The sequence below is a fragment of the Procambarus clarkii genome, chromosome 59, assembly GCF_040958095.1.
Source record: "Procambarus clarkii isolate CNS0578487 chromosome 59, FALCON_Pclarkii_2.0, whole genome shotgun sequence".
Lineage (NCBI taxonomy): Eukaryota > Metazoa > Arthropoda > Malacostraca > Decapoda > Cambaridae > Procambarus > Procambarus clarkii.
In genome coordinates this window covers 34,453,283-34,525,371 of record NC_091208.1, presented here as the reverse complement: position 1 = coordinate 34,525,371, position 72,089 = coordinate 34,453,283, and the positions used below count along the sequence as shown (strand labels likewise).

The following is a 72,089-nucleotide window of genomic DNA, read 5'->3' as shown; positions in this document are numbered from 1 at the left end:
ATTACATGCTATGGTGTGCAGTGGCACTCAGTTCTTAATCAAAGATATACACAGCATAGAAAAAGGAATATCTGGTAAACATATCATGATCTGCGAGGGATCTTTCACATACCAGGGATCTTTCCTGGTGAATTAATATTCACCAGGAAAGAAGAAGAGATATTTGACATCCAGTACCTTCCTCCCTTAGGAAAGAATGATCATGTCCTGTTAGACATTACATGCTTAGATATAATCTAGAAGAAAATGGGGACATTGAAACAGTTGTTAAACTCTATTTCAAGAGAGGACACTATAGGAACCTCAGAAATTTTATTAATGAATATAATTAGACAACCTTGTTGCTAAGCAAGAAAGTAAATGAGATGTATGCCAAATTTTGCAAAATATATGATGAAGGCACGCAAGCATTCATATCAAAACAGAGACGCAGACCTAGGAAACAGGATTGGTTCAACAGAAATTATGAGAGGGCCAGAGACCAAATGATACAAGCATGGAATCAATATTAGAAAAGGCCAAACCCCAAACATACCAGCAATGCAAAGATGCGAGAAACAGCAACATGGCAGTGAGGAGATCCAATAAATGGTGGCTTTGTTTCTTGTTCATCTTCATCTTCCTCACTATCAAAGAGTGCCTGGGGTGGACAAGTGTGGGGCTTCAGGAGCTCTCTCTCCGTGAATCACGACCCTCGAGACGACTCATCGTGGCTGTCAAACGAAACATCGCCAGAACTTACAGATTCATCCACTACTTCCTCCTTAATGTGTGCTGTCTCCATGATGTAGAGAGGCAGAAAGAAATTTTGAAAAAGGGATCACAGACATGTGTAACACAAAACCAGGCCAATTCTATAAATTCATAAACAACAAATTGCAGGTAAAGGTAAATATTCAGAGGTTGAAAATGGGAAAACGATTTACGGAAAATGAAAGGAAATGTGTGAAACATTAAACAAAAGTTCCAAAGTGTGTTTCTACAAAATGAAATCTTCAGAGAACCAGACACAATAAGAAGTCCAGAGAACAACTTCGAGCATTTAGAGGTGTCTAAATATGAAGTGAAAAAATGCTCAAGGAGCTTTGTAAGAACAAAGAAGTGGGTGCAGATGGAGTTTCACCATGTGTTCTGAGAGAATGTGCACCTGTGCTCAGCATTCCACTTAAACTGATTTTACAGACATCCCTGTGTACAGGAATCATAGCAGATATGTGGAAAAAGGCTAACATAGTTCCAATCTACAAAAGTGGCAGCAGAAAAGACCCCTTAAAATAAAGGCCTGTATCATTGACAAGTGTAATAGTCAAAATATATATGTATATTGTATCTGTATATATCTCAAAAAAAAAATATATATGTGAAAAAATAATTAAAACTAAGTGGGTAGAACACCTGGAGAAAAACATTATATACCGTAATATCAGGCAGTGTGTGATTTTCGATCTGGAAGATCCTGTATAACAAATTTACTCAGTGTCTATAATCGAGCCACAGAGATTTTGCAGGAAAGAGATAGTTGGGTTGACTGCATCTATCTGGACCTAAGGCTTTTGACAGAATTCCACATACGAGGTTGTTCTGTATACTGCAACATATTGGAGGGGTGACAGGTAAGCTTCTAACATGGATGAAAAATTCTCTGATAGAAAAATGAGGGCCGTAATCAGAGGCAATGTATCGGACTAGAGAAATGTCACCAGTGGAGTACCTCAGGATTCAGTTCTTGCACCGGTAATGTTCATTGTCTACATAAACGAGCTACCAGATGAAATACAGAATTATACGAACATGTTTGCTGATGATGCTAAGATAATAGGAAAGATAAGAAATGTAGACGATTGTCATGCCCTTCAAGAAGACATGGACGAAATAAGTATATGGAGCACCACTTGACGGGTTAGAAAACCCGCCAAGGTATATTATTGGCCAAAACCCTGGCCAAAAATGATATGTAACCATTAAAACAAATATTAAAAGAAGGATATAAATTACCTGAATAATGCTTAAATACCATGTAGTAGTGTCTATTCATACGCAGCAAATATATACCAGTACCAATATACCAATACCATCAATATACCAGTACCTTTCAGAGCCGAATATTTCCTTCCAGTGGTGGTTAAGGAACTTATAAATGTGGATCTTCAAGTGAAAGAAGCCATTACGAGTAGTGTGCGCCTCTACCATGTGTAGGTTATACAGCACCAACAGCAAAATCTGAGACCTGCACATGAGAAAACAAGTTGTAAATAATACCCCAATAACTGCACCTTGTTACAACTATTTGGATATGACTGTAGAAAGATCATCATAAAATTAGGATAAATTTGTAAAGTATTTATGGTTAAATTACCAAATACTGTACTGTTCTGTAATACATCTGAAAAGTGAGGAGAATTGGATGCCAGTGCATTGTGGTAGACTCCATAATGAACTTGTAGATCAACTGCCCAAAGCAATACACAACACACCTCACATTACCCGTCATCCAATTCCTCATATTGCACGTAAAGGAGCCTTCAAAGATATCATCACCCAAGATTTTGTAATGAAATGGAAAATGTCATGCTCACCTTTGTACTATGGGTCCATTAATAAACAAATGAGAAACTTGGAAACATATCAGATATAAAAGCAGAGAAATTGATGTAATGACCAGATTAAGGCTGGGACACACCAAACTGGCAGCACACAGCTCTAAGTACAGAACAGACATTAATGAACTCTGCATCCACTGTCAGGCGCCTGAAACAATCGAACACTATCTCCTTCACTGTTTCCGACATCATAGTGCCAGAATAAATTTCAAACAAGTATTTATCGCACCTAAAATACCCTTTACCATCGAGCATATATTAGGAGGTGACCTTTCATTACAGGAAAAATATCAAATAGTCAAAGCACTGTCTAAATATCTCCAGTTGACCAACAAATTGGGCCACATTTGACCCGCACCACATTTACCTCTGGTGCCACCAACATCCAAACACACAAAAACTTCCATTTTAATCGCCGCTCCTCAATCTACAGCACAACGCAACAAACACTTTTGAAACTTTTCATTATCAACATAAACGCGTCTCCCAACATTTGTACTGGTGCAGTCATCGAGAGAATAAACCCTTCATGCAAACTGCACCAACTATCAAGAAGAAGAAAAACATGCAAGGCGTACCTAGAACAAACTGTTCTACCAATGCTTTGTTAAGCAATTTTAGTGAAATGTATTCAAATGAATTATATAACTAGATGATAAAATAAGAGAAGTGGATGCTTGGTTAATATCAAGTGATGAATCAAAGCAATAAACACATTATCACGCATGACAGAACTGTATGCGTGTTTAACATAAATAAATATAATATATACACAAACACAATTCACCATGGAAAGTTGCACAAGACTAACCACAATAGTATGACCTCCAGCCTTGAACAGACAAACACACACACTCTTACAGATATAGATTATACATGTACATCTATGATGGTTTACCAGTTTTAAGTCAAGAATTTTAAGATTTAAGGCCCATTAAATGCTAGAATCATTACCACAAATCTATCTTCAAATATACTTCACTCCACAACACTGCTCAAGATAAATGTACACACACACACACAGTATACACAGTGAAGAACACACCTATCAGTACACTTAAGAACAAAGGAAACTGCACAAGGACTATTAGTCCATGTGAGGCAGTTCTTATTTATACCTCAACCAAACTCACTCATATATACCTAACCTCTGCTTAAAACCCTCCAGCAACCCCACATCTGTTATGTGACCTGGTGATCTGCTCCATAAACTACCAACCCTTTCTCTAACCTGATATTTACCAAAGTCTTTTCTGAATTTAAACTTATCCAACTTGTATCCATTGTATAGTGTTATATTTTGTGTTGCCATATTAATACAGTACTTCCTTTGTTATACTGCAGTCTTTCATTCATGTCATTCTGAAGAATGTACACTAGGCTTTCTTATGTCCATGTTATAGTACAGTGACCAATATTGAACTGCATAATATAAATGGGGCCCATCAAAGACAAGATAAAACTGAAGAATAATGTAAGATGTGTTATTATGGACATTTCTAGATATGAATCCCAATAACCTATTTGCTTAATTTAAAATTGCATATGCTTTAATTGGTGCTCATCAAGATAACACAATTTAAGATGGGTGAGTCGCCATGCAATCAAAGAATAATGGGAGATCCCAATAAGGAACAAAGTTAATCAAAATATTTACATGTATATAGGGAAAACCAATAAGACTGCTTCAGTGGTTAAGCTGCCCTTCAGTGGTTAAGTGGTACTTTAATGGTTAAGTGACACTTCAATAACAAATGGTGTTTCAGTGTGGATAAAAGGCACGTCAGACTTTAAGTGAAGGAGTGGAACTACAGTCACTAAGTGATACAGTACTACACTGGACAAGGCATATTATAGTTATTAATATCCGAAGCACTAGACATTTTATAAAGTAACCTACGTATTTAATTTGACTCGAACGGTGATATCTTGTCCACTGTGATGACACATACAGCAAGTGAAGTTGAAGAAGTTGTCCCCTATGAGAACTCCCTTTGGCAAGTCTGACTTGAGACACGATGTGTGCGCACATCGTCTGCCCACGTCACACCGGAGAAGCTCCTCAGGCGCATCTGGTGACATGCTATTGCAGTACAGGCATGTGGTCCACAACTCGTGTTGGGCACAAACTGGCAACAAAAATAAATTACTGTACAGAACATTCTTCAACAAAATTATGAAACTCAGATAAAATGCCTATTTATGAAAAAATTATACTGTATATACAGTACTGTATTGTATTAAAACCAAAATTTTTGTTTAAATATTGTCACAACTAAGCATTACTAAGCAGTCTTCTCAAAGGTGGACTTTGTTATCATTGCCCTTGCAGCAAGGGCTGTGGTAAAGCCTCCTGGTCATGAATCTGTATCATAATTATATAAGTAATTCAAACAAAGTGCCCACTGTAATTTGTATTTTAGAAAAATAAATAGGCTCGCCCCCATCTTGGTTATCTTGAGATGATTTCGGGGCTTTTTAGTGTCCCCGCGGCCCGGTCCTCGACCAGGCCTCCACCTCCAGGAAGCAGCCTGTGACAGCTGACTAACACCCAGGTACCTATTTTACTGCTAGGTAACAGGGGCATAGGGTGAAAGAAACTCTGCCCATTGTTTCTCGCCGGCGCCTGGGATCAAATCCAGGATCACAAGTCCAGCGTGCTGTCCGCTCGGCCGACCGACTCCCATGCACTATGAGTCAAAGAAAATTACTATATTGATTTAGAATTCAAGTCTTGCAGAAATGCTTTATTTAGAACTCCATGCATGTCAATATAATTAACATTATTGTTGAAAACCTAATAAAGTATACTTCCATTTGTACATTAGTATAGTACAATATAATAATAAGAGTTCATTATAGTACAGTTGGCTTCATTCTCAACTCACAACTGGGGATCTTGGGTTCAATTCCTGGGCTGGACAGAAATGGTTGGGCACATCTCTTTTCACCTTATACCTCTGTTTACCTAGCAGTAAATAGGTACCCAGGAGATAGGCAACTGTTGTGGGGCTTATCCTGGGAAGCACCTCAGTACTAAACTTAATTCATTCCAGAAGATTGATTGAGTGCCGATTTGTTCGAGAACCGAATAATTTTTCCTGTAATGATGTACTGTAAACTGAATTAATCCATTCCAGACCTCAAAAATATGCTTATAAAAGCATTTTTGCTTGAATTTAACTCAAAGCTTACAAGTTTAGCATGCATAAATCATTAGAAAACCTAAATACAATAGATGAAATAAATGCAAATTTATTCTCACTTAACCTATACTGTTAAGTGCTACTGCTACCTATACTGCTATACTGCTGCTACTTATACTGTACTGCTAACCTATATTGGGGCACCTGATAGCTGAGTGGACAGCGCTCAGATTCATAGTCCTGAGGTTCCGGGTTCGATCCCCGGTGGAGGCAGAGACAAATGGGCAAACTAATTCTTTCAACCTGATGCCTCTTTTCACCTAGCAATAAATAGGTACCTAGGAGTTAGACAGCTGCTACGGGCTGCTTCCTGGGGTGTGTAACAAAAAGGAGGCATGGTCGAGGGCCTAACTGCGGGGATGCTAAGCCCTGATATCTCAAGATAGCCTCAAGATACTGTACTTAGGAGAGTTGATGGTGTATGTGGAAGGTGGTGAGGAAGAGGAGAGATGTTATTGTTTAGCAGGGTGTTCCCTTCCATAAAACATCAGGTAATTGTGCTTCAGAGGTTCTCTCTCTCTTTTCCTGTCTTTTTCTAATTCCGTCTTGAGTCTCACTGGATGCTTTTCTTACATGAAACTTGTCCAACGATATTTGTTTTTGCCAGTGTTTTTGCCTGAAGGGCTACCCCCAGAAATGCAGTTGAACGACAAGCTGCCATAGATAAACAAATTTAACAAATGTAGTGTCAGTACATCATCACTTATCATTTTCTCCCCAGCAAGATCATCTCAAGGTGACAAAATAATGGCTGCAGAACTGTGTAAAGTGTATCATGAAGCATCTTGAGGTTATCTTGAGATGATTTCGGGGCTTTAGTGTCCCCGCGGCTCGGTCCTCGACCAGGCCTCCACCCCCAGGAAGCAGCCCGTGACAGCTGACTAACACCCAGGTACCAATTTTACTGCTAGGTAACAGAGGCATAGGGTGAAAGAAATTCTGCCCATTGTTTCTCGCCGGCGCCTGGGATCGAACCCAGGACCACAGGATCACAAGTACAGTGTGCTGTCCACTCGGCCGACCGGCATCATCAGTCATATAGAAGTGTAGCTCATGGCATAAAAGTTGACAAAGAAATATATTTACAGACTCCGTGGTGTAGTGGTAAGACACTCGCCTGGCGTTCCGCGAGCGCTATGTCATGGGTTCGTATCCTGGCCGGGGAGGATTTACTGGGCGCAATTCCTTAACTGTAGCCTCTGTTTAACGCAACAGTAAAATGTGTACTTGGATGAAAAAACGATTCTTCGCGGCAGGGGATCGTATTCCAGGGACCTGCCCGAAACGCTACGCGTACTAGTGGCTGTACAAGAATGTAACAACTCTTGTATGTATCTCAAAACAAAACAAAAATATAGCAAGTCACTGACAGTGAAAGGTGTCATGTGGGAAAACTAAAGCAAACGCTGTGAAAATATTGTAGCACCATATTCTGTACAAACAAATGTGGAGTACATCTAAGATCATAGTTTGCCCTTTTCAATAGTAACTGATACTTCCAGCAAAGGTGCAACACAGTGTTTCCCAATATTTCTTAGATACTTTCATTATAAGAAAGAGTGCAGCATGTATTACTTGACTTTCACAGTGATAATGAATCATCAGACGACATAACAAATCGGTATTATCTAAACTAGAGATGTAAGTACACAGAAATCACAATAGCGTGATACATCAAATGAACAAATCCACCAAGCCCATGATGATGGTTCGAACCTACTTCCAGGATGATCCGGGATGAGCCCTCATCACAGCCCTTGTGGATTTATTCATTAGAGATGTCGGGTCTGGATCTGAATAAAGTGTCTGTTTACACTGCAAGTTTAAACTATGGAAAACACAAGTATTTACCAAAAACTTATAATTACTCAAAATAACATTATTGCTGCAAACTGCCTGGCTCATATTTTGCACAATGCAACAAAACTTGTTACAGGAAAACTGGAAATTGTTCTGTCGGGGAACTGCTGCACGGAATTTCAGAAAAACCGGTAAATGTTGAAAATACCATATTCAAAGTGTATAACAATTTCAGTATCTCGACTAAAAGAAATTCTGTGAATGTGTGTTAGTTGATAGCTGCAGTCTGTTGCGGCATGTAACTAAATGGCTTTCCCTTTTGTTAGCTATTGACAGAATACTTAAGTGCTGTGAAGTCCTAAAACGTTACTTCCAGAGTTTAGGTGAGGATGAGTGCCCCAAGGTACTATGGAAGTGCTTTAGAGATGAAGGGAGGTTATCTTGAGGTTATCTTGAGATGATTTCGGGGCTTTTAGTGTCCCCGCGGCCCGGTCCTCGACCAGGCCTCCACCCCCAGGAAGCAGCCCGTGACAGCAAACTAACTCCCAGGTACCTATTTACTGCTAGGTAACAGGGGCATTCAGGGTGAAAGAAACTTTGCCCATTTGTTTCTGCCTCGTGCGGGAATCGAACCCGCGCCACAGAATTACGAGTCCTGCGCGCTATCCACCAGGCTACGAGGCCCCTAGTGCCTGTGAATTGTCACAGATTTATTTCTTCTTTCTCAGTCACAGTCTTAAATTATTCTCAGAAACTATGAAGCACAAGAAGCAAAGACATTCAAAATAACTTCAGTATTTAAGCTACTGTCTGAACTGAAAAGCAAACTTGAGAGAAGAGTAAAATACTTTGGGGGGGGGGGGGACTTTGCAGTAAACAAGCTTTGGGATAAGTTGGCCAGCTTATTCAAGAGGTATCTAAGAAATGTGAAGACAACTTCATTGTTTTCTATGAAAAGAGCCATAAAGTACTTAAGTAACAGGTACAGTGGAACCCTCGATTTACGAATGCCCCTACTTACGATTTTTTCGAGTTACGACCCCAATTTTGTCAGAAAATTTGACTCGACTTACGACCTTTGCCTCTACTTGTGACTTTGTTGATACACGTATGGGTCGACGGAACGCGTGGTTCCTGGTGGCATGGGCGACCCTGCTTCAGGGGCGCCTGACAGCTGGGTGGACAGCGCTTCGGATTCATAGTCCTGAGGTTTCAGGTTCGATCCCCAGTGGAGGCAGAGACAAATGGGCAAAATGTTTTTTTCACCCTATGCCCCTGTTACCTAGCAGTAAAATAGGTACTGTACCTGGGTGTTAGTCAACTGTCACTGGCTGCTTCCTGGGGGTGGAGGCCTGGTCGAGGACTGGGCCGCAGGGACACTAAAAAAGCCCCGAAATCATCTCAAGATAACCTCAAGATAACCCTTCACCACCAGTCCCACACTTCACCTGCCTCACTCTTTACCAACTTCCCCACTATTCACCACCCTTCACCTTCAACACCCTTCACCTTCCCCAAATTTCAACATTTTCCCTTCCCTTCACCTTCCTCACTTTCCACCACATTTTACACCCATAACCACCTTCCCCACCCATCACCAGCTTTCACCACTTACTTATTCATAGCCTTATCCACACTTCACCGTCATCCACCACCTATTCCATCCTCCCCCACACATAACCTTCCCCACTCCTCGTCACCTTTCCCACATTTCATCACCTTCCGAAGCCTTCACCACCTACCCTACTCTTCACTTTCCCGAACATTTACCACCTTCTGCGCTTTTCCCCCACCTTCTCACCCCTCTTCACCACTTTCCCTCTCCTTCACCACCTTCCTCACTCCTCACCATTGACTATCAGTGACTATCTTCTTCGCGGTACCCCCCATCTTCACTACACACGATCTTCATCACTAACCTAACGCGGCTGTCTCCCCCTCAGTGGCTGCCGGGAGGGGGTGGGGGGCACCGCCCCACCCCGCGTCAACAATAACAAACCTTCCCCAGCTGAGTGAAGCCTCCTCACTGACACCAGTCATCCAACACTTATGTAACCCATACCCACCACCTTGTGGGCAGGAGTAGACCCCATAAACATCATGTGACTTGTTGTGGATCCATAAACATTGTGTGGCTTGTTGTGGACACACGCATATTATGTGAATAGATTCAATGAAGCAAAAGGCAACATGAAAAGCACTTGGAAAACCATCTCTAGTATCCTAGGAACTAAACAACACTCTCATAACTAATTAAAACTCTACAAGGATGGGGATATACCATCAACTGATTTAGAAATGGCAAATGAATTTAATAGTTTATTTTCATCGGTTGGTGCTAATCTTGCCAGTAAAATCCCACAGACTCAGACACATATTAACACATATCTCTCAGGCAGCTATCCAAACTCTTCTCCTTTCACCAATCAGCCCGGCAGATGTTGTGTCCATCATACACTCTCTAAAAACCAAGGCAGGGAACACCAGTGAAATTCCGTCCATTGTATACAAGAGCGCCTCCCATGCCCTTGCCTCACCCATAGCCCTACTGTTCAACAAATCTATAGTGTGTCACACCTTCCCTGATATCCTAAAAAAAGCAAGAGTAACGCCAGTCCATAAAGGAGGCAATCAGGCGGACATAAACAATTATAGACCAATATCAAATCTACCCATTCTATCAAAAATGTAACGGGGGGTGGGGGAAATGGCTCTATCTTGTCCATTATTCCACCCCCCAGTTAACTAACGAGACCGGGGGAAACAGCTCTCTCTAGTCCGTTATCCCGTCCCCAGTTAGCTAACTATTCTAGAGCACCTCCAGAGTTCCTAAGGCAACCTCTCTCGTTCAACACCTTGTAACCTAGGTATTTGACTACCTAGGTGCTAAGACTACAAGGCGCCGTAACTTGATCAGTTACCCGAAACTCTAGAGAGAACTCTAGAATACAGAATCATTGCCACAAACGTATACGAGAAAACGAAAGGAAAGAAATGAATAGTGAAGTAATTAGTGAGGATTTGGGGTGAGAGGTAGGGAGGTGGGAGGAGCGAGGAGGGTCATTAGTTGAAAGTGAGAGTTCAGAGAGGGGTGGAGGGAGAGGAGTAGATAGGTAGAAGTAGAAGAGTAGATAGTAGAAGTAGAAGAGTTGATAGTAGAAGACGAAATGCTGCCACCATCCATTCATGATCATTACATACAAGACAAGGAATGGAACTTGCCTGTATCACAAAATATTCTCAAAAGATGTTATTACCATGAGTTCATTATTAGTATGTTCCCTCTGTACCATGTATCATTCTAAACCATGTACTCATTAAATCATGAAACCAATAATCACAGAGGCTTTCTCAAATCCTCAACTCAAAGCTCTAGGGAACAAAGTTAAACACAATTTAAATAATAAATTCATAATTATATTTCCCATGAAGTATCATAATTTAGCAATTCAATTAAAATGTTCCAGTTTAATATGCAAAGTGAGTCATCATCCAAGAATTCGAGAACCCTACAACTTGACTGTCCCTGATCATCACACAACATATGTAAACACGACCAAGTCACCTTACTGTTCACTCACCAAGTGTCTCTGCCTATAGCTGGATAGAGGGGGGGGGGGGGGTCTGTAGTTGACAGAGACTCCCGCCCTGCCGGCCGACAGCCTTCCTGCTAGGCCGTCTCTTCTGCAATCCTGACTGCCGTTCTGTCTGTTAATGCCTATGCTGGATAGCTCTCCGAGTTTATATTGGGGAACCTAGTAGCTAACTCCGCCCACAAGTAGATAGCCTCCGGCACTACCAAGCCACTCCTTAAACGTCGGCATGTTTGAAGGCTACCCGGCTCCAATTATACGCTTAGCGGAAGCAAGGTGAAATTATCATGATCTGACCTCAGGTCACTTGGGGTCATTAACGGTTAGAGGTGTGAGATCTCAGGCAGACAACTGGCGCCTCTCAGATCCTTGTCTGTGACTCGTGTACTCTATATATATTTTAAATAAACTAACCCAAACACTTTTACAGTGTTACATCTCCCCTTCTCCCCGAAAATAAAGTTTTTGCAACACTGCTAAAGCAAGCTAGCTGTGTGCGACAACTTTATTAACGAAAAGAATACATCCTAGCTAAACAAATATACATCATCCTACTCTAAAAAATGAACTATATAGACAGACGTCCATTGTCTCTGGCTGGGCGACGTCACTGCTTGGTCTTGTAGATAATCCTGTACCACATTTCTTCAACACAACTGCCTCCGTCGCTTCTCCGTCGTTAACGCACAACAACACTTGGTCAACCCGAAAGCCGTTACTACTTAAACTGCGCACAGGACCGTGGAATTCGGTTGTCCCAGCTGATCTGTAATTGGCCCTACGTCAGTCACCATGAGAGACGTATATTGGGGTTCTTCACAGCTATAGGGACTACAAGTTTCGAGACCTTCATATAGTTGCCAACAGTAGAAATCCCATCCTACTCTTCTTCCTCCCTGTTGCTCCAGCACGCCTCCTTCAGAGAGCTACTTCTGACAGCCACATCAAGTCCGCATGACACAGGAAGAATCACTCAACAGAGCAACATGCTTGTAGGAGGGGCGGCCAGTTAAGGCAAACGATCCTGTCTTGCAATTACGCTCCCTGCAATGATGCTGACACCAGCAAGGGACACGAGGCATCGTGTCTCACTCAGCTTGTCTTATCTTCTTCTTCTTCTTTCTTCTTTCTTCTCTCTTCCTTCTTCTCTCTTCTTTCTTCTCTCTTCCTCCTCCCATGGGTCTTTGACAAGCGACCTGGGGTCCATTGGGGTCCGTCCGTCCTGGGGTCCATCCTGGGTAGACCGATGTTGGTGGGACAGACTGGAATCGTTGTTGCTCCTCTTCCATTTTTACTGGGTAGTCTGGGGTCGTCTGCAGAACGACCTGGGGTCCACTGGGGGTCCGCTGGGGTCCGTCCGTCTTGGGGTCCAATGGGTAGACCAATGTTGACTGACCGAGAGGGCTGCATCTTGGGGTCCCCTGGGGTGGTGATGGTGGTGGAGCCGTGACCTCCAGGTAGTGGGCTGGTCGTGGTGGTGGTGATTAACGCCCGTGAGTGTGGTACACAGCAGCCGTCTCCCTCTTTTGTATGTGCGTCTCTCCTCTCTTCTGGCTCCCACCTGTGGGTGAACAGAAAGGCGACAATATCGTGCTCCCAAGATATGTTATGTGACCCTGTAGTTTGTATAGGGTTACACAGTCCAGTCATACCGCTCTCCTCCTGGCAACAACTACACTTAAATTTTTAAAATAATCCAATTAACACTGAATGATATTGACTTGGTGGAACATAAGACAGTAACAGAGGAAAGATAGAGAAGAGAGAATAAGGTCATCACTACCTTTAACTTGTCACAAAAAAAATCAACACTAATAGACAAAACACTAGCCTAAACTTAACTGTACCGTTCCTAATCTTAAGTACATAATTAACCATTACTCCCACCCTTAACCTACAGCCACCTACGTGACCCAGAGTGTCTCCCTAGCTTCTCCGCCGGTCAACAACCCCAAACTGTTGCCACCCCTGTGACCAGACTATCTAACGTCGAGCGTCCCCAACGTGAAGTCTACTGACATACTAAGGCTCCCCCTAGCATGCTGTACAAGACCAGTACACCTCGGGTTATTGCGTTCAAATGGAGTAAAACAGTCGATCGCAATAATCTGAGCAGAACCACTAAAAACTACTTAAAATCTATTTAAGAACTACACCTGCCACTCCCCACTGACCTGGAGACCAGCGGTGGCTGGGTGTCCCCGTGGGACATGCGAGGTCACCTGTCACACTCAGCTGACCTGCACTACCAACACCGCTAAGTTCCCAAATCGCCAAATCTTATTACTAACATAAATCACTACACACGCAAGTTCTGGTGAACATTCCCTGAATACCACAAAACTCACAAAATCACTAAACACAACACCAGAGAATCACTATCTCCTAACCTGAAAAAAAAAGTTCGCTAACTCGCGAATATTAAACACCTGTCAATCTCCCTGATAGCGCCTGAGCGGCAAAAGACACGTGGGACTGAACAATGTTAAAAGAACACCAACTACCTACAACATTGTTCAACACCGCTGCCACCATTGTAACGGGGGGTGGGGGAAATTGCTCTATCTTGTCCATATTCCACCCCCCAGTTAACTAACGAGACCGGGGGAAACAGCTCTCTCTAGTCCGTTATCCCGTCCCCAGTTAGCTAACTATTCTAGAGCACCTCCAGAGTTCCTAAGGCAACCTCTCTCGTTCAACACCTTGTAACCTAGGTATTTGACTACCTAGGTGCTAAGACTACAAGGCGCCGTCACTTGATCAGTTACCCGAAACTCTAGAGAGAACTCTAGAATACAGAATCATTGCCACAAACGTATAAGAGAAAACGAAAGGAAAGAAATGAATAGTGAAGTAATTAGTGAGGATTTGGGGTGAGAGGTAGGGAGGTGGGAGGAGCGAGGAGGGTCATTAGTTGAAAGTGAGAGTTCAGAGAGGGGTGGAGGGAGAGGAGTAGATAGGTAGAAGTAGAAGAGTAGATAGTAGAAGTAGAAGAGTTGATAGTAGAAGACGAAATGCTGCCACCATCCATTCATGATCATTACATACAAGACAAGGAATGGAACTTGCCTGTATCACAAAATATTCTCAAAAGATGTTATTACCATGAGTTCATTATTAGTATGTTCCCTCTGTACCATGTATCATTCTAAACCATGTACTCATTAAATCATGAAACCAATAATCACAGAGGCTTTCTCAAATCCTCAACTCAAAGCTCTAGGGAACAAAGTTAAACACAATTTAAATAATAAATTCATAATTATATTTCCCATGAAGTATCATAATTTAGCAATTCAATTAAAATGTTCCAGTTTAATATGCAAAGTGAGTCATCATCCAAGAATTCGAGAACCCTACAACTTGACTGTCCCTGATCATCACACAACATATGTAAACACGACCAAGTCACCTTACTGTTCACTCACCAAGTGTCTCTGCCTATAGCTGGATAGAGGGGGGGGGGGGGTCTGTAGTTGACAGAGACTCCCGCCCTGCCGGCCGACAGCCTTCCTGCTAGGCCGTCTCTTCTGCAATCCTGACTGCCGTTCTGTCTGTTAATGCCTATGCTGGATAGCTCTCCGAGTTTATATTGGGGAACCTAGTAGCTAACTCCGCCCACAAGTAGATAGCCTCCGGCACTACCAAGCCACTCCTTAAACGTCGGCATGTTTGAAGGCTACCCGGCTCCAATTATACGCTTAGCGGAAGCAAGGTGAAATTATCATGATCTGACCTCAGGTCACTTGGGGTCATTAACGGTTAGAGGTGTGAGATCTCAGGCAGACAACTGGCGCCTCTCAGATCCTTGTCTGTGACTCGTGTACTCTATATATATTTTAAATAAACTAACCCAAACACTTTTACAGTGTTACAACTAACCTAACGCGGCTGTCTCCCCCTCAGTGGCTGCCGGGAGGGGGTGGGGGGCACCGCCCCACCCCGCGTCAACAATAACAAACCTTCCCCAGCTGAGTGAAGCCTCCTCACTGACACCAGTCATCCAACACTTATGTAACCCATACCCACCACCTTGTGGGCAGGAGTAGACCCCATAAACATCATGTGACTTGTTGTGGATCCATAAACATTGTGTGGCTTGTTGTGGACACACGCATATTATGTGAATAGATTCAATGAAGCAAAAGGCAACATGAAAAGCACTTGGAAAACCATCTCTAGTATCCTAGGAACTAAACAACACTCTCATAACTAATTAAAACTCTACAAGGATGGGGATATACCATCAACTGATTTAGAAATGGCAAATGAATTTAATAGTTTATTTTCATCGGTTGGTGCTAATCTTGCCAGTAAAATCCCACAGACTCAGACACATATTAACACATATCTCTCAGGCAGCTATCCAAACTCTTCTCCTTTCACCAATCAGCCCGGCAGATGTTGTGTCCATCATACACTCTCTAAAAACCAAGGCAGGGAACACCAGTGAAATTCCGTCCATTGTATACAAGAGCGCCTCCCATGCCCTTGCCTCACCCATAGCCCTACTGTTCAACAAATCTATAGTGTGTCACACCTTCCCTGATATCCTAAAAAAAGCAAGAGTAACGCCAGTCCATAAAGGAGGCAATCAGGCGGACATAAACAATTATAGACCAATATCAAATCTACCCATTCTATCAAAAATATTTGAAAAAATTATTTACAAACAGCTCTATTCCTACCTCGTAAAATTCGACATAAGCTCCTGCCAGTTTGGCTTCTGGTCCCAAAAGAGCACCAATGATGCAATCATTAGTCTCCTTGACGCAATCTACTCAGCCCTTGACAAAAATGAGTTTATGATTGGACTCTTCATTGACTTAAGAAAAGCCTTTGATACTGTTAATCACAACTACCTCTTACTTAAACTCCAGCATTATGGAATCCGAGGCCTTGCCCTTGACTACATCCGATCCTTTCTTAGTGACAGACACCAATAAGTAACCATCAATGATACAATTTCTTCCACTCTACCAATTACCGTTGGAGTACCACAGGGCAGTATCTTAGGACCTCTTCAATTTCTTATATATAAACGATCTGCCTAATGGCTCTAATATTCTTAAACCTATATTGTTTGCTGACGATACTACCCTTATCTATTCAGACCTCAACCCACATACACTAAATAATGTTGTGAATAATGAATTAAAAAAAGTCCACTTATGGATGTCAACTAACAAACTAACATTAAACATAGAAAAGACTTACTACATCTTATTTGGAAGCAAATCATCAAATGCAATTCAGCTACAGATAGACAACATTAACATCAGTAATAAAAATGATGGCAAGTTTCTTGGCCTATTCCTAGACAAGAGACTCAACTTCAGCACCCGCATTCAACACACAACTAAGAAAGTCTCTAAAACAGTTGGTATACTCTCCAAAATCAGATATTATGTTCCTAACTCTGCTCTCCTCTCACTATATTATGCACTAATCTACCCCTGTCTTAATTATGGTATCTGTGCATGGGGGTCTACCACTGCAAACCACCTTCAACCCATCATCACGCAGCAAAAATCTGCTATCAGTATAATAACTAATTCTGCTTTCAGACAACACTCAGCTCCCTTGTTTAAATCCCTAAACTTGCTAAATATTAACTCCCTCCACACATTCTCTTGTGTCAACTACATTTACAAAACCCTGTTCTTAAATGCAAACCATGCTCTGAAACTCTCCCTGGACAGATGTAATAGGACCCATTATCACCACACCAGAAATAAATATCTCTTTGATATCCCCAAAGTCAAACTTAATCTGTGTAAACATTCTATGCAAATTAAGGGACCTAGTCTATGGAACTCACTCCCTAGTAAATTGAAAAGCTGTCAAACTTTTGCCTCATTTAAAAGCAAAACCAAAAAGTACCTAATTTAATCTTCTTAGTTTCCTACACTGAGCTTTAAATTTGCTCTGTACCTAGTGTTACCTAATCTCCTAATTTTTATGTATTTAATCCAAACATCCTTATCATTGTGTTCATTGCTGTCTTCTTTTATGTGCTAGTCATATGCTGTGTTGTGCCTGCTAATTTTTGTCAACTACCATTCAAGCTGTCATTGCAATCAATCTGAGCTACCTATGTGCTTTAATATACCTACAATTTTCTCTCATCTTTTTTTTTTCCTTGCCTTGTAACTGTTATCAATTACACTGTAACCATCTTCACTATACACGATCTTCATCACTGTAACTATCTTCACTATACACGATCTTCATCACTGTAACTATCTTCACTATACACGATCTTCATCACTAACTATCTTCACTATACACGATCTTCATCACTGTAACTATCTTCACTATACACGATCTTCATCACTGTAACTATCTTCACTATACACGATCTTCATCACTATCTTCACTATACACGATCTTCATCACTGTAACTATCTTCACTACACACGATCTTCTTCACTGTAACCATCTTCACTATACACGATCTTCATCACTGTAACTATCTTCACTATACACGATCTTCATCACTGTAACTATCTTCACTATACACGATCTTCATCACACCATCTTCACTATACACGATCTTCATCACTGTAACCATCTTCACTATACACGATCTTCATCACACCATCTTCACTATACACGATCTTCATCACTGTAACCATCTTCACTATACACGATCTTCATCACACCATCTTCACTATACACGATCTTCATCACTGTAACCATCTTCACTATACACGATCTTCATCACACCATCTTCACTATACACGATCTTCATCACTAACCATCTTCACTATACACGATCTTCATCACACCATCTTCACTATACACGATCTTCATCACACCATCTTCACTATACACGATCTTCATCACTGTAACCATCTTCACTATACACGATCTTCATCACACCATCTTCACTATACACGATCTTCATCACTGTAACCATCTTCACTATACACGATCTTCATCACACCATCTTCACTATACACGATCTTCATCACTAACCATCTTCACTATACACGATCTTCATCACACCATCTTCACTATACACGATCTTCATCACACCATCTTCACTATACACGATCTTCATCACTAACCATCTTCACTATACACGATCTTCATCACACCATCTACACTATACACGATCTTCATCACACCATCTTCACTATACACGATCTTCATCACTGTAACCATCATCTTGGTAACAAGCACCATATTCATCACTACCATGTACACAATATTATCACCACATGTGCACCATATTCATCACTACCATGTACACAATATTATCACATGTGCACCATATCCATCACTACCATGTACACAATACTCATTACTACATATTCACTACACACGCCACCAGTAAAGGCACACTACTCATCACAACCATATACCATGCTCATCACTACCATATACCATGCTCATCACTACCATATACCATACTCATCACAACCATATACCATGCTCATCACAACCATATACCATACTCATCACTACCATATACCATGCTCATCACTACCATATACCATGCTCATCACAACCATATACCATGCTCATCACTACCATATACCATGCTCATCACAACCATATACCATGCTCATCACTACCATATACCATGCTCCCATGCTCATCACAACCATATACCATGCTCATCACTACCATATACCATGCTCCCATGCTCATCACAACCATATACCATGCTCATCACAACCATATACCATGCTCATCACAACCATATACCATGCTCATCACAACCATATACCATGCTCATCACAACCATATACCATGCTCATCACAACCATATACCATGCTCATCACTACCATATACCATGCTCATCACTACCATATACCATGCTCATCACTACCATATACCATGCTCATCACAACCATATACCATGCTCATCACAACCATATACCATGCTCATCACAACCATATACCATGCTCATCACAACCATAATCACTATCATGTACACCATACTCATCAGTACCATTTACATCATGCACATCACTATTATACACACAATACTCATCACTACCGTGCCCAACTGCTTGTGGTGGACAGTAGAACGACGGTCACGCTTCATGCCGGTCGGCGTTCAATCCCCGACTGGGCAAGTGATTGGGCACCATTCTTTCCTCCTGTCCAATCCCAAATCCTTATCCTGATCCCTTCCCAGCGCTATATAGTCGTAATGGCTTGGTGTTCCTCCCCCCTGATAGTTCCTCACTACCATATACACCTTATTCCTCACAAACATGTACATTATACACAACACTATTGTAAACACAACATTCATCATACTCTTTACTACCACATTCATCAATCTTATCACTACATACACATAATACTCATTGCTGTTGGCTGACTTTACTCCCTCACTAAATATATTTATCTGGGATATAGAAAACAGGTGGTTGCTGGTGAGCGTTTTATTTTATTCCTTTAATAAAGATGGTGACTACACGCCGCCAAGATGTGACTACACGTCACCATGGCGTGTCTGCAAGTCACCAAGACATGGCTGCAAGTCACCAAGACATGGCTGCAAGTCACCAAGACATGGCTGCAAGCCACCAAGACATGGCTGCACGCCAAGATGACGGGATCCTCACACAATTTCTGCAGTATCCCAGGATGTATAATGGCAGGGAAAGCTTTGAGAAGTTTGTGATTGAAAATATTATTTTTACAAATGATGACGAAGATTTGGTCTTGCGCCAAGACGTTATCAAGAAGCACTAAGATTACTGCTTCGTGAAGAAAGAAACTCCGGCTGCAACCGTGGACTTGGGTATGCATATTGGTCATTCTGGTGTCATTGTGAAGAGAATGGGCGCCAGGTACAACTATCAGTACACTTTCCAGGGCTTGGCCTGGCTCCACCCCACCAACGTCTCCAAGCCACACTCGAAAACAAGAAAAAGAAAGACACCTCTTGTAAAAGCGCATTTAAAGAAGAAGAGAAAGACGGACAGCGCTGAATCCTCAGACGAAGACATGCAAGTGGCAAGTGAAGAGGAAGACAAGACTGGCGAGATGAATGCAGACGAAGTGGCAAGTGAAGAGGAAGACAAGACTGGCGAGATGAATGCAGACGAAGTGGCAAGTGAGAATGAAGACAAGACTGACGAGATTAAGCCAGATGCGGCGCCTCAGACACAGTCAGAGCCACAGTGCTCCGGAGACAATATGGAGACTCTTCAGATGGACGTTGGACCTCAGCACGAACCAAATTTCGACGGGCTGTATGAGTCTCTTTTGGAAGATATTGGGCAAGAACAACTTGCAGGACAGCAAACTGAGTTGCATCTTAGCACTGAGGATGAGATAATGTCACTGTTATTGGACACTGATGAGTATAAAAACGTAGAGGCCAACTACACCTTCGACATCACTCCTGAACCAAATCCAGAGCCCGTCAGCACCCACCAAGACAATGAACCATCAACGTATAAGTTCCCGTATTGCTCTTACAATTACCTCATTGAACCTCTACCAAATAAACTCCCACTTCAAACAAAGACTCTACCTAAACCAGAACAGAGGCCCTCAAAAGTTGAATCAAAGTATAACGACGGGGACTCCATGCTCTCAGATCTGGGCTTTAATATACACAACATGGTTCCCAAAAATACGCCTCAACGAACTTTTATCCGAAGGAGGATTAAGAAAAGGAAACCTCCTTCACCTGTACCAGAATTAACTAGCGACTCGTCGTCATCCTCTGACGAAACAGATCCAGATGATGTCAACTTTTGTTTCTGATCCATCATTAGAATCGTGTCCGGAGACATTACAACATAATACACTTGAAGGCAATGATCCCTGGACAACATTAGATAGACTGTATCACCTCTAAAATCATTGGCATTTTAATTATTTGTATAAAATTTGTATTATAAATATAGATTTGTTTCTGTAGTTTTTTTTTTATTCCAAAACATTAGATTACGCTGTAGCGTTTCATTGTATATGGAAACTATTTTTAAATTCGAAATGTATTTCTTGTACATAAATATATGAGTGTGAATGTATTCACTTAATTTTATTCACCTAGTTGTGCTTGCGGGGGTTGAGCTCTGCTCTTTCGGCCCGCCTGTCAGTCAGTCAGTCAACTGTCACTATAGGACGGGAAGGAAGGAAGGAATTATCAAGGGAAAGCGCCAAGTCATTACGACTATATAGCACTGGGAAGGGGTGAGGATAAGGATTTGGGATGGGACGGGGGAAGGAATGGTGTCCCAACCACTTGGACGGTCGGGGATTGAACCATAATAGGGATGGGAACTATCAGGGAAAAGCGCCGAGCCATTACGACTATATAGCAGTGAGAAGGGGTCAGGATTAGGGATAGAACGGGGGGAAAATGAATGGACGATTGGGGATTGAACGCCGACCTGCATGAAGCAAGACCGTCGCTCTATCGTCCAACCCAATGACAACTGGTTGGACAACTGTTAATAACTACTACTAACTAATTTTTTCCACACACACACACACACACACACACACAGGAAGCAGTCCGTAACTGCTGTCTAACTCGAAGGTACCTATTTACTGTTAGCTAACAGGGGCATCAGGGTGAAAGAGACTCTGCCCATTTGTCTCTGCTGGCACCGGGAATTGAACCTGGGCCACAGGATTACGAGTCCCGCGCGCTGTCCACTCTGCTACCAGACCCTCTGGTGTGTGTGTGTGTGTGTGTGTGTGTGTGTGTGTGTGTGTGTGTGTGTGTGTGTGTGTGTGTGTGTGTGTGTTTTATGTGTGTGTGTGTGTTTTATGTGTGTGTGTGTGTGTGTGTGTGTGTGTGTGTATACTCACCAATTTGTGCCTGCAGGATCGAGCACTGCCTCTTGGATCCCGCCTTACTAGTCGCCAGTATAATGCAATGACTCCTGCCCTATTTTTCTCACATTTATTTATTTATTTATTTATTTATTTATTTATGCATATACAAGAATGTACATAAGGAATGTGAGGATACAAATATGGTAATTACAGTCTTGTAAAGCCACTAGCACGCGCAGCGTTTCGGGCAGGTCCTTAATCTAAGAAAATTTTAAGGAGGTAAATACTTGCAAAATTTATAGACAAAAAAATGATAACAGATTACATGAAATTAAAAAAAAAGAAGATGAGAGAAAATTGTAGGTACAGTATATTAAAGCACATAGGTAGCTAAGATTGATTGCAATGACAGCTTGAATGGTAGTTGACAAAAAATTGGTAGGCACAATACAGCATATGGCTAGCACATAAAAGAAGACAGCAATGAACACAATGATAAGGTTGTTTGATATTACATAAAAATTAGGAGATTGGGTAACACTAGGTACAGAGCAAATTTAAAGCTCAGTGTAGGAAACTAAGAAGATGAAATTAGGTACTTTTTGGTTTTGCTTTTAAATAAGGCAAAAGTTTTACAGTTTTTCAATTCACTAGGGAGTGAGTTCCATAGACTAGGTCCCTTAATTTGCATAGAGTGTTTACACAGATTAAGTTTGACCCTGGGGATATCAAAGAGATATTTATTTCTGGTGTGGTGATAATGGGTCCTATTACATCTGTCCAGTGAGAGTTTCAGAGCATGGTTTGCATTTAAGAACAGGGTTTTGTAAATGTAGTTGACACAAGAGAATGTGTGGAGGGAGTTAATATTTAGCAAGTTTAGGAATTTAAACAAGGGAGCTGAGTGTTGTCTGAAAGCAGAGTTAGTTATTATTCTGATAGCAGATTTTTGCTGTGTGATGATGGGCTTAAGGTGGTTTGCAGTGGTAGACCCCCATGCACAGATACCATAATTAAGATAGGGGTAGATTAGTGCATAATATAGTGAGAGGAGAGCAGAGTTAGGAACATAATATCTGATTTTATCTGATATTATGATCACATATATATACTTTTAAAGTTATGATTAGAGTTTGCTTCCACAACCTGTTCCTTTAGGTCATCCATTTTCCCACTACTCTTCAACCACTTGGGGTGGACGGTAGAGCAACGGTCCCGCTTCGTGCAAGTCGGCGTTCAATCCCCGACCGTCCAAGTTGTTGGGTAGCCCAACCACTTAGACTGGACGGTAGAGCGACGGTTTTGTGTCATGCAGGTCGGTGTTCAATCCCCGACCGTCCAAGTGGTTGGGCACCATTCCTTCCCTCCCGTCCCTTCCCAAAACCTTATCCTGACCCCTTCCAGGTGCTATATAGTCGTAATGGCTTGGCGCTTCCTCCTAATTATTCCATTCCATTATCCCGTTCCATCCCAAATCCTTATCCCGATCCCTTCCAATTGCTGTATAGTCTTAATGGCTTGGAGCTTTCTCCTTATAGCTCCCTTCCAAACTTATTATGATTATCCACTACTCTTATTCTATATGAAAACTTTAATTTCGAAAACATAGAAAACATTTCTGTAATTCTTCTGAGTTCTAAGCTTCCACCCATGCCCTCTTGTTCTATTGGTATTCATTGTAAACATTTCACCTATTTCCACTCTGTAAATCCCCTTACGGATTTTATACATCTTTATCATGTCTCCTTGCTCACTCATCTTTTTTCTAGCATAGTCAAGTTCAGTTATTTCAGTCGCTCTTCACTTTCCATCACTCTCAATTCTGGGACAGTCAATTCGCAAACTTTTGAACTTATTCCAGTTTCCTTATGTGTTTCTTAAGGTGGGGGAGGCATATTCTGAAACTGTTCTCATGTAGGCATTCTAACTCACCCTAAATGCCTTCTTAGGCTTCTCAATGATGTTTTAACTTTTGCTAGCAAAGAGTACGTTACAGACATTATCTCATTTATGTGTATCTCTGGAGTTAGAGTTCATATTACGTGCACTCCGAGGTCTCTTTCTTGAGTCGTCACAGGTAGGTAGAGTCCCTTCATTTTGCACTGTTATGAACCGCCATGTAGCCTCATGATGTAGCGCCGCCCTCACTGTGAGAGTTATTCCCCACTCAACCATATAGAGAATTCAGAAGAATTATTTAATGCAAGCAATTGTTAGCAGATATAACTGGGGAGAAGATAAGTCGCGGGTGAGCATCTTTAAGGAAACAAGGAAAAGGAAGGAATATTTAAGGAAAATACAAAACATGACCTTGAGAAGAAGTATAGGTTAGGAATCGTCTCCAAAGAATTCTCAAAGAATTACTCATCATTGCTATCTAAAATAATTAGGAGAGCCTAAATACTACGAAGATAAATTTACCCACACAAAGGGCAATATTAAGAAAACATGGAGCACAATTTCTCAAATATTGGGATCAAAGAAGATTTTAAATGACAAACCAATACTCCTGTCCAATAACGATGGTCTGCTTACAGCTTCTGACACTGCTCTTGAGTTCAACAGGTTCTTCTCTTCCATTGGGTCATCCCTTGCAAATGATATTCCATCTTCCAGTACTAATATTCAGGACTATCTTACAGGTAACTATCCACAGTCTCTGTACCTAATGCCTACTAATTCCACTGATGTTACTGACATAATCCTTTCCCTTAAAACCAAGTCTAGTGCCCTTGAGGAGATACCAACTCTTATTTACAAAAAAGCCTCCAGATTTTTAGCTCCTGCCATTGCATTGCTCTTCAACAAGTCACTTGAACTCCAAACCTTTCCAGATATTCTAAAAAAAAAAAAAGCGAGAGTAACCCCTGTCCACAAATGTGGTGATAGATACTAGGAATGTTGTAACATCCATTATAAACAACATTATTAATGCAAAGAGCAAAAGTTTCAGTCTCTCATTTGTATGGATACCATCTCACATAGGCGTTGTTCAGCATGATGACACAAAAATGGCAGCTAAATCTGCTTGTGATAAGCCTGAAATTGAGTTGGATATGGGCATTCCGATTTCTGCTGTAAAAACCGCAATATTTCAGGATATAAGGAAGGACAGAAGAGCAGTTACTGACACACAAAGACCAGAAAGCACGAGTATAAAGAGCTATGACATGTTTAGAATCGAGAATTATATGTACGGGCAGCATGACATATCCACTAGACAGTGTGACATTGTAATTGCCAGAATCAGGCTGGGATATCGATATCTATATATGGCAGGTGGCTGAAGATAATGACTCTCCAGTGGTGAACATTCCAATTATAAACTATGTGAACAAGAGAAAGGACATACTCTCCAACACTATATCTGTGACTGCCCTGTTATAAGTGACTTCAGACCAAATGGTATGAGGTACTTTGAGCTCTGTAATTACTTCATACACTCAGGAATCTTGGAAAATATTCTTGTGCTGTACCCAGATTTTGCTGGTGGAGGCTGGTAGATCAGCCGTGCATCTCATGTTCTCTCCTCATTTTTTGAGGAGAGAGTTTATTTGTTTTTGTGTTGAGGCTGGTATTTTCTCCCCTGATTCCATGTATGACTAACCGTCCTGTGAGATGGGAATATTAGATTAACTTATAGCTAGTTTTTGATCTACACTGTGTAATCTTTCATATAGAATAAGGTAGCAGCACATTGCTGTGTATACCTAAGTTTGTTAATAATAATAAAAAAATCCTGACAAAATTTATTATAATCATTAGCCCCCGTGCGCAAGGCTGCGCACGTGAACCTCGACCACGAACGCAGGTGGGTCATATGATCAGATATTTTGTCCGAACGCTTTGATGTTCATTTTATTTTAATATTTAAATAATTGTTTGCAAAATTTGTTACATTTTTATCAAAAATGTACTATTTATCAAAAACAAAAGTTAATTCCTTTAAATTAATATGATCACTAAAACAGTTTTACCATCGGGGCATAATTTGAGAGGGAACTTAAGTTACTTGAATACAATCGAACACTTCCAACATTCGGCGATGTAAACAATATGGCAGCCGCTACCAGTGGTGAGATTGAAGTCCTCATGTAAAGTCATGTAAATATTACTTATTTATGGTGGTCTTTCAAAAGAGTTTAATGATTTGAAGTTCCATAAAGCCACCCAAATATTTGTTAAAATATCTGGAAATTATGAGCAATATATTGATAACCAAACGCGACTAAATTGTGACTAAAATCATTGATTGGTGGCCTGTTTGCATTGGAGAAAGATTTTTCTGTTAAAGGTTGCAGTGTTGAGCCGTTTATAGCATAGCGTGTTACGAGTGATGTGTTACTCTCGTGCAGTGTCGAAGTTTAATGTGTAGTATTTTGAATCATGAGTCAGATGTGTGCCATAGACCACATGTGCACGTCTTGAAGAGGTGGTTATATCCCAAAACTTGCTAAACGCTTACAACAGTATTCGGAGATTTTTTCATAATATTGAAGTCTCGTCCAATTTAACTTGGGTATAGTGGATTTATTGGATACAGGTCTATGGGCTACTGCACTATTAATATTCCTATGATGGTTAAGTGCACTTTCATACTTTGACAGTAAGCATTCTGATGATGCTAAAATGCCACCTACATCTCAAAATTCCCGAAAATTAAATATTACAACAAAAAATTCAAGTACGGGAGCCGGTCGGCCGAGTGGACAGCACGCTGGACTTGTGATCCTGTGGTCCTGGGTTCGATCCCAGGCGCCGGCGAGAAACATTGGGTAGAGTTTCTTTCACCCAATGTCCCTGTTACCTAGCAGTAAAATAGGTACCTGGGTGTTAGTCAGCTGTCACGAGCTGCTTCCTGGGGGTGGAGGCCTGGTCGAGGACCGGGCCGCGGGGACACTAAAAAAAGCCCCGAAATCATCTCAAGATAGATGGGCATAGCTTATCAGAGAACCATCAATAGATCACCTCAGCCATCTACTTACCACTCAAAAGAATAATTATTTATTTATTTATATACAAGAAGGTACATTGGGTTAACAGAGAACATAGAAATTAACTTGAATTTACATTCTTGTAAAGCCACTAGCACGCATAGCGTTTTGGGCAAGTCCTTAAACTAACATAATTTTTAGATAATTTAACAGTAAAATTGACAAAAAAAAATATTTACAGGTACTGTACTTTACAACTTTACTTTACAGGTACAACTAATTGTAAGTAGAATAATTACAGTAATAGACAAAAAATGTTTGCAGGTTGATTGCAAGAAATTTTGATGCAAAAAGCAGATCAGAATAATACACAGTAATAACAAGACACAATAATGAAACAAGAATTACTAGGTACATTAGGATAACATTTCAGGGTTATACATTAGTTCACTGAAGCTGGAAAGCTGGACTTTCGGGATTCGCTTTCCACTTGGGATTCGCTCTCTGTTTGGGGACTTCGTTGCTTCACGTTATCTTCACCCTTACGTCGGAGGTCTTGGGCTGTCTGTCTTGCCCCAGGTAGGGAAGTGTTATTGGCTGGGGGTGCGCACTGTTGCCTGCAGTCTGCTTATACTGTACCTATGCGATAGCCGACATTTCTCTCCAACTCCCAGTTTGCTTGGGGTATTGTTTCAGGGCTTGTCACTTGTTCTTGAAGGCTGTTTGCCCTATTTCACAGAGGTCTGGTTAGCAGCTTATTAGGCCATTCTAGGTTTGGCTCTCCTCCTCCGTCACCCTGAGGTTTCATCACTGCTATTGGTGGATGGTTTGCCAGCTTCCAAGCAAGGGGTCTACCAGCTTAGTGGGCCACAGTGCCTTGGCTTCCCATAGGGTTAACATACCCTTAGGGCCCTAGAAAACCCTCGTGGGCTCAGTAACATGGATCCATCCAAGTCCACTCTCGCCTTGTGCGAAGTTGCCGTTATTTGTCGCCCTTGCCTTGGGGAGATGATCACTTCTGCCTCTGCCATGCTGCCTGTTGGGTTGGTGACACCTACAACTCTGAGTCTTGCTGGAAGTGATCCCCTCTTGTGCTTCCGTTCACTATTCCTCGTCTGCGGATGAGAAGTTTCAAGCAGCAGTGGCGTTGCAAGCTATCCTTTCTTTCTTACAATGCACCTGGCTGCTTGCCTGGTTGGAGGGCCAGATGCCGCTCCATTTGGATTTTAGAGCCTAGGATTTGGGGGAGTTGGTCGCTTCGACTCTGGTTCTTTCCGCACCCCCGCTTCATTCATAGGTGGGCGTGTTCGCCCTGCTTCTTCCCTCCCTGCTTCCGGCTCCAAACTGTCTGAGGGTTTTGGAGTTGGGGAGTGATTTCGATTGGGTTGAAGCTCGGGTGGCTTTGAGAGCTGCCTCTTCCATTTCAGGTGCAGAGGTGGTTGAGCTCGTTCTTCCCGCTGTTCATCCCAGCCACCTTCCTTCTCGGAAGCCTTTCCCTTGGACTCTGCCTTTTCTTCAGAAATAGTGGGGATTGAAGAGGGGCTCTGCCCCGGGGACTGTGTCAGGGGTTTCCATGGTTAAGGGGGGGTACCCGCTGAGAGTGCTTAGACTCCTTTTGCCCCTACTTGGGGCCCTTGTGCCCTTTGGGCAGGGGTTGTTGCTGCAGGGAAGCGGGTTTTTTGTTCCCCTCTTTCCCTTCTGCTTTGGTTTTACCATATTTGCTGGGGTAATTCTGCACCCTCGGGTCAGATACATCCATCTTTTGCTTGGATGTTTTTGTTTTGGCAGCTATTTTGATCTACTGTGTGTGTTGTGGCGACTGATCGCCAGGGCGGTGCTACTAGTCTTCCGGCATCTCCCCAGCTTTGTTTGTTGTTACCCATGTTTGGCTATGGCAGCTAGGCATTTGCCCCCTTTTTATGGCGTTTCTTCCTTTGTTCATGCTCTCTTGTTCTTACTGATGACACAGTCATTCACTTTTGTGAATGACATACATAATTTACACAGCCCGTCCTCCAAAAATGGGGAAGTAAATGTAACGACACAAATAAGTGCAATTATGTACTATTCGTAGCAGTCAGGAATTGTACAGTATTTATTTTCACTGAGTATTAAATCGTACTGTCAAATAATTGTGAATATTTGAGTTTACCTGAAAAGCTGAATAGAAAACCACGACCTCACCTAACCGTCTTAGTGTTTGAAGATAAGCATTTTATTGCTTCTTAATTACAATTAGTACTTAACCTATAGCTATATTGATATTACAGTTTTATAAAACTAATATAACAAAACTAAAATATATCAATAAATTGTAAAGTAACTTTGGATATTTTCAAATTTTGTATAAAATCTCTATTGTTTAATAAAACTGAAAGAAATTCCTTGTGTATAGTAAAAAAACTTGTGTATAGTAAATTGAACTTGAAAACTTCATTTTAAAATTGAGTGTCTTATTCAATTCGTCTTCATCGAAGGTCATCAATTTGTCAGTGGAACTTCAAATAACGAATTTAATCTGTTCTGGCACCGTGCTCGTCATGTGAAACAGACATCATACAAAACAAATTTCCCCATTGACAATAATGGAAATCAAATAAATCCATTCTACCACCAAAAAACATAAACATGATATTCAATGTTTTAAATAATGGAGTAGCCTACCTTACATACACTGAACAAACCTTTATGACATTTTTCTTTCTTCAAATTTGTTCAATATTTTTTTTCATTTGTTTTATAGCAAAAGGTTCGTTTGGTGTTCAGCAGGTAGGCTGCTCCATGTTTCTTAAATAAAAAACAAAAAAATAAAAAAAATTGAAACAATTTGAAAAACGGACAAATGCCATAAAGGTTCGTTCAGTGTTTGTCGGGTAGGCTGCTCCATTTTGACAATCTTTGTTTCATATGCATTCCATTTGTTTAGTATTTTTCATTTATGTCTCAATAATGGAGCAGCCTACCCGACAGACACTGAACGAACCTTTATGGCATTTGTCCGTTTTTCAAATTGTTTCAACTTATTTTTATTTTCCGTTTTTTTTTATTTAAGAAATATGGAGCAGCCTACCTGCTGAACACCGAATAAACCTTTTTAACATTTGTTGTTTTTCAAAACATTTCATTTCTTTTTTCTACAAAACAGTCGATGCTTTGCAACATCACAGCAGTCACCCCTTAATATCCCAGTATCATTAGCATCTTTAAACAAAAAAATTATTTGCATCGTTGGAGGCGTCCGAGAATGTGCGAGAAGCAGCGCGATTCCACCATGTGTTGTTATCATTATTCAAACGGGCGCTCGCAATATGAGACGAATTGTCGGCAATCTGGGCGCTCGTTACCCAAAATGCTCGCCAATTGAGGCGATCGTCACTCGAGGTTCTACTGTATTTGTTTATGCTACAGAAGATCAAATTTATTGAAATGTTCAGCACTTTCTGGTCAAGATTAAGTGCAATAGCTACTTTGTCTTTGTGCTAGTATTGCAAATTGAAATAAGTCAGTGTGAGAAGGTGAAAAATTGCAAAATAATGCCTAGAAATTACATTACTGATGTTTACACTTGCCCCATTTATAACTAACCCCATCCAGGTACAATCCAGGTATGTGGCCACTACCCTGACCAGGCCTCCTAAGTAGAAATGATTGAAGTAGTAATTACCGGTATTTTCTCAGAAGCAAGAGACTTTTCTCATAAGTGGTTTGAAGAATTTATGATTTTAAAACTTCTTTGTTAGGTTTGTAATCTTTTCAAATTCTGTCAAATTTATGATATCTCTCATTCACTCTTAGATGTTAGTTTTCAGTTTTGATACCAGTAAGATAGCCAATGTTTAATTAAACATTCTCTCATGTATTAATATCTTTCCTCAGGTACTGGGACCAGGCCTGTACAGCGAATTCAAGATGGGGTTTTACGTAGGTCTTGTGTGAGATTGCATACGGTATTTTATAAGCCGAGATAACAAAAAAATGGGATTCTTAACATAATTAGCACTGGTTGCCTTTTGTACTATATGTACTAGACCTATGAGGCAATCTAATTTTAAATCTAAATAGATTTTCAATTTTTGTCCATTGCACTTGACATATTTAATATTGCAAATACAGTATACCTGTTGTTCACATCATATGCTGTATGCTAACTTTCTGGGAGAGATTCCTTGATGACTCCCTGGAGCTAGCAACCAAGATAGCTCTACACAGCAACCAAGATAGCTCTACACATATCATGTCCCACCAGGCCTTTGCAGACCAGAAACAGAATCTGGTCAACTTTATAGATACACAGGAATTCTGGGAATACTAGATCAACCCAGGCCAAGAGAAAATACCACCAGAATGGTAGGGTACTCCAAAACACACATTCAAGGAAAATGTTAGCAACCCTGTTAAACGACCACAGTAATTAGCTCATTACCACCCACTAGCTACACCTCCCCACCACTTCCCCTTCACAAAATGAGGGAAGGGGATGTTCCATCAGTACTGGATCTAATATTCACCAGGAAAGAAGACGAGATCTTTGACATCCTGTACCTTCCTCCCTTGGGAAAGGGTGATCATGTCCTGTTGAACATTAAATAAGCTTTGAGATATAATCTAGAAGAAAATGGGGACATTGAAACAGTTGTTAAACTCAATTTCAAGAGAGGATACTGTGGGGAACTTATTACAAATTTTAATGAGTGTAACTGGACAGACGTGTTGCTAGGCAAGGAAGTAAATGAGATGCATGCCAAATTCTGCGAAATATATGATGAAGGCACACAAACGAACATACCAAAACAGAAATGCAGGACCAGAAAACAGGATTAGTTCAACAGACATTGTGAGAGGGCCAGAGACCAAAAGACTCAAATATGGAATCAATAAAGGAGGGGCCAAACCCCACAAACATTCCAGCAATGTTTGTGAGAAACAACTACACAGCAATGAAGAGAGAGACAAAAAGACATTTTGAAAAAGGGATAGCGGACAAATGTAAAACAGAACCAGACCCATTCTATAAATTCATAACAAATTGCAGGTAAAGGATAATATTCAGAGGTTGTAAATGGGAAACAGATTCACTGAAAATGAAATGTGTGAAACATTAAACAAAAAGTTCTAAAGTGTATTTGTACAAAATGAAATCTTCAGGGAACCCAGACACAATAAGAATTCCAGAGAACAACATAGAGCACATAGAGGTGACTAGACACAGTGGCATAAATACTCATGGAGCTAAGAAAGAAAAAAGCAGTTGGCCCAGATGGCTATGGGTTCTGAGAGAATGTGCACCCGAACTCAGCATTCTACTTCAACTGATTTTGCAGGCATCCCTGTGTACAGGAGTCGTAGCAGATGTGTGGAAAAAGGCTAACATAGTTCCAATCTACAAAAGTGGAGGCAGGGAAGACCCCGTCAATTATAGACCTGTATCGTTGAAAAGTGTAATTGTCAAAATACTGTATTGGGAAAAATAATTAAAACCAAATGGGTAGAACACCTGGAGACAAATGATATAATATCAGACCGTCAGTATGGTTTTTCGATCTGGAAGATCCTGTGTAATGAATTTACTCAGTTTCTATGATCTAGCGACAGAGATTTTACTGGAAAGAGATGGTTGGGTTGACTGCATCTATCTGGACCTAAAAAAAAGGCTTTTGACAGAGTTCCACATAAGAGGTTATTCTGGAAACTGGAACACATTGGAGACGTGACAAGTAAGCTTCTAACATGGATGAAAAATTTTCTGACTGATAGAAAAATGAGGGCAGTAATAAGAGGAAGTGTATTGGACTGGTAGTCACAAGTGGAGTACTACAGGGTTCAGTTCTTGCTTCGGTAATGTTCATTGTCTACATAAACGGTCTACCAGATGAAATACAAAATGATATGAACATGTTTGCTGATGATGATAAGATAATAGGGAAGATAAGTAACTTACACGATTGTCATGCCCTTCAAGAAAACTTGGACAGAATAAGTATATGGAGCACCACTTGGCAAATGAAATTTAATGTAAATAAATGCTATGTTATGGACTGTGGAGTAGGAGAGCATAGACCCCAAACATCCTATAAATTATATGAGAAATCTTTAAAGAATTCTGATAAAAAAAAAAGAGCTCTAGGGGTGGTTCTAGATAGAAAACTATCACCTGAGGAGATAGACAGGAGGTCATCACATTAACACTTTCGCGCACCCCGCGCGCCACCCCTCGACAGGGCGATATGGGCCCCAGCGTGTCATGGAAGCGCGCGTCAATTCCGAAAAGTGTATACTCTCTTCAACTTTGTCACCTCAATTTTCGTTCTACGAGATTAAATTTGGTATCATTGTGTTCGCAATAAAATTCTCTACAGCACTAAATGCATATAAACTCCAAAAGCCCGGCTAATTACCCGCAGCAAGCAGAGAAAGTGCGAACGAGTTACCCGGGAGCGCGCAAACACGATAAAATGTTTTCACTATTTTCACTCTGGTCACCTCAATTTTCGTCCTAGGTCTTTCATTTTGGTCTCAATGGGTTCGTAATAGAATTCTCTAGAGGAATATTAACATATAAAATAAAAAACCTGGTCACGCTCCAACCGCCGACGAGTTGAAGACGGGCCACGCGTTAGCCGTGAGTGAGCGCTCAGACGCCTTCCAGCTACACTCCCAATTCCCGCCCACATATGTTTAGTATTATTTCCTGGTGGTAATCTCAATTTTCGTGTTACAGCGCTCATTTAGGTATGAAAATGTTCCTAATAGAATTCTTCAGATGGATATGTGCATATAAGGGCCAATTGAAGAACAACATTGCCTGTACAATACGGGAAAGTATGAACAAAAAAAAATAAATAAATAAATAATAAAAAAATTTGCACTTACCACCTCAGTGTTGTGTGTTGAACATGACATGGGTTGAACATTTGTTTTATCCACTCCACCTGCTCCTGGAAAACGTTTCCTGCAGGGTCAACCCATGTTTTGTATAGGTGGAGTGAATGGTGGGCAAGCATTACTGCTTATCGGCCCAGAATTTTCTCTTTCGATGGTATTTGCTGTAGCATGGTGCAGGACACAATGCCACATCACACGTCTTGCACTTATAGTGTGTGTCCTTCCTTTTACCCGACAATTTGCACACACGACACCTCAGACGTTTCTGTATCTTTACTTGGGTATGGGACAAGTTTCTTTTGAGGCGGTCTGGATTATCCACAATACGGGGTCTTGTTGCAGCAGAAGCACCACTAGTGATAATCACAGCCTCGTCTCCTGACTCAGATGATGAAGGTAAGTCTGCAGGTACAGGTGAAGTGAATAGTGGGCGCCTCACACCTGAAGGTCCTGCTGTTGGAGGTCTGGGTGTTGATGGTCCTGGTGTTGCAACATTGGGTCCAGTGGCATTGACATCAGCAGCATGTGGGATGTCATCATCTTCCTCAGGCCAGTTACTAGACTTATAGAACAATAGTGCAGCGATGACTTGTTCATGGAAATGGAGTAATGTCAGTTTCTTTCTATCTGTTGTGTAGTAGTTGTACATCACAAAAGCATTGTAGATAGCCATTTGCACAAAATAAAAGGTCATTTTCTTCGTCCATTTGTGTGTTTTCCTTGTGAAGTGATAATATTTGATCATTTGGTCAAAGTGATCAACACCTTTCATGTTTGTATTGTAGTCACAGATTGCATTCGGCTTGTTGACAGTTACCTGCTGCACTGAGGTTGTTTCATCACGATTCCGTACTCGTTTTCTGCGTTGAACCTGTTGTGTTTCTGCATTGTGGCAATTTGTTATGAGTGAAACAATTCGTTTATCTTTCCACAAAATTATGAAAGTATTGTCTTTGCGTTTGAATAAAGTTTTATCTATTGGCACTTTACCCTTTGCTTGCATCTGAAGGGATTTAGGTGCACCACGCTGCAGTCTGAGGGTACCACAGGTGTATACCCCTACTTGAAGTAGTGCCTCACTCAATCTGACCGAATTGTAATAGTTGTCCATATATAAATGGTAACCTTTATCCTTCAGTGGTTCAATCAAGGCCATAACTGTGTCAATCGTCTTTTTCCCAACTCCTGAATAGATTTCAAAATCATAAATGTAGCCACTGGTGGCTTCAGCTAGCATGTAGAGCTTTATTCCGTATTTATCTGGTTTATTGGGATTATAGGTCTTGAAAGATAGACGGCCACGCCATGGCATTGTCCCTTCATCCAAACTCAAATTTTTATTGGGAATGTATATTCTCTTGAATCTATTCAGGAGATATTGCATGAGTGAGCAAACTTTGATAAGTTTGTCAACTCCTTGGCCTGGTGGTATGGACTTATTGTTATAAACATGGAAATATTTAGCAATCATTTCAAATCGCTTACCTGTCATGAAGGTGTTGAAACAAGGTATGTGCCAGAATCTGCCTGTTTGCCAATACATTCTAAGTCTTGGCAACGGGCAAATACCCATCAAGATCGTCAGTCCCATATATCTAGCAATTTCCTTCACTGTCACTGGTTGCCATCTATGCTTTGTACTTTGCCCAGTACCTGCCTTATTTTGGGAAGCATATAAATTTGTTTCATAGGCAATATATTTCAGTAATTTTTGTGTCAGAAAGAGTTGAATGAATCCAAGAACAGTGGTAGGTACAGGAACAGTCAAGCCTGGTGTACCTGTAAAATTGTCCACAAAGGGTGCAGTATTGTCACTACACCATCCATCATCAGAATCTGTTGGTGCTGGGGTACGTGTGGTACGTGTGGTATGTCTGGCTCTAGCACGAGCTCCAGTACCACGCCGTGCATGAGTGGCAATCTCGACCTCAGACTCCTCACTGTCCTCACTTTCATCACTTTCAAAATCCTCATCGGCCGTCTCTGTTTCTAAATGTTCACTACTTGCATCAGTATCAATACCAACATCAGTTTCATCACTAGATGACCCAGACAAATCGTCAAATACAACCTGAAACTTTGAGGGAGTTAGTCTCACATGCTTGTACTTCTCCTGTACACTACTCAGCTTCTGCTTTTCACGCCTTTCTTTTGCAATTTTCTTCCTGGAAGGGCCTTGTTCATGATCACTATCCATCGTGGAGTAAGCGTAGATAGTTTCTGAAGCCGCAGTAAGAAATATAGCCACGGAAAATAGCCGAAATGTTCACACGTTTGAGAAGCGAGGGGAGGCGATACCGGTCACAACAGTGGAGCGAAAACAATGGGCCGACGGCGTGTGCCGCGCCGCCTGAGGGCTACTAGGCGCAACAAAGAAAATGGGAAGACATCGGCGCGCATTTTAAAACCAGTCCCCAAAAAATCGGATAAAAACCTGATTTTTGGCGAATTTTTAAAGTGGATGACGCAATGCTGCGTCATCCCCGGCATTACCGCCAGTAAACGGATGACGCAATGCTGCGTCATCCCCGAGCGAAAGTGTTAAGAACGTTGTGTGAGGAGCCCATGCTACACTTTCCAACTTCAGAATTGCTTTTAAATACATGGTGATGAAATACTAAAGAAATTGTTCAAGACTTTTGTTAGACCAAAGCTGGAATATGCAGTGGTTGTATGGTACCCATATCTAAAGAAGTACATCAACAAACTGGAAAAGGTGCAAAGACATGCCACTAAGTGGCTCCCAGGACTGAAGGACAAGAGCTATGAGAGAGGTTAGAGGCATTCAATATGCCAAAACTAGAAGATAGATGAAAAAGAGGCGATCTGATCAAAACGTACAAAATAGTAACGGGAATTGATAAAATTGATAGTGAAGATTTCCCGAGACCTGGAATTTCATGAACAAGAGGTCATAGATTTAAACTAAACAAAGATGCCGAAGAAATATAAGAAAATTTACATTCACAAACAGAGTGGTAGACAGTTTGAACAAGTTAGGTGAGAAGGTGGTAGCGGCCAAAACAGTCACTAATTTCAAAGCATTATATGACAGAGTGCTGGGAAGATGGGACACCACGAGCGTAGCTCTCATCCTGTAATTACACTTAGGTAATTATACTTAGGGCATTACAGATGGCAGCCATGGCAGTCTGAGATGCAGCCAGTGACACCAATTAGTCATGCACATGGTGATGTCCCTACAACAGTACATTGTGCTCCCACTTAACCCTCCTCGTCCTGGACTCAATTAACTCTTAGCTATCCTTTTGAACTCGATCCTTCAGGGGCCTGTGTTTGTGCATGTTCCAATTGTTTGGTGTTACTTCACAAATCTCTTTTTCTTGGCCTTGCTTTTTGTGTGGATCTTGAGGTGACTGTTCATCTTGGCTGCACATGGCTAGGTTCCTTTCATAGTTGTTTTCTGGCATTGCCCTTGCCTGGTCAAGGTTACTTCCATGGGGGTTTAGCTGTTAATTTTTTAGGCTGTCTCCACTTTAGAAGTCTTCCCACTAGTAGCGTTTGAATTTTTGCTTCTCAGTAAGGAGGTTGGGTGAACAAGTGACTCATCCATTTGTTTGCCTTTGCCTTGTTGAGGGAGTTCTATTGCCTTTTCTTGAGACTGAAGTATCATTTAAAGCCAGAAGTAGTTTGTTTGGTTTTGCTGACTTTTTAGGTGCCTTCCTCAGTGGTGGCATAAATGTCTAATTTAATAGACATTTGTGTGTTTCATTGTGTTCTTTGCTGTCTTCTTTTATGTGCTAGCCATATGCTGTATTGTGCCTACTAATTTTTGTTAAACTACCATTCAAGCTGTCTTGCAATCAATCTGAGCTACCTATGTGCTTTAATATACCTACAAATTTCTCTCATCTTTTATTTTTTTCTTGCTATGTTACTTAACATTTTTATAAATTTTGCTAGTATTTACCTACTTAAAATTTTCTTAGATTAAGGACCTGCCCGAAACGCTGAGCGTACTAGTGGCTTTACAAGAATGTAATTACTATGCTATGTATCCTCACAGTCCCAGTGTACCTTCTTGTATATGAATGAATGAATGAATGGAGTGAATGAATGCGACATTTCCCTGCTACTCTATGAGGGGACAGGTTCTGACTCTTGGTCCCAGTAGGCCATAGAAATCTGTGATTGATAGGACCTAGTAGTAGTAGGTCCCATCAGTCACAATTTCTGATAGTGGCACACTGTCAGCGGTTGGTTGATACCTGGTTGATGGGGTTCTGGGAGTTCTTCTACTCCCCAAGCCCGGCCCGAGGCCAGGCTTGACTTGTGAGAGTTTGGTCCACCAGGCTGTTGCTTGGAGCGGCCCGCAGGCCCACATACCCACCACAGCCCGGTAATAGCTAATAGCTTCAGGGAAACCACTGGGGCTTACCCAGAAAGTGCCATTTCATTACATTTAATGTTGGATTTTTTTCTTTTGGGTGGGGTCATTCGACTCTTTTTTTTTTTTCATGATGAAACCTGTATTGAATATAATGAAATGCCTCTTTCTGGTGAGTCCAAGGTCTCTTGGACCCCTCCCTTTGCTTCAGGAGCTTCAGTTCACTTTGGTTCCATTCAAGACTGGTGGAGGTTGACCTCCTGAGCCACCAGCTCTTAGTGTGGCCATCTGGTGATTGAGAGGTGAAACTACCTAACTTGATGTTTTTAGTTTGCCAGGCTGTTGTCTGTTTTGTATTGCTCTACCTTTCTGGTGGCTTTTCCTCAGGATGATCTAGCATCCCTGCTCCATTGCGACTTTGTAAGGGAACTAGGTTTTGGCCTCTGGTCTCTGATAAGCTTATAAATGACTCCCAAGGGTCTGGTGCAGTTTGATAGGTGTGGAGCTATCCAGAGCAGCTAGCAACAGGGAACACCTTTGATCCAGTCAGAAAAGAGTCATTTCATTACATTCAACACTGGGTTTTTCATGTTTATTACATTTATTTATTGTATAACATTTTAATATATTATGCCCTCTTTTTCTTTGTAGACTTTTCCATCCTTTCTGGTTGAGTGGACAACCATAGCTTCCTCATAGTTCAGGAATGGTGTATAGATTTCTTAAATATATTTTACATTAGCTTTAAACTAAAATGAAATAAATTTGCTCTGAAGCAAAGTAATCTCTGCTGAATTTAATCTTGAATTTTCAGATGTGAACGAGGTTTTTTCAAGACTTTTTGATCATCGGCCATTTTTGAGAGGAGAAATTGAGTTTTTTAAGAAGGAATTTGAGGTGAGATTGCTCAAATTATTTTATATCAGTTTTCATCCTTATTAAGAGTGGCTGGTACCTACAGTGTCATCTCCTGATGTGGCTCATAATTTGTATACAATAATAATAATGTCATAATAAAAAAGAAACTGTATCAAGATTTTTTGGTAGCACATAAATCAAATATGATGATGCATCATTACCCATTGACTTTATTGGCTGGCATTGACTATATGCTTGATAATGGTGTACATAAAGCTGCACCTTTCATGTACATCATCATCAAGTACAGTATACTGTACAGTCAATGCCAGCCAATGAAGTCAAACCAACTCATTTGTTTTGGGGAGTATTTTAACACTTTGCCTGACCGGGCGTGCAAGCCCCAGCTCACCCCAAGGTTGGCCGGGTGTTTCCAGGGAGCACGCACCTGCAGTAAAATATGTATACTCTTTCAGTTTTCTCACCTCAATTTTTGTGCTACGTTATTCATTCTGGTATCAAATTGTTGGCGATAGAATTCTCTAAAGGAATATATGCATATACGGTAAAAAAAACCAGTGTGCCACGTACAGCAAACCCAAAAATTGGCTGAGCGTTACCCGTGAGCGCGCACCCGCACTAAAATATGTATACTCTTTTCAGTTGTCTCACCTCAATTTTCGTGCTACGTTATTGTAACAAATTGTTCACAATAGAATGCTCTAAAGGGATATATGCATATAAGGTCAAATTGCCAAATGCGCCACCCACAGTGGTATGCTTGAAATTCCGAGCTGCGACGGGTTCAGAGACTACATAACAGAAACTATGAGTATGGGTGGACCTAAGATAATAGTGGCAGTCATTTACAACCCTCCACTAAATGACAGACAGAAGACCCAGACAGGAGTGCGACAGAAACAACATGGCAACCAATAATATAATAGAGAGAGCAGCTTCAGTGGCTTGCAGGAATAGATCCAGACTCTTAATTATGGGCGACTTCAACCGTGGAAAGATAGATTGGGAGAATGGGGACACACATGGAGGTAAAGATACATGGAGAGCTAAACTCTTGGAAGTGACAACAAGGAATTTTCTGAGCCAACATGTCAAGGGACCCACAAGAATGAGAGGGAATGACAAACCAGCTAAACTCGACCTGATATTTACCTTGAATGAGTCAGAAAAAAGGGAAGTCAAATTTGAAGCCCCCATAGGATTGAGTGACCACAGTGTATTGACATTTGAGAATCTGGTACAGGTAGGGATAGCCTATCCAAGGATGGGATAGGAAGGAGGCAGACTTAATTACCGAAGAGGAAAATATGACGAGATGAGGAACTTCCTAATGGGAATACCATAGGAAACAGAACTCAGAGAAAAGACTGTACAGGATATGATGGATTATGTCACACAGAAGTGCCAGGAAGCTGCAGACAGGTTTATCCCAGCCCAAAACAATAAAAATGGAAAGCAACAGAAGAATCCATGGTTCAATCAGGAATGTACAGTAGTGAAGCAATTGAGTAAAAGAACATGGAGAATCTACAGGAGTAACAGAACACCAGAGAGTAGGGAGAGATACCAGAGGGCCAGAAATGAGTACGTCAGAGTGAGGAAAGAAGCAGACACACAGTATGAAAATGACATCGCAAGTAAAACCCAACCAAAAGCCACATCAGGAAGAAAACAGCAGTGAAGGAACAAGTGATGAAACTGAGAAAAGGGGAGAACAGATAAACAGAGAATGACAAAGTGTGTGAAGAACTCAACAAGAGATTCCAGAAAGTCTTCACAATAGAACAAGGAGTAGTCCCTGCACTAAATGAGAAGGCAAACCAAGCAACCTTGGAGGAATTTGACCTCACCAGTGATGAGGTCAAAAAGAATCTGTTGGAGCTGAATGTGGCAAAGGCTGTTGGGCCTGACAGACTCTCACCGTGGATCCTAAAAGAAGGTGCAGAGACGCGAAGTGTGCCACTCTCTATGGTGTATAACAGATCACTGGGAACAGGAGACCTACCGGAAAGCTGGAAGACAGCTAATGTAATCCCAATATACAAAAAGGGTGACAGGCAAGAGGCACTGAACTACAGGCCAATTTCCCTAACTTGTACACCATGCAAGATGATGGAGAAGATCGTGTGGAAAAGGCTCGTAGAGCATCTGGAGGAAAATAGCTTTGTAATACACCACCAGCATAGGTTCAGAGATGGTAAATCGTGTCTCACAGGTTTAATAGAATTCTATGACCAAGCAACACAAATTAGGCAAGAAAGAGATGGGTGGGCAGACTGCATTCTCTTGGACTGTCAGAAAGTCTTTGACACAGTACCTCACAAAAGGCTGTTACAAAAGTTGGAGCAACAAGCAGGAGTAAAATGTAAGGTGCTCTAGTGGATAAGGGAGCATCTAAGCAACAGGAAACAGCAAGTAACTGTGAGGGGGAAGACATCAGAGTGGCGAGATGTCACCAGCGGGGTTTCACAGGGCTCTGTACTTGAACCCATTCTGTTTCTAATATATGTAAACGACCTTCCAGAGGGTATAGACTCATTCCTCTCAATGTTTGCTGATGATGCAAAAATTCTGAGAATAATCAAGACAGATGAAGATAGACAGAGACTACAGGATAACCTAGACATACTGGTGGAATGGTCTAGAAAATGGCTTTTAAAGTTCAACTCGGGAAAGTGTAAAGTAACGAAATTAGGCAAAGGAAACAGTAGGCTGAAAATGTACCATCTGGGAGGTGATATCCTGTAAGTCAAATAGAGAGAAAGATCTGGGGGGTTGATATTATACTGAACCTGTCCCCAGAGGCCCACATCAAAAGGATATCATCAGCGGCATATGCTAGACTGGCCAACATATGAACTCTTTAGAAACTTATGTAAGGAATTGTTCAGGAACTTGTATACCACTTATGAAGTTAGAAGATTCAGAGGTATGCCCCCGGAATTGAGAGGTATGAGCTATGAGGAAAAGCTAAGGGAGCTGAACCTCACATCCCTGGAAAACAGAAAAGTAAGGGGAGACATGATAACCACCTACAAAATTCTCAGGGGAATTGACAGGGAGGACAAAGCAAACTCTTTAGCACGGGTGGAACACGAACAAGGGGACACAGGTGGCAACTTAGTACCCAGATGAGCCACAGAGACAGTAGAAAGAATTTTGTAAGTGTCAGAGTAGCTAACAAATGGAATGCATTAAGTAATGATGTGGTGGAGGCAGACTTCATACACAGTATCAAATCTAGATATGATGGAGCCCAGTAGGCTCAGGAATCTGTACACCAGTTAATTGACAGTTGAGAGGCAGGACCAAAGAGCCCCCGCAAGCCCCGCAAGCTCAACCCCCGCAAGCACAACTAGGCAAGTACAGTACACCCCAAGTTAGGCCGAGTTTTACCCATGAGCGCGCACCCACCACCCTCACTCAAATATTTGTACTCTTTCCAGTTTTCTCATCTCAATTTTCATGCTATGTCGTTCATTTTGTTATAAAAAAAATTGCAATTGAAGGGCGCGCGTTTTAAAACTAGTCCCATAATGATTGGAAAAGAAATAGATTTTTAACAAATATTTTATTTTGGGACTCAACATGCATCCCTGTTCAAGATCCGTAGATTTATTTAGAGACGCAATATGCATCCCCGCCCAGGCAAAGTGTTAAGCATGAAATAGAAAGATATAGATGTACCAATATACTGTGTGTAATTTCTTTTAATTGTATGTCTCTGACTGGTGTGCTCCTCAGTGTAGACCACCATAATAAATAACAAGGCTGAAAAGTTGTACAATATAGCTTATGATTCATATTAATATTGTGAGGATGTTAAATAAAAAAATCCTATTACATTGTTCCCAAAAATTAGGGTGCTTACTATGTGTAAGATTTTAAATTATTTATTTGTTTAAGTATATTGTAAGCAATTTGGTTGAAATTCATATTTTAAATGTTTATCTTCAATGGGCTATAAGGAGTCGACATTAGAAGCAGCACAGTCTTTCCATTTCTTACAAAGCACAGCTTTTGGAAGTGTGATGTGTGTATGTTATCCTTTGTTTAAATTAAGCAGCACCCATTGGGATTGTACTTGTACCTGGATGGTGTTCTGAGAGCTCTTCTCCCCAAGCCCGGCCCAGGGCCAGGCTTGACTTGTGAGAGCTTGGTCCAACAGGCTGTTGCTTGGAGTGGCCCGCAGGCCCACATATCCACCACAGCCCAGTTGGTCCGGCACTTCTTGAAGAAACCTATCTAGTTTTCTCTTGACGGTGTCCATGTTTGTTTTGTATCTAACATGTGCACAATCTTGAGTACAGATTTCTCTATGTACATACTTCTGATATTGAACACTGAGGTTCTGGGAGTTGTTCTACTCCCTAAGCCCGGCCCGGGGCCAGGCTTAACTTGTGAGAGCTTGGTCCAACAGGCTGATGCTTGGAGCGGCTCGCAGGTCCATATATTCACCACAGCCGGGTTGGTCCGGCTCATCTTGAAGAAAACTATTTAGTTTTCTCTTGACGGTGTCCTTGTTTGTTTTGTATCTAACTTGTGCACAGTCTTGAGTATAGAATTCTCTAGGTACAAACTTCTGATGTTGAACACTCAGTGTGGTCCATGGAATTGAGGTAGGGAATTAGGACATGCAACTTTGCACCTAGAAAGAAACAAGTCAAACTTTCCAAGATTTTAACATTACCTAAGGGAGTTCATCTAGTCCTGAATAACCTAGGTAGGTAGTTCAGATAAAGACGCAAGTCTACTCACACTTGCACTTACCAAAGTGTAATTATAGGATGAGAGCATATGGCATTTGATAGGTCATTGATTCATTTGAGAAAGAGGAATGAACCAAGTATGCTATCCTGTATTAATTGGAATTGTGGGAAAAGTAACATCATTCCCATGGACATACTGGTGCATAGCATTAAGGTAAAATTGGAATACAGTATTGAAGATACTGCTACTGACTATAGTGGTGCAATTGAAGTAGGCTATTATTGTTAACAGTATGAAAGGCCTTTGAAGGGCAACAGATCATCCCATTGAGTACTTATTTTTATCAAGAGCAGAGTGTATCTAGTTAAACATTTATTATAGAATTGTTAGTGGTTCTTTAGGGGTCTGAAGTCATATTAATAAGATCAAAGTCAGTCATGTTTAGCTTGGTAGTAGTAAAACTGTTTGTACATTAGTTTCTCAAATAATTTAGATATGGGAAGGTTTGATAGTGGTTTTTAATTATTAACATCAGTGTGATCTCTACTTTTATGGAAGTGGGGATTACTCTGGCTTTTCTAAGTATATCAGAGAAAGCTCAGCGTTCTAGAGATTTATTATAGAGTAATTCTATGACCAGTGCTAAAACACTTGAGGCTCTTTTACAAAATTAGCATTGGAAATTCAGAGTGGTTGTTTGCTTTAGTTTTAAGTGAACTGATGTTGTTCGTGATATCTTAAGAACTTGAGGATAATTGAGATAGTTGCCTATGAGATAGCCATTTATTTTTCTTCAATTAATGCTATTGGATTTTTTTTGCAGGAAAAACGTGGAGATAGAGAAGTTGAAGAACTTTTTCGCTCATTGGAACTCATAACTGAAATTAAAGAGGGCCAGGTATGTTGATATTAAAGAGGGTCAGGTATATTGACATTAAATTGGGCCAGGTATGTTGGCATTAAATAGGGCTTGGTATGTTGGCATTAAAGAGGGCCAGGTATGTTGGCATTAAATAGGGCTTGGTATGTTGGCATTAAAGAGGGCCAGGTATGTTGGCATTAAAGAGGGCCAGGTATGTTGGCATTAAAGAGAGGGCTAGGTATGTTGAAAATTGTGCTTGTACTTTGTTGGATTATTGTACAAGATATTGATGACATACAACTACATACAGTATACCAATTATATAACTCGTATCTCTCCTTTTGCTCTCCACGTATATTTTTTTGTGTTTGTTTTCTCTTCATCTTAGTATCTGTTTCTCATATTCTCATTCATATCTGTACTTAACCACTGAACTGCACAACGTGCCTGCAGGCGCTCGACGAGGGGTGTGCAATGTGCCTCCGAGATCTTGTAGGTATAGCGTATGATCGAAAACTCATGCGGGTACATGGGGTTCACATCAGCTTCCTCAGGGCTCTTGAAAACAGACACCATTTTTTTTATTAAATCGTGGGTAACATTCCTGGGTGTGAGAGCCTCGGTACTGAGTGAGCCATCAAGGTTGGCGCACTCAGCATGAGCTCACAGCACTGCTGTTCAGCTTGTGACCACAGCATTGCCTAATAATGTCAAAATATATATGTAACTGGTATTATTTAGCCATGATAATATTACAGAAGAGCCTGAGTGTGATAATGTCTGTGTACAATGTTCAAACATCAATGAATCAATGCTGTTCACGATGTTCACAGCGCTAGCCACAGCACCACAGCATTATTTCATCCATCTAGGAATCTTCAAACGACTTCTTATGTTCCTTTACAAAATAAACTTGTGGTGATAATTAGCACTGTGTGTAGTATTGTGGGAGGAGGAATTTTGGTGAGGGAGGGAGGTTATCGAGGTAGCGTCACTGTGTGTGACAGCCACTCTTGTTTTGCTCACCATACTAGCTTAGTGGTTCATTATGGTGAACACATATGTAGATGGGTATATACAATGTGTGTATATAGTGTAATAACAGCAACAGGAGTATTTTGGGAGGAGTCATTTTGGTGAGGGAGGTGGCGTCGTCATCTGCTGTGTGATTTCTCGTGCAGTGTATGGTGAACACTGATGTTTGGACATAATACCAGCTTACTTGCATAGTTATGGTGAATAAAACATGTAGATACTTATACATAACATGTGTAAATAGTGTAATGAAAACAATAACAGTATGGTGGGAGGAGGAATGTTGGTGAGTAAGGTGTAAGGAGTAAGGTGTTGGAGGAGTGAGGGAGGGCTGGCTGGGTGTGGCAGCTCACACTCGCGGAGTTCTGAGTGTGTTGATGGTGAATGTATATAGTGTGTGATAGTGTATAGTGTGTAAATATGTTATAAATATACATAAATGAATATGAAACATTGGATATATAAGCAATATATGTGGACACATTTGACACACACATAACACAGTGTCTTGGGACAGTACAGATGTTCTACTGCCATAATATTGTGTACGTGTTCATTATACATAGGATTGGCAAGAAAAAAACAAACAAATGTATTTGGAAATGTACGCAAAAAATTAACAAAAAAATATTTGTGGCAACTCGCGCATGTTGAAGCTGGCGCGCGACTGCCTCCAGGAGTCTATCCCATTGCGGCCAAAAGTAAGTACAATTTAGAACCCTAGCAGCACATTGGTTAATTAAATTAATTTTTTTTTTTAATGTTAACCCTTAGGCCGCTAAGGGCCTTTCTATGGGGAGCCCCTATGGCTCCCTGGAGCTTATCGGGCTAATGTATGTTATGTTAGACTGGGACATTAGCTATGGAGTTCAGACCTACCAGGGACCAGCGCCAGAACCTGGCCCCTTCAGAGAGGTTTCAGGGAGCAATGGCCCTGGAAAACCCCCTTGTGGTTGGAGGTTTTCCTTATCTGCCATCGACCGGGGTTAGGCACCCAGAAAGGTAAACAACCCCATCAAGCAGAATAAAGGTAACAAGAGAGGAGGATTGGGAACCAGGTCTAAACAGGTCACATAGAAGCTAGAAGAAGGACGAGGCCCACAAATTGCTTAAGCTTCGCTATCACAGGCAGTAGCATATTGATCAAATATAGGAGCTAAGTCATCTTCCATTGGTATCAATCAATATACAGTACATCCAATGAAAGTGACTCGCTGTTGGGAAGCCACATGAACAGGCAGCATGTTGTTGCACACAGAGGCAAATAGGTCTACTTTAGACTGGCCGAAGGTCTTGCATATCAAAGAAAAGGAGCTCACGTCCCTAAAGATTATTCCCTTCTGGGTGCTGTCTTGTTCTAGGATATTCTATTGTGATATTCCTTTCACATGGCCACCTCCTTAATATGTAGATCTGTGGATTTTAATTTTCAATACCTGTTGCTTCCAGATGCAGGCTTGAAAGAATATGACACTTACAAGGTTGCCAAATGGGTACAGATGGGTGTAGTGTACTGGAATATTCCATTGTTAAGGTGTATCTGCTCCCTCCTGAAAGATGATGAAGCACACCTCAGAAATCATTAGACTCAAGTTGAGACAGGATTAAGAACTTCACCTATCTTTAGACAGCTCACATCTAGCCTAAGCATGTGGTAACACATTTGCTTGCACTTCGTGAGCAATTTTGTTGGATCGAGCACTAGACATAGAGGAGTGACTGGGCACCAATCCTTAAGTGTTCACCCCTGTTCTGCCAACAGTAATCAAAAAGGGGTAGAAATAGCCTAAACTACTCTATCCCTTTGAGATGTATTTTCTTGTCTCAATAAACATACTTGAACTTGAACAGCAATTGAATACCTAGTTGTAAACCAAATGGTGGGTTGTGTTCTAGGGAAATCTAGTAGGGTAACATTTAATATGACCTATGGTTAGAGAAAGCTTTAAGCCTGCTAGCAGGAGTTAGATGTCATCTACTGCTGTACTCATTGTGTAAAAAGAAATGGAAACCAAGAGTCCTCTGGGTCCATTCTCAGACTGGTCACATTCCACCTCCAAGGAGGAAGAAGGGATGGCCTTTTAACCTGACTTGAAAGTTACGTCCCAACATCGTGTAACAACCTTGTTGGATTTAGAGGGACATATTCTTATTGAATGGAATGTACTGTATGATAGGCACGTGTGCGTGCGTCAGTGTGTGGAGTGAGAGTGAACTTTTAACCTGGGTTGATATAATGCCTCCGTGCTAAGGAGAGAGATTATTACAGTGTTTCATGTGTATTTTGACAGAGCTCTGTCTTATGATCTTGTCTTGTAGAGAATAGTTTCTGAGAACTCCATATTGTAGGTAAAACGAGTAGTAAGTGTTCTATAAATATATGTGGGTCTCCATCATTTGCTAATTAATTCATAGTATAGTATGGGTACTTGTTGAGTTGCAGAAACAGTGCAACGAATCATCTTAGCTCAGGTCAAGATGGAGCGACCAAACGGTGGCAGATTGCCACATTCCCATTTTGTTCTTAAGTCCTTAAATTGAGAAATTCATGCAACTATCAGTAATCGTATTTAATAACTTCCTTTGTTCAAGTACCTTTATAATTTATATTTTAAGTATATATTTTACACATATATACACATTTTACACATATATTTTAAGTCTCCGTGGTGTAGTGGTAAGACACTCGCCTGGCGTTCTGCGAGCGCTATGTCATGGGTTCGTATCCTGGCCGGGGAGGATTTACTGGGCGCAATTCCTTAACTGTAGCCTCTGTTTAACGCAACAGTAAAATGTGTACTTGGATGAAAAAACGATTCTTCGCGGCAGGGGATCGTATTCCAGGGACCGTAGGATTAAGGACTTGCCCGAAACGCTACGCGTACTAGTGGCTGTACAAGAATGTAACAACTCTTGTATATATCTCAAAAAAAAAAAAAAAAAAAATTAACATCATTTAACTGTAAAGATTCAATCCCTTTAATTGACCAAGTACATATGGTTTAGCTTTGTTAATTAACTATGATAACTAGTTTTGCAATCAGCTAAGGTCAGCTTCACTTGGAGATGAGCGTGTGAGTTAGTGTGATTCTGAGGGTGACTTGAGAGCAGTAATCAACTCTTAAGGGAGACCGGCCATAACATCGGCCATGAAGTTGTAAAGAATTAAGGTTAAATACTGTGATTGAGGTTTAGTACAATTTTAGAAACTTCACCATTTGCTTCAAGGTTTAGGAAATTTATTAGTTAGGAAAATGCATTTTATATATTTGTGTGAACAAACGAATTCTCGATTATTCAAATTCCCCCCTCAATTTATTTATGATTTCTGGGAGGAGCCACTTCAGCTCCCTGGAGCTATCCAGGCTGATATGTATATTCCTAAACTTTGGCATCAATCAGGATGATTGGAGTTCTAGGCCTACCGGGAACCACGGCCAAAACCTGCCCCCCCTTCCCTCAGAGAGGCACAAGGAGCAGTGGAAATGCACATGGGATTTGGAGCATTCTATATCTGCCATCGACCGGGACGGGCACCCAGAAAGGTGAGCGCTGGAAAACAAACCCCCTATTCTGGTGAAAATGACTTAAATAGACCAACTAGTGGACAGAACTCCCCAACTGAAATCGAGCAAACAAGCGTGACGTCACACGAGCCTCGCCGCATGTCTGCCCAGCTCCCCCTTCCTGCTCCCAGGAAGGGGAAGCCCCAGACCCCCATGCCAGCGATCCACCCAACAGTTTTTCGGCTGATGTGATTGTGGCATGGCCGTGTGGCTCCAGCTCCAGACTCTTTGTATTGTGCTGTACCTTGGGTCCAGTACTGCTCTTACGGTTGCGTGCAAGCTGGGAGTAATATTCACAGGTACTCGGGCTGCATGTGTTTAGGGTTACCTTTCCTGAGTGCCCTGTAAGTACTGCCCTTGGGGCTTGGGGTTATCTTCTCACAAGTCACCTTGGGGTCTATCTCTGTTGGTCTTTTGCTGCTCGGCGATTGACCGCCCCGAGTGTTTTGGGGGGTTCTACCCTTGTTTACTTTGGGGCAAGTGGTAATTTTTGCACTGGTAGGGGGCGCGAGGTGTTGCGCAGCTAATTTTCACCTATAACAGCAGCCGGCTCTGTTCCTCCTGGGTACGTTGTCCTCTTGTGAGGTCTTTTTTTTTTTTTTTTGCCTGGTGGGGGTCTGCCTTGGTGTCTCTTCCCTCAGTTATATTTGGGTTTGACCTTCTGTTTTCGGTGGTACCCTCTGCTTCACCCTCGTGAGTGGACTCGTCCCGGGGGTTCAGCATTAGCAGTTTGTTTGGTAGCATCGAGCGCCGGTTAGCAGTACCCTGCCTGGGCTTACACTTAGCGATACCAGTCTAGGGGCCCTGGGAAACCCCGCGGGGGCACACGGGGTCCAATAGATGCGACCCCTGGGGTCCCCCTCTCATCTTGTGTGAGTTTAAGTGTTGCTCTGTCCCCTTGTCTGAGGGCGACGCTCATAGTGTTTACCTCCATCATGCTGCCTGTTGGGTCGGTGACACTTTTGACCTGGAGCATTGTTGCTCCAGGTCTCAGTCAATATGCACAATGTTCTCCATCACCTTGCATAGTGTGCAAGTTAGGGACACTGGCCTCTTCTTCAGTGCCTCCTGTGTCTCACCCTTTTTATATCTCAAGACTATATTAGCCATCTTCCAAATTTTTGGCTGTTCTTCTGTTACCAGTGATTTGTTATACATCATTGAGAGTGGTAGACAGTACTTCTGCTCTTCTACTATGTATGTATGTATGTATGTATGTATGTATGTATGTATGTATGTATGTATATATGTATGTATGTATGTATGTACAGGGGTACCTTAGTTTAAGAGTTTAATTCGTTCCTGGAGACGGCTCATATTCCGAAAACTCGTATTCCAAAGCTAATTTCCCCATAAGAAATAATGGGAAATGAATTAATCCGTTCCTGACTACCCCAAAAACCCCACATCAAACTAAATTTTTATACTTAATTCATCTAAATAAACCTACAAAACTATGTTCAAGTTATTACTTACCTTGCTGTTGAATGCTGTAGGCGTATGGAAGATGGTGAGGAGGGGGGAGGAGGAGAGGAGTTACTGTTTGGAAGGGGAGTCCCCTTCCGTTATCACATCAGGCAGTGAGGACCTTTCTGGTGTACACTCCCTGGCACGTTTTATCTGAGTGCCACTAGGTCCTGGTTGTGGCTCACTGCTCGATTTTCTCACCACAAATCTGTCCATGGAAGCTTGCTTTTCCCTTCTTCGCAAGCTGTCTCTGTAGTAAGGCATCACATTGTCATTGAAAAGATTAAGGCAACGGCCTACTACAGCTTTCTCTGGGTGAGTCTTTTCAACAATTGTTTGAATCTCTTCCCACATCTGACACACCTTCTTAATTGCTGCAGAAGGGACATTCGCTACTGCCTCATCCTCCTCCACTGGAGAATCATCCGCTGCGTTGTCTTGCTGTTCCTGTTGAAGGGCTTGGAGTTCTTCGGTGGTCAGTTCTTCGTTGTGTTCTTCCACCAACTCCTCCACATCATCACCATCCAATTCCAAGCCCATTTGCTGGCCTAGAGTAACAATTTCCTCAACAATAGGCGCATCATTTACAGGCTCAAACCCCTCAAAGTCTAGTTCTGTCACACATTCAGGCCACAATTTTCTCCAGCCAGAGATCAGGGTTCTTTGAGTCACTTCTTGCCAGGCTTTGTCAACGAGTTTTAAAGCACTACAAATGTTAAAATGGTGTTTCCAGAACTCTTTGAGGGTCAGGTTTGTGGCTTCAGTCACTTCAAAACATTTCTGGAAAAGTTCCCTTTCATAAAGTTTCTTAAAATTCGCTATGATTTTCTGGTCCATAGGCTGAATTAGAGGAGTGGTGTTAGGAGGAAGGAATTTAACTGTGAGGAATTTATTGTATCTGGGCAACAAATCATCTTCCAAGCCTGGAGGATGAGCAGGAGCATTGTCGAGGAGAAGCACGGCTTTGAGTGGAAAATGTTTCTCCTGCAGATATTTTTCTATGGCAGGGCACACCACTTCATTCACCCACTCCGAAAAAATAAGCCTAGTCACCCATGCTTTTTTATTAGCCTTCCACATCACACACAAATGGGTTTTCTGCACTTTATACTGTTTGAAAACCCTTGGATTTTCAGAATGATACACTAGCAAGGGTTTAATTTTCAAATCGCCACTCGCATTTGAACACAGCACAAGCGTAAACCTATCTTTCATAGGCTTGTGTCCGGGCAAGGCTTTTTCCTCCTTGGTAATGTATGTCCTCTTAGGCATTCTTTTCCAAAACAGTCCTATTTCGTCACAATTAAACACTTGTTGCGGTAGGTATCCCTCAGCCTCTGCAAACTCTTTAAATTCCTCAATAAATCGTCCAGCGGCTGGTTTGTCTGAGCTGGCTGCCTTCCCATGCCTTGTAACACTATGGATACCACTTCTAAATTTTTCAAACCAGCCCCTGCTTGCCTTAAACTCTTTCGTATCTGCATCACTCGTTGCAGGGGTTTTCTTTACAAGGTCTTCGTGCAACACCCTGGCTTTCTCACAAATAATGGCCTCCGAAACACTATTACCCCTTAACTCCTTGTCGTGTATCCAAATTAATGACAACTTTTCCACTTCTTCAAGTATTTCTGGTCTTTGTTTCGTTATTGTTCTTACTCCTTTTGCCACTTTATCACCCATAATCTCATTTTTCTTCTTAAGTATAGTGCATATTGTTGATGTGGCTTTGTTGTACTGCCTACAAAGTTCAACAACACGTGTACCGTTCTCATGCTTCCGAATGATCTCTTGTTTCTCCTCTATTGTCATCCTCACATGGGCTTTCTGGCCTTTATCCTTACCACTGGCTTTCTTGGGACCCATGGTGAGATATATAATAACAAATTGTATAGTCAAATGACCAAAAATCCAACAAAACACTGAAAATCCGGGTGAAGAATTGATGTGGGGTAGTTACTGGGCGCGAGACAATGGTAAACTGAGGGGCAGAGGGGCGACGATCGCCGAACCACCACGCGCTAGGTCGCCCTGTACGCGTATCAACAAACTCGCGTCCCGAGGTAACCCTCGCCTTCCGAGACATATTTTCCGAGGAAATCCTGCTCGTATTCCGAAAAACTCGCATACAGGGACACTCGTGTTCCAAGGTACAGGAATTTTATGTACAAGGATACATACAGGTACCACTGTATGTATGTACGTACGTATGTATATATATATATGTAACTGAAAACTCCACACCCCGTAAGGAATCGAACCCAGATAGCCAGGAGCACTATGCACCATGGCGTACCTGGTTCTTTAACCACTAGACCACAGGCTCTACAAAAATCTTGGTAGTCGTGAGACTATCCAAGATCCGAGAGCGCTCGGTGGTCAACTCGGGCATAGATATTTCATCAAATCACCTCACTTTGTTGGGGCCACGTGAGCAACACAAATGTGAACAAGATTGAATGGTCCCAAAGCCAATGTGCAACTGAAAACTCCACACCCCAGAAGGTGTGTATGTGTACTCACCTAGTTATGCTTATGGGGGTTGAGCTTTGGCTCTTTGGTCCCTCCTCTCAACTGTCAGTCAGTGGTGTACAAATTCCTGAGCCTATTGGGCTCTATCATATCTACATTTGAAACTGTGTATGGAGTCTGCCTCCACTACATCCCTTCCTAATGCATTCCATTTGTTAACTACCCTTACACTAAAAAGTTCTTTCTCATGTCTCTGTCTTATTTGGATACTCAAATTCTACCTGTGTCCCCCCATAGTGCATGTGCCACCTGTGTTAAATAAACTGCCTTTATCTACCCTGTCAATTCCTCTGAGAATCTTCTATGTGGTGATCATGTCCTCTCTAACTTCTGTCTTCCTGCAACGTGAGGTTTAGATCCCGTAGCCTCTCCTCTTAGCTCATACTCCTCAGCTCAGGTACTAGTCTGGTGCCATACCTCTGAAGCTTCTCCAATTTAGTCTTGTGCTTGACAAGATACGGAATCCATGGAGCTGCTTGTGTGGAGTGTGAACTTCATTGCAGTACTGTAATTACTGATAACTCCCAACAGATTTCATTGCTTGGTATTTTCTTCTTTCTGATTTAGAGCTCTCATTGCACCACAGTTATTTTTAAGAAAAATAATAGAAGTGAAAAACAATTGATATATTTCTCTTTGTGTTGCAGATTGAGAAGATTGTAAACTCCTCTGATGATAATCTTCCTCGCACAATTGCAGATGTCCAAGTAGCACTCCACATGTGTGAAGACACCTTGGACACTGAAAAAAAATTCAACTCCGTAAGTAAACTTTTATCCATCACAGTAAAATTAAATTAGTTTTCTGTGGAGAGCCCCTCCGGCTCCCAGGAGCATACCGTGCTGATATGTATATATTAGACTGTGCCATCAGTCAATTCGATGGAGTTCTAGCCTACCGAGGACCACGAGCCAAAACCTGGCCCCCCCCTCAGAGAGGCACGAGGAGCAATGGCCTATAGAAGCAAACCCCTATGTGGTTGGACGCATTCTATGTTTGCCATCTACCAGGTTAGGCACCCAGAAAGGTAGACGTCCCAAAACAAACTACACCTGGTTAAAAACTGCGACCGAAAGCCGAACTAGCAGGCAGAACCCAAACAGAAAACAAGCAAACAAGCATGATGTCACCATCACCGTTGCACCGCTGTTTGCGCAGCTCCCTCCTCCCCGGTAGGGGCAAGGGGAAGCCCCAGATCCCCTGCACCAGCTATCCAAGCCCAGTTCTGAGGCTGATATGTTGAGTAGCAGTCGTTCGACTCTGGCTCCAATCTCTGAGCAGTGCTGTACCTTGTGGTGTTATGTTGCGGTGTAGTGGTGTGTGAGCTAGGTGTAATTCAAGAAGTACTGGGGCTGCTTGCACCTAGTCACCTTCCCTAGGTGCCCTGTAAGTACTGCCCTTGCGGTTTGGGGTTATCTTCCACAAACTGTTCCGGAACTACCTCCGTTGGGTTCTTTTGTTGTTCGGTGATTGCCCGCCCTTGTGGTCAGCTGGGGTTTTTCTTGCCACTGTTTGACCTTGGGTAGGAGGTAGTATCGTCGCTGGCAGGGGCGCAAGGTACTATGTAGCCGTTTTATAATAGGCATAGCGGCTGGTTCTATCCCTCCTGGAGGCGGGGTTTTTCTTTTTTTTCTTTTCTTTTGTTTGCCTGGTGTGGCTGCAGGACCACTTGTGTTATTTTGGGGCCCTCTGCTAGGCCCCCTTGATTGTACACGTCGCAGGGGTTCAGTTTTTGTTTGTTTGTTTGGTAATTCCGGGATAACTGGTTGGCAATACCTTACCTGGACTTCTCTTAGCAGTCAGCCTAAGGGCCCTGGAAAACCCCATTAGGGCTCATTGGTCTGATGGATGCATCCTCTGAGATGCGAGATGGGATGCATCCCATCAGACAACCTCTACGCCACAAACCCAACATGGAGACATGTAGAGGATGCTTTAAGCCACTTCGGAAGAGTGTTGAAGGGATTGTATGTAACATTTATAACATAAGATTTCACCAGAGTTGTACAGAATTACGTACACAATATGCAAACAGACAAGGTACCTACTGGATCTGTCACAAGGATAGACTGATGTGGGAAAACATCACCAAACTAATGAATGGCATTCCTGAAGTACATAGGTTACAATTTACAAAAAAGCTACCAGAAATGTATGCAGAGTATGAAAAAATAGCAGCGAACACTGAACACAACCCAGGGACTGAGAGCTTAGAGAGCCACATTGGCAATGTAGAAGGACATTGTGTCGAGGTACACGAAAATGAAGGCAATATTGAAAAGCAAACTGGTAACAGGGGTAAGGAGAGAAACAATGAGAAGGACGAGAACACAAATGAGAGACGAAAGCAACAAGGAGAAAGATAAGGGTAATACTGAGAATGAATGCGGAAACGAGAAAGTTGGAACAAAAAATACAGAGGTAGCCAAGTCGTGCACGGGTACAAACAATAAAAATACAAGCACAGATGAAAATATTTGCAGGTATTATGCAAAAGGACAGTGCAGATATGGGACCAGAGGCACGGAATGCACATTCATGCACCCACAGAAATGCCGAAACTGGTTAGGGAAAGGCAGATGTCTTTTGGAACAGTTTGTAGATATTTCCACCCTAAGTTATGCAAACTCTCAATGAATGAGAGGAAATGCTATGATCTCCATTGCCCTGATTTCCACGTGAGAGGTACACAGCGCTTTATGAGAGAGGAAGTCCAATATAATAGCCCGGGAATTTTTTTAGAGGCAAGCAGAACCAGAAGGAGGAACAGACAGGTAGAAACGTTGCAGGAGTACGGATGGGAAGGGGGAAATGCCCAAGACTGGACTACGTTTTGTCATCAAGCCCACACATACTTCCCCCCCCCCACTACAGAGACTACCACACTCACCAGCACTTCCAAAACTGGACAAACCATTGCCACAACAACACACCCTGGGTCAGGGTAGAGAGGAGGGAGAACTACCAAAACCTTCCAGAAGTGACTCACAATATGGACAATCATTCATATTTGCCAACATTCAAAGTCTAAAATCAAAGTCAAGAAATAAAGTTAAGTTCATAAATGGCCTCCTTTTAGAGTCAAACTCAATATTTGGGGCATTCACGGAAACTCATACGAAAGATTACATTGATAGTGAAATCTAGATTCGAAATTATAATTTATATAGATGTGATAGAGAAAATAGGTCAAATGGAGGAGTAGGTCTGTATATTAAAGAGGACCTGGTATGCACAGAGCTACTAAACTCAACTAATGAGGTGGTAGAGGTACTTGGAATTAAGGTAGAAAAAATAAACCTAATTATTATTCTAATATATAAACCGCCAGACACAACGGTTGAGGAATTCACAGAACAGATGCACAAAATAGAAAACATCCTTGATAATCTAGTGAACCCAGCACCAGATATTATCTTCCTTGGAGATTTCAATTTACTATGTCTAAGATGGAGAATGGTAAACACAAATATCATAGCAGGAAATGACCTGGGAAATAACCAACCACAGGTCAGAGAACTTTTGAGATTCTGTGACAAATTCTTGCTCAATCAACAGATCACAGATCCAACTAGGAACGAAAACACACTAGACTTGCTATTCACAAACAATGATGACCTAATCAGAGACATTACAATCTCAGATACTTCATACTCAGACCATAAGCTCATTGAAGTGCGAACTAGCATAAATAATGGTAGTAGGTCTAAGAGACCCAACAAGCGAGAAGGAATATTCAATCAATTCAATTTTAACAATAAGAGGATATACTGGGAAAAAATGAATGTAGACCTTGCAACCATTTCAATGGGAGACGGTTTTAAGCGACAAAACTCCCACACAGGGAATAGATCAACTGACAGCTGAAGCTTACAAGGTCTGCCTGAAGCACGTGCCTGTGAGGAGGGGCAGAAAGAGGACCACTCTAGAAAGAGAACGCAGAAGACTGTACAGGAGAAGGAAAAAAATAACGGAAATGCTTTGGCAGACACGACTATCACAAGCAAGCACAAGCATAAACCTAAACAGGGAGATCGAAGAAATAGAACAAACGTTGAAGCTATCATACGAGGCTGAGAAAATGGAATTGGAACAGAAAGCTATACAAGAGATAAAGAAAAATCCAAAATATTTTTTTCACATATGCAAAATCAAAATAAAAAACCTCCACCAGTATTGGACCTTTAATTACAAATGAAGGTACGTACACAGAGGACAACAAAGAAATTAGTGAAATTCTAAGAAACCAGTATGAGGCTATGTTTAGATGTTTAGCACACCAATAAACAACATGAAAGTTGACGACCCAGACAGCTTCTTTATGAATGACATTCAAGCTGCAGATAATATAACAGATATTAACACGAACTCGGAAGACTTTGAAAGAGAAATTGACAATATGCCCATGCACTCAGCTCCTGGGCCTGACTCATGGAATTCAATATTCATAAAGAAATGTAAAGTACCAGTAGCGCGAGCACTCAGCGTAATATGGAGAAAGAGTCTAGGTACAGGGGAGATACCAGCAGCACTTAAATCTGCAGATATAGCTCCTTTGCACAAGGGGGAAGGGGGAGTAAAGCCTTGGCAAAAAATTATAGGCCAGTTGCACTAACATCACACATAATAAATGTTTTTGAAAGGGTGATTAGGAATCAATTTTCTAGTTTTATGGAAAACAATGAGTTACACAACCTAGGACAACATGGATTTAGAGCGGGAAGATCCTGTTTGTCACAGTTACTCAATCACTATGACAAAATCACAAAAGCTCTAGAAGAAAAGCAAAATGCAGATGTAGTATACACAGACTTTGCAAAGGTATTCGACAAATGTGATCATGGAGTGATTGCACACAAAATGAGGTCAATTGGAATAACTGGTAAAGTAGGACGCTGGATACTCAATTTCCTGTCGAACAGAACACAGAGTAACAGTCAATCAAATCAAATCAAGTTCAAGCGCAGTTAAAAGCTCTGTACCTCAAGGTACAGTCCTTGCACCACTGCTGTTCCTTATTCTCATATCAGATATAGATAAAAATAAAAGTCACAGCTTCGTGTCATCCTTTGCAGATGACACAAAAATCAGCATGAAAATTACCTCTGCTGAAGACATGGAAAAATTACAAGCAGATATCAACAAAGTTTTCGATTGGGCAGCAGAAAATAACATGATTTTAACAGCGATAAATTCCAGGTACTCAGGTACGGCAAAAATGAGGACCTGAAACATAATACAGGGTACAAAACACAATTGAATCTGCCCATAATAGGTAAACAGCATGTCAAGGATTTGGGAATAATGATGTCCGACGATCTAACGTTTAGGGAGCATAACCAAGCAAATATTGCATCAGCCAGAAAAATGATAGGATGGATTACGAGAACTTTCAAATCCAGGGATCCCATCACGATGGTTGTACTCTTCAAGTCACTTGTGTTGTCCCGTCTCGAGTACTGCTCAGTATTCACTTTCCCCTTCAGAGCAGGAGAGATTGCTGAAATTGAGGGAATACAGAGAACATATACGACACGCATAGACGCGATAAAGCACCTAAATTATTGGGATCGTCTCAAAGCTCTCCAAGTGTATTCACTAAAAAGGAGACGAGAGAGATACCAAATAATATAATACAAATAATATAATACAAATAATATAATACAAATGAGATTTCCAAAAACATGGAAAATACTGGAGGGCCAGGTCCCAAATCTACACAGCAAAATAACGACGTACTGGAGTGAACGATATGGAAGACAATGCAGAATAGAACGAGTGAAGAACAGAGATGCCATAGGCACAATCAGAGAACACTGTAGTCTATAAACATCAGAGGTCCGCTGTTATTCAACGTCCTCCCAGCGAGCATCAGAAATATTGCCGGAACAACCGTGGACATCTTCAAGAGAAAACTAGACTGTTTTCTAAAAGACTTTCTGGACCAACCGGGCTATAGTGGGTATTTTGGCCTGCGGGCCGCTCCAAACAACAGCCTGGTGGACCAAACTCTCACAAGTCAAGCCTGGCCTCGGGCCGGGCTTGGGGAGAGTAGAAGAACTCCCAGAACCCCATCAACCAGGTATCAACCAGGTAAGTTCTAATCACTGTACAGTATTATAAAATGGTCATAGATTTCCTCGAAAATTTGATATAGGATGACCAAATTTAACCCTGGCGAGTCTTGTCATCCACCTTGTTCCCTTTTTTGTAACAGCAAGATGGATGAGTGGAATATCATTTGTTCAACATCATTGAACAAATGGTATAGCTAGTTTTAAAAATAAACTCAATAGATACATGGGAAAGAGGGGGGTTTGATCAAGATGTGAACTGCCCAGTATGAGCAAACATACCTGTTGCTGCTGTTTTTCTGTACACTTCTGGCATTCAAAGTGGTGATATATCCATGTCTATTCCTGTAACAGCATCCCTCCCTTACTCTGTGTATTCACACACACTTGTGCTTGTGTGCAATTATTGATCTGATGAAATTTAAATACAAAAGACAAAATGCTTGACCTGCTTTCTATTGATAATTCTTGCAGGAGGAACTGTTGGCCAAAAAGAGGTGTGAGAGAAGGTGCAGACTTGCAACAGTGCAGCAAGATGTACAAGAAAAGTTGCAGCTTTTGCAAGAGAGTTATGATGATAAAGAGCAGTCTATGAAGACTCAGTTTCAACAGCTTGAAAAGAGTGCTGGTTATATTTGAATGATTGGCTTAAGAGATTTTATAGTTTTTCTAATTTATTATTTTTTTTAATAGTTGCAGTTTTTGTTTTTTCTTCTTTTTGGTTCCTTCTACTTCTGCCATGGATCACATCACTATTATTCCATCTAAGCGGTTTGTACAGATTCTCCAACAACTCCAAAATTCAATTGGAGTTCCTAACAGTATTAAGGTAAAGCTTACAGATGATGGAGATATTACTGACTGCAAAATCATCTTGACCACTCAAGAAATAAAATGGTGTCATTCAAAATTGAGAGAATGTGGCATATCAGAAAGGGTTCACGAGTTGTTAGCAGAGAGTGAAATAGTTTTACCAAAGTATGAGCCCCCTCCAAGAAATCCAGAACTTGAGGCTAGAATTCAAAGACTTCGATTTGAGCAAGAAAATCGAGAGTACAAAAATATGACCAAATCCATTGATCCTTCTCATTTTAAAGATAGCAATAATGTTGGAGATATTGGTAAGGAATTGAGAAGTGTTAATAGACAGATTATTTCAGGGATGCAGTATCTCTTGTCTCTTGTGGGTACATTCTTTGCTGTTTTTATTGGAATGGGTCTAGCCACCCCTGATTATGGTGTTAGGGCATTAATAGCCACAATTTCGGCTGTAGTTGTTGGAATTGCAGAAATGTTCTTCATCATTAGAGAGGATTTAAGGGAGGAAAGCAAGCTAAAGAAACAAGATTAAAACATTTTGCATAAATTAAAAGTTTTTTGAATGTACAGTACTGTGTAGACTCAATATTTTATTTGCAGAATTATGCAAGTTGAAGTAAAATATATATTGTAGTATTTAATCATACAGTAAATGACTAAAAGAATAACTTTTAGACCTAGAAAGGGACTTATAATGTCCATATTAAATTATTTTATCAAATTAATGATTAGTGATATTTCAGGCAAATAAAATTATTTAATGCTGACAAATAATTAGCTTTATTTATTTACAAATTTAGAGAATCAAAGCTGTGATTTACGGTTGGGTAAAATATTTTTTCAATTAAATTAAATGTGTAAATATTTATATAAAAAAGATTGCTTGTACCATTATACTCTAATCAAACTGGAACTCTTTCATATTAATTTAGAAACTTAGATTTACAATGCACCCTTATAAAATTATGTATATAAATAAACAATAATAGTGTTCTTCCACATATTAAAAATATATATACTGTATCAAGTTAGCTGTCATTTTTTGTATTATTGTAGTCTCATGTATATATCAAATGGCCATACTGCTTATATATATATATATATATATATATATATATATATATATATATATATATATATATATATATATATATATATATATATATATATATATATATATATATATATATGCAAAATATATGCTTATATATGCAAATGTCCACACATATGTATGTGGTGCAGTTGTGGGGACTCATAGCCTCGGAGAAGCAAATAGGGAGCTTTCAGAGAAAATTTGTCATTTGTCCCTGATGTCTTAAGTGTTTACTACTCCTATCACCCCTATTTGATTGTGAACTTTATTGTACATGATTGCAAATTGCATGCATTAACATATACATGACAACTATTACAAGTGAAATTAAACAAAATCAATGGAATACATTAGTGTATATCAAAAATAGATTCGAATGCTGTTGCAAGTCGTCTCAAACCCCTCTGAGGTTGGCACGTGCCCAAGATGCAGCAGGCATGTTCCCTCGGAACAGAAACACTGAGGTGTTGGAACAAGAACTTTTAACTTTGTAACACTGATCAATTTGTCACCCAGTTCCTTCAGGAACTTCAATGCACATTTTCCCCATGAACCAAGGGGTCTCTGAGCTGATCGGAACAAAGCAGTAGCAGTGTGCCAGACCTTTGTATTTAATGGTTTTCTGCATTTCCCTGAAAGAAGCAGCACCACTCCCTTTCCTTGCATGTATTCTAGGTAGGTACTGGCTAGTGTGGATGCACATGTGTAGTCCCACACCACTAGCTTGCCATCCTTCCAAGATGACCATACTGGTCTGTCGTTGCGCTTCCGCAAATGCACCTGTGTTTTATGAGGTTGAGGACGGCAAGGCAAAGGGCAACTCCAATACCGCCTTAATGGGGTTCTGGGAGTTCTACTCACCAAGCCTGGCCCGAGGCCAGGCTGGACTTGTGAGAGCTTTGTTCAACAGGCTGTTGTTTGGAACGGCCCGCATACCTTGAGGTTACCTTGAGGTGCTTCCGGGGCTTAGCGTCCCCGCGGCCCGGTCGTCGACCAGGCCTCCTGGTTGCCGCATGCCCACATATCCATCACAGCCCAGTTGGTCTGGCACTAATTGAAGAAAACTATCTAGTTTTCACTTGAAGATGTCCACGGTTGTTCTGGCAATATTTCTTATACTTGTTGGGAGTATGTTGAACAACCGTAGACCTCTGATGTTTATACAGTGTTCTCTGATATTGCCTATGGCACCCGTGCCCTTCACTGGTTCTACTCTGCATTTCCTTCCATGTCATTCACTCCAGTATTTTGTTATTTTACTGTGTAGATTTGGGACCTGGCCCTCCAGTATTTTCCACGTTTACTGTACATTATTTGATATCTCTCGTCTTCTTTTTTAGTGAGGACATTTGGAGAGCTTTGAGACGATCCCAATAATTTAGGTGCTTTATCGCATCTACGTATGCCATATACTGTATGTTATCTGTATTCCCTCTATTTCAACAATCTCTCCTGCTCTGAAGGGGAAAATGAGTACTGAGCAGTACTCAAGATGGGACAGCACAAGTGATTTGAATAGTACAACCATTGTGATGGGATCCCTGGATTTTAAAGTTCTCGTAATCATTTTCCTGGCTGTCACAATGTTTGCTTGGTTATGCTCCCTAAATGTTAGGTCTTCAGACTTCCTTATTCCCAAATTCTTTACATGCTTCTTTCCTACTATGGGCAGATTTTATTGTGTTTTGAACCCCTGTATTATGTTTAAGGTCCTCATTTTTACCGTACCTGAGTACCTGGAATTTATCACTGATAAACATCATGTTATTTTCCGCTGTCCAGACAAAAACTTTATTAGTATTTGCTTGTAGTTTTTCAGTCTTCAGCAGAGGTAATTTAAATGCTGATTTTTGTGTCATCTGCAAAGGATGATTCGAAGCTGTGACTTGTATTTTTGTATATATCTAATATGAGAATAAGGAAAAGCAGCGGTGCAAGGACTGTTTCCTGAGGTACAGAGCATTTAACTGCGCTTGGACTTCATTTTATATGGTTGACTGTTACTCTTTGTGTTCTGTTCAACAGAAAATTAAGTATCCACCGTCCTCCTTTACCAGTTATTCCTATTGGCCCCATTTTGTGTGCTATCACTCCTTGGTCACATTTATCGAATGCCTTTGCGAAGTCCATGTATACCACATCTGCATTCTGTTTTACTTCTAATGCCTCAGTGATTTTGTTGTAGTGGTCAAGTAGCTATGAAAGACATGATCTTCCTGCTCTAAATCCATGTTGGCCTGGGTTGTGGAGGTCATTGGTATCCATAAAACTGGAGACCGGGAGCCGTTCGGCCGAGCGGACAGCACGCTGGACTTGTGATCCTGTGGTCCTGGATTCGATCCCAGGCGCCGGCGAGAAACAATGGGCAGAGTTTCTTTCACCCTATGCCCCTGTTACCTAGCAGTAAAATGGGTACCTGGGTGTTAGTCAGCTGTCACGGGCTGCTTCCTGGGGGTGGAGGCCTGGTCGAGGACCGGGCCGTGGGGACACTAAAAAGCCCCGAAATCATCTCAAGATAACCTGACTCTTAATCACTCTCAAATACTTTTATGTGGGACGTTAGTGCAACTGGTCTACAAGTCTTTGCCAATGCTTTGCTCCCCTTCCTTGTGTAGTGGAGTCTATGTCTGCTGATTTAAGCGCATCTGGTATCTACCCTGTGTCCAAGCACTTCCTCCAGATTATACCAAGTGCCTGTGCTACTGGCACATTGCATTTCTTTATAAATAATGAATTCCAGGAGTCTGGACCCAGGGGCTGAATGCATGGGCATGTTGTCAATTTCTCTTTCAAAATCCTGCTCTACTGTATTTACAGGGGGTTTGGATATCACGTGTAAAGAAGTCGTCCAGATCTTTCATTTTCATGCTCTTTATTGGAGTGCTAAACATGTCCTCACACTGCATTTTTAGGATTTCACTAATTTCTTTTTTCATTCTAAGTGTACGAACCTTCACTCATACGAATAGGTCCATTACTGGCAGTGGATTTTGCTTTTGATTTTGTATATGTGAAGAAATATTTTGGGGTTTTTCTTTATATCTTAAATTGCTTTTAAATCCGATATGAATGTTTTAATCTCTACTCAGTTTCTTCAATCTCCCTGTTTGAATTATTCCTCCTTTGTAGGGAAAGTGTCTGCTTAAATATTTTTGTTATTTTTTCTTTCTTTTGTAGTGTTGTATGTATTTACTTTCTAAATTGGACCTCTTTCTGGTTTTCCTCAAAGGAACATGTTTCAGACAGACTTTATATACCTCACATATATATTTATACTCTACTCTATATTTATTTATATAATACGAAGGGCATCACGATTAAGGCAAGTTCCCAGGGCTGCATTGGGCACAGCAAATAAAAAATCCCCAGCAAGAGGTGCTGTTGCTGCTAGGTGGTGGGCTTTGTTCTCACCAGATGCATTTTCAAGCACTGTTGTGTTTGTCTTTTCCATTATGGGACTATTCCATAAGCCTTCGAGCCTCGGCTCAGGGCGGGCTCAGGAAGTAGACGAACTCCCGAAACCCTCTCCAGGTATCCCAGTGAACCTGTCTATGGTCTCTAGAGCTTATGGTCGGGGTAAGGGGTGTGTGATGTTTTCCCTTTAACTGGCTATTTCAATGAACTTTGGATCGTGAGTTCCTATTGAGTCTCATGTTCTAGGCAAATAAGACAAGGGCAAAGCATATAAACTGTTTTGCCCTTATTGAATTATTTTAAGTTTTTTTTATATTATTGTTTGTCAATGTTGTTCTGATTATGTTGCACGTCATGGGAATTTACCCGAGGACCACTAACACTAGCGGCCTAGAGGATAGGATGTCAGCAGCTTGTCAAAGGTCTCCCCAGTTGTCCCGATGATTTTTTCTACTGGATTTTAAAATTCAATATAGTTATGGCATTTATGGCTTCTGCAGATAGGCAGATCCATTGGTTTTAAACCCTGATGGTGAAAAAGTAGTGTATCTCCTGTTTTATTTATTTATTTAAATAAATAAATGTACAGTACAGTATAAAAAAGGGTTGGCCCCAGAATTCAACCCCTAATACTGTGTCTCCTGTTTCCAATCCTACATTGTGTCTTGTTGAACTTGAAACCATTGTTCCTTGTCTGTGTTACATCTGACCTTATAAAGTTGTCAGGATCAACATCCTCAAAATTGTTCAGTATTTTACAAATTTTGATGAGATCAGCCCTGTCATGCTAGAATCCACTCGGTAAAACATCCAAACTATTGGGACCGACTGAAATGCCTAAATCTGTATTCTCTTAAGTGCAGGCGGGAGACATACATAGTAATTCACACATGGAAAATAGTAGAGGGGCTGGTCCCAAACCTGCACACAGAAATAACGCCACATGAGACCAGGAGGCATGGCAGGATGTGCAGAATACCCCCGTTGAAAAGCGGAGGTGCAATAGGTCCTCTGGGAGAGAACTCTGTCAACATCAGAGGCCCAAGACTGACTACACATAAGGGGCATAACTGGCCGACTCCTTACAGTGTTCAAGAGAGAACTTGACAAGCACTTCCAAAGGATACCTGATCAACCAGGCTGTGACTTATACGTCAGGCTGCGAGCAGCCGCGTCCAACAGCCTGGTCGACAAATCCAGCAACAAGCAGGCTTCGTGTAAGGTACGAGATTGAAAGCTGTACCCCTAAAGTATCGCTAACAACACCCGCTCTTACTTCCTTATAAATAATGGAAGTGGAGGGGTCTATATAGTAATAGTCACCAGTTCTAACTACATGGGACAAGACATACACCTTGGGGGTACAATTTTACAGAAGGATTTTATTTAACAAATACCAGATTTTTTCACACTTCTTAGAACAGAGGGGAGGGGGTTACTTGGATCCTCCACCAGGATTGATACAGAAAAAAAAGTGGGTGGGGGGGTCCTTCTCCCTCTACAACCTGGGACTTAAGGTCATTACTCTATTCCACTCCTCATAGGTCACTACAAAGGGCCTGGGTTTAAAAATGAATACTGTATACAATACAAAATAAATGTGGATAATCCACCCCCCCCCCCCCCCCCCATGTGACACACAGCTGAGTACATACACCTGAAATAACAACACACTACTCTCCTTAAACACAGGGTTCCAAAAATTCTTATTTCCCCAAATTCCTATCTCTAACTCATAAAGAAAAGGCGAAGCACCGCTATAAACATCTGTAATACTGCACTTACTGTATTTGTTGGAGACCGTCCACAACACAGGTCTTACTCTCACTGCCGCCCTCTCCCAAGTGACTGATGAGAGCTGCCACATGCCCCTGCCTGCCTGGTTCCAATAATGTCCCCTCCCTATACATGTCATACACATTTCCCAATACTTCATTTATATGTCTTATAATGTTCCAAGCTGTTTTTCTACATTTAACACTGTTGTTTCTCTATATTTTCTTGCATTGAATCTGCTTTTTCTTAACCATTTTATCCCTTTTGTTTACATTGGTTTTCTTTTTAGGAAATTACATTTTCCTGTTGAGATGATGCTCTGTGCATCTGAAAGGGGTCAAAGTTACAGACTTTTTTTCAACATTTAACACTGCTATTTCTCCCCATACAAGGGTCTCTCTCTTACATAATACACTGCTATTTCTCCCTATACAAGGGTGTCTCAATAGCACTGCTATTTCTCCCTACACAAGGGTCTCTCTTTTACACTGCTCGACGACCAGGCTGCGAGGATGCTAAGCCCCGAAACACTTCAAGGTAACCTCAAGGTAAGGTGAGGTATGCCTGGTTTGCAGTGCTATTAGCCCTGAAGCCCTCAACCATTCCTGATTTGAGAGGTAGACTTTGTACTTGAATGATTTAGGTGCCCAGTAATGAACTTTCTCCAATGCAGCTGTGTCTTTCTGAAGATGAAGTCTCCATGCTTGGATACAATAGTCCAAGTGGGGCGCACCAGAGATTTAATTCTTAAACTACACAACACATCAATAGCTGTGGTGAGTAACTGTCACAGAATTGCGTACCACAGATATTGATGTGTTGGAGTACCATGCAAGATTTAAAAGCCCTGTGGCTACACAGGGTTCACATCAGCAACCTCAGGGCTCTTGTAAACAGATGCCATTTAAAGAAAAAAAATTGTGGGCAACATTTCCGGGTGTGAGAGCATCAGCACTGACTGAGCAACCAAGGCTGGCACACGCAGCACGAGCTAACATCACTGTTCAGCTAGTGACCATGGTATCGCCTTAAAATGTCCAAAATATATGTAACTGGTATTATTTAGCGATTTTAACAGCAAAAGGATTATGTTGGGAGGAGCCATTTGGGTGACGGAGGTGGCATTGTCTGCATCACTTGTCTAGCTGTGTAGAGGATGGCCACTATGGTCTTTGAGCACCATACCAGCTTAGTTGTACAGTTATGGTGAATAAAACATGTAGATACTTATATATAATGTGTGTATATAGTGTAATAACACCACAAACAGTATTGTTGGGGGAGAAACAAACATCTAGCCCTTGGGGGAGGACTAGATGCAAATCTAGATGCACTTTATTAGTGCATCTAGCCTTGAATCATGGAGGCAGCTGCCAACTGACTGTGTATGTGGCGATGTTTCTTATTGCCTGAACTCGCCATACCAGTTTAGTTGTACAGTTATGGTGAACAAAACATGCAGATACTTATATATAACCTGTGTATATATTGTGTAATAACAGTAATACTATTTGTTTATTGTTTTATGAACGTGTAGGATATTCATCAATAGTGTGTAGTGATCACACTGCACACCATTGAATAATATTACTGCAAAAAACTAAGAAAAATTAAATCAGATATTGAAATAATTAGGTAATATCTTTGTGGCAACTCCCGCCTGACAGCTCTGGCAGAGCGGACCCGCCTCTGACGCTTGCTCTGTCAGCCCCTTTTTTTGGGCAGACGTCCCCGCTCTATTGGGCCCAAAATATGCCACCCACGATTTTTTTTATTATTTTTCCCGTGATTAGGGAACACAAATGAATACTTTTATAAAATGAAATATATTTTTATTTCTTGTGTCTGGGCGTGATGCAGAACATAATTGCAAGAGCAGCTGAGAGGTGAAGGAAAACAGTTTTTCAACTATGAAAGCAAAGGTATGATTGATTATTTTTAGGGTTTGATTAGCCTTTTTTTTTTTTTACTACCACTTGTGCAACTTCCAGTGAATGACAGATTCTCGAGGGCGTTTTTTTTAACTCAAGACGCATACAGTACGTGGAAACCACGGTGTCCCTATGATGAGACTGATTGTCGTTATCTTGTGTAGTAATGTCCTTGTGCTCGCTGCATTATGTCTTCTTGTAGGAGGGGAGGAAATGTTTAGAAGGGTGTGAAGTGGTAGAAGGCCATCATGGGACGGAGGCCTGGGCTGCCTGTGGGGTACCTTAATTAAGTACCCGGGTAGACCTGGACACAAGCCACATGTTTAAACAGGACATGGAAAACACGAGGAATGCAGGTGTCCAATCAATGACCAATCATTCTTCCCCCAAAATTATCAGACTATCATTCAACTTATTATAATATATTCTTAGCCTAACAGCCTCCGTGACTGACATCTATCCATTGTTAACCACTGCACTGCTCTGCATTAAATGTACAACATGCCAGTGGTGCGCCGATAATAAACAAATTTCCAAAAAATTATTTTCTCTTATACTCTATTGTTAAATTGCATTCTCTGATCACGGGAAATTAAAAAAAAATATTTTATGTGACATACTTTAGCCGCGATGGAGCAGAGAAGTTGAGAAAATTATGGGCGCTGAGCGATAGAGCGCTCAAGGTTACTAGGCCCCGCCACCAGATGGGCCAGCAGTTGCAGCGAATATAATGTTCCACAATTATTTTGATTCTCATTCGTTTCTTCTCTGGTTTTTTGCTGTAATATTATTCAAAAGTGTGTAATTTGTGGAATTTATATAGTTCAATGTGTGGAACATTGCTATGCTCAAAATTATGGGGCTCGTGTGTGTGACATGTATATTATATTCTACAATCAGTGTTTTTTATATAATTATACTATATACACACATTGTATATACCTATCTACATATGTGTTCACCGTAGCAAACCACTAAGTTGGTATGGCGAGCCCAAAAAACAGAGTGGGCTGCCACACCCATCCATCCCTCCCTCTCTCCTTCAACACCTAACTCGCCAGCATTACTCCTCCCACAATACTGTTTGTGGTGATATTACACTGTATACACACATTATATATAAGTATCTACATGTTTTATTCACCATAACTCTACAACTAAGCTGGTATGGTATCCAAACAGCATAGTGGCTACTGCATGACAGGTCACACAGCAGACGACAGCCTGCCTCCCGCCCTCATCTAAATGGCTCCTTCCAACATAAGCCTTTTGCTGTTATTACACTCTATACACATGTTATATATAAGTATCCACATTTGTGTTCACCATAGCGAACCACTAAGCTGGTATAGTGATTCCAGACAATAACATGTTGCCACACACCAGCCAGCAGCCGACGCGACCTCTCCCTCACCAACAATACTTCTCCCACCACAATCCTGCTATTATCAGAATCCTGGTCACTAAATCATTTGTAAATGAATAATTTTCCACATGTTTATTTTGTAAAGGATCGTGAGAAATCGTTTGAAGAATTTTAGATGGATGAAATAATGGCTGTGCTCATCTTGAACAGCATTTATTCACTGATATATGAACATTGTACAGTCTTTATCACAGTCAGGCTCTTCTGTAATACTATCATGGCTAAATAATACCAGATACATATATATTTGAACAATTTTAGGTGATGCTGTGGTAAAAAGTTGAACAGCAATGCTGTTAGCTCATGCTGCTTGCGCCAGCCTTGGTTACTCACTCAGTACCGAGGCCTTCATACTAGTTTTTCACGATTTTTTAAAATAACGTCTGTTTAGGAGAGCCCTGAGGAAGCTGATGTGAACCCTGTGTAGCTGCAGGTGTTTTGAATAATACGCTAGGCACGTTGCGCACCACACGTTTAGAGCTGTAAGGCGCGTTGCACAGTGGAGTGGTTAACCTCACACCTATAGTGAGTAAACATTGTACTGCTACAAGTTCAATTTGCATGATCCATCTCACTCACTGGACCCAGGATTGATACAATTGCCATAATATGGTGAGCACATTTCTTGTAATACAGTGGGATAAGAATGACACTATTCAACCGAGGGGGGATGGGAATCTCCCTACCAAATTTGTATCTCTAAATTGGTTAATGTAAAGTTGTACTACAAGAAAGCACTGGTGTTGGACAGGATATATACTGTAGATAGTACATTTACCTTTTGATGTCAAGGTGGTTGTTTTTTGTTTCAGTGAAGATATTGTACTGGCGAGTGAGAATATATACAACATTTATTTCAAATTTTTCTGTCTTAACATTGTATATAAAACAAACTGTGATTTCATTAAAATTTTATTGAAAAACATTTTCTAATACTGTAGTGTAATGTCAACAAAAATTTATGGTGTATGACTGTAATTTTTCATATTTGGGGAATAACTTGCAGGTAGTTCAATACTAAAAAAAAATCTTAATTAATATGGATGATCACATTAGTCCTACATATATGACATCAAAATAGAGGTTTTATGGAATTACTGCACTGCTAATGTGATTTCTTTTAGAGTTTCAGACAAGGATCTCTGCAGCCATACTAATAATAATCAGAGCATTAATAAGAAATGCTCTAATTTCAACTAAAAATTTAGGTCGTTTCATAAAAATTCTCTCTCCTGATCATAGCTGTAAATATATCTCGATCCATATATCTAATGCAGAATATAAAAATATTCACAGTATAGACATTACATAAGGGTTTTTCATTATCATTTTGTGAAAGGACACAAGGAAAGAATTTTGTACATCTTGTAGTCTAATAAAAAATAAAACTGTTGGAATTCACAACTACACATTTTTAATTTGAGCTCCTGAAAATTTAACCAGCCAAAATTTTAAAAATATATTCAACATTTATACTTATCTGTGAAAGTCTTTGCATCAGTACAGAAAACTTTCCTTCATTACACTATTAATTTACACGATCTAAAAAACACTGGAGCCAAGAATGCCACACACAGGCTTTGGGTATTTTGTACAGTTACAATATTTGTAAAAGAATGACAACTCACGTCTTTATTGTTATTTATAATATTACAGTATCAGGTAGTTAGTTTTACGTTTTCCACACTAGTAAATAATATAAAAAAACATACTTTAATTCCAACTTAAATTTAAAAATAAGTAATGCATTTCAAGTTGCATCTCTACTGTCTATTAGCATCTATTTAAGGCTCTTACATAAATTATCATGAAAGATACTTGTGTTTATGAAATGCTGTATAATGAATGTAAACTAAGGAATCAAATGAATTAGTATTAATTTGCATAAATTAAAAATCTTTGAACTTCCTAATTGGTGAATTTTCCATTTATAAACAAATTTGCCAGAACAAATATGGACACCTTCAAGATAAAACCAAACAGTTTTCTTCAAGAAGTGCCGGACCAACCGGGCTGTGGTGGATATGTGGGCCTGCAGGTCGCTCCAAGACTTGTGAGAGCCTGTTGGACCAAGCTCTCACAAGTCAAGCCTGGCCTGGGGCCAGGCTTGGGAAGTAGATGAACTCTCAGAAACCCATCCAGGTACAGACTTCTCATAATGTTCAATGCTATTAATAATTTACATAATATATATATATAATTTAAAACTATTTCTTTTTCAACTTCTTTACCCCCTTATCCATTCCATCTTCTCCTTCTCGCTTTAGAGATGGAACTGAAAATCCTGGGATGACAGGATGAATAAGTTTGCAGACAACACGTTGATGCTGAACGTCAGAGGCATCCACACTCACTTGTATACGAAGATGGTCAAAGGGA

The 72,089-nt window shown here is 41.0% G+C and overlaps 3 protein-coding genes across 5 annotated transcripts in view; 2 read left to right on the top strand and 1 right to left on the bottom strand.

Annotated features, from left to right (window-relative positions):
* The first annotated feature begins 25,996 nt into the window (after positions 1 to 25,996).
* Positions 25,997 to 61,108, top strand: Muted (biogenesis of lysosome-related organelles complex 1 subunit 5). 3 transcript variants are annotated; one of them, XM_069307080.1, is made up of 6 exons: positions 25,997 to 26,040; positions 30,776 to 30,820; positions 38,944 to 39,026; positions 44,542 to 44,616; positions 53,825 to 53,938; positions 59,726 to 61,108. In XM_069307080.1, the coding sequence occupies exons 1-6, from the start codon at positions 26,022 to 26,024 to the stop codon at positions 59,888 to 59,890; spliced, it is 501 nt and encodes a 166-aa protein (XP_069163181.1). In that variant the 5' UTR covers positions 25,997 to 26,021; the 3' UTR covers positions 59,891 to 61,108. The 3 variants fall into 3 exon arrangements, with proteins under 3 accessions (XP_069163181.1, XP_069163182.1, XP_069163183.1); XM_069307081.1 differs by lacking the exon at positions 30,776 to 30,820 and having other exon boundaries at positions 26,017 to 26,040; positions 59,726 to 59,949; XM_069307082.1 differs by lacking the exon at positions 25,997 to 26,040 and having other exon boundaries at positions 30,776 to 30,824; positions 59,726 to 59,949.
* Positions 59,991 to 60,844, top strand: LOC123768333 (transmembrane protein 199). The gene has a single exon (XM_045758795.2). It carries the CDS (start codon positions 59,991 to 59,993, stop codon positions 60,600 to 60,602), a length of 612 nt encoding a protein of 203 aa, XP_045614751.2. The 3' UTR covers positions 60,603 to 60,844.
* Positions 61,109 to 70,609: 9,501 nt separating the features above from the next.
* LOC123768081 (exosome complex exonuclease RRP44-like protein Dis3) overlaps positions 70,610 to 72,089 on the bottom strand; it is a 119,109-nt gene continuing 117,629 nt past the window's right edge. The window contains 1 exon segment of the mRNA XM_069307083.1: positions 70,610 to 72,089. This exon segment is cut by the window's right edge and continues 35 nt beyond it. Within this exon segment, the coding sequence (XP_069163184.1) occupies positions 71,918 to 72,089 (172 nt within the window). The 3' untranslated portion in view covers positions 70,610 to 71,917.

Excerpts from the sequence above, each read along its gene's own strand:
- Muted (XM_069307080.1), top strand. Across the intron at positions 39,027-44,541 it reads TTTTTAAGAAGGAATTTGAG|GAAAAACGTGGAGATAGAGA; the intron begins GTGAGATTGCTC and ends TTTTTTTTGCAG. Across the intron at positions 44,617-53,824 it reads CTGAAATTAAAGAGGGCCAG|ATTGAGAAGATTGTAAACTC; the intron begins GTATGTTGATAT and ends TTTGTGTTGCAG.
- LOC123768333 (XM_045758795.2), top strand. The coding sequence starts at position 59,991 with ATGGATCACATCACTATTATTCCATCTAAGCGGTTTGTACAGATTCTC.